This window comes from Engystomops pustulosus, chromosome 6 (assembly GCF_040894005.1).
Source record: "Engystomops pustulosus chromosome 6, aEngPut4.maternal, whole genome shotgun sequence".
Classification (NCBI taxonomy): Eukaryota; Metazoa; Chordata; class Amphibia; order Anura; family Leptodactylidae; genus Engystomops; species Engystomops pustulosus.
This window is the reverse complement of record NC_092416.1, coordinates 12,144,034-12,216,122: the sequence shown is the minus strand read 5'-3', so window position 1 is coordinate 12,216,122 and position 72,089 is coordinate 12,144,034. Positions and strand designations below refer to the sequence as shown.

The 72,089-nt window shown below is 46.6% G+C and overlaps 1 protein-coding gene across 4 annotated transcripts; it reads left to right on the top strand.

The window, feature by feature from the left end:
* The first annotated feature begins 28,411 nt into the window (after positions 1-28,411).
* Positions 28,412-63,287, top strand: LOC140134573 (cell adhesion molecule CEACAM1-like). Of its 4 annotated transcripts, XM_072154979.1 has the most exons (10): positions 28,412-28,553; positions 51,318-51,636; positions 52,314-52,589; positions 56,779-57,087; positions 57,656-57,931; positions 60,900-61,223; positions 61,367-61,642; positions 62,331-62,469; positions 62,595-62,681; positions 62,761-63,287. In XM_072154979.1, the coding sequence occupies exons 2-8, from the start codon at positions 51,441-51,443 to the stop codon at positions 62,375-62,377; spliced, it is 1,704 nt and encodes a 567-aa protein (XP_072011080.1). In that variant the 5' UTR covers positions 28,412-28,553; positions 51,318-51,440; the 3' UTR covers positions 62,378-62,469; positions 62,595-62,681; positions 62,761-63,287. The 4 variants fall into 4 exon arrangements, with proteins under 4 accessions (XP_072011080.1, XP_072011081.1, XP_072011078.1 ...); XM_072154977.1 differs by lacking the exon at positions 62,331-62,469 and having other exon boundaries at positions 28,415-28,553; positions 62,761-63,282; XM_072154980.1 differs by lacking the exons at positions 62,331-62,469; positions 62,595-62,681; positions 62,761-63,287 and adding an exon at positions 62,226-62,316.
* The last annotated feature ends 8,802 nt before the right edge of the window (positions 63,288-72,089 follow it).

Here is a 72,089-nt window from a genome sequence, read left to right as displayed (position 1 = left end):
GGGCCCTCATTACTATTGTTTCATATGACAATGTTATTACTCTGTAACGTCTTCTATTATTTGTATATGTTCCCCAAAATCTGAAAAGTGCTACAGAACATGATGGTGCTATATAAAGATTAGTATTATTATATATAGTTTACTGACCAGCAGTTTCTTAACTGACCAGCAGGGGGCAGTAGACAGAGTAACAAGGTGAAGTCCAGCTGTGTGTTCAGTTCCAGAACTCCACAGCCTGGAAATTTTCAATGTTCATCATCTCCAGCACCTCTCCTTTAAGCACCTGGAGTCACATGACCAATTTTGTGCAGGTCCTGATCCTGTAACTGCTCCTCTGTGCCACTATCCAGAAGCAGGAGGAGATCTATGTATATGTATTTGGGGGAAAGGGGGTGTATGTTGGGGTCTGGCCTGAGGTCTGCATTTATAGGGGGTGAAGGGGGGGTCTTTATATATTAAGGGTCTGAATTTAAGGTGTGTTTTGGGGTTGTTCCTGGTATGTATTTCTAAAGGGGTCTTGTCTCAGGTGGCCTAGGGAATGTATTTTGATTTGTATTTACTTATAGGATCAGGTCCGGGGTCTGTATTTAGGGGTCCTGTCTCAGGTGGTCTGGGGTCTGTATTTAGGGGTCCTGACCTATTGGACAAAATATTGGCCTCCTTGAACCGACTTACCCTTAAACCTTCCCCCAATTCCCCCTCAATCCATCTCCCAACTACCCCGAAGAAATGGACACTTACAACTGCGTGACAATGGATAAATAAGGCCACAGCAGCCTGTTTATTTAAAAAACATATAAACATACAGTCACCGGCCACTTTATTAGGTGCACCATGCTAGTAATGGGTTGGACCCCCTTTTGCCTTCAGATCTGCCTCAATTCTTCGTGGCATAGATACAACAAGGTGCTGGAAGCTCCTCAGAGATTTTGCTCCATATTGACATGATGGCATCACACAGTTGCCGCAGATTTGTCGGCTGCACATCCATGATGCGAATCTCCCGTTCCACCACATCCCAAAGATGCTCTATTGGATGAGATCTGGTGACTGTGGAGGCCATTTGTGTCCAGTGACCTCATTGTCATGTTCAAGAAACCAGTCTGAGATGCTTCCAGCATTATGACATGGCGCATTATCCTGCTGAAAGTAGCCATCAGATGTTGGGTACATTGTGGTCATAAAGGGATGGACATGGTCAGCAACAATACTCAGGTAGGCTGTGGCGTTGTACCAAGGGGCCCAATGAGTGCCAAGAAAATATTCCCCACATCATGACACCACCACCACCAGCCTGACCCGCTGATACAAGGCAGGATGGATCCATGACACCAGCACCACCAGCCTGAACCGTTGATACAGGGCAGGATGGATCCATGCTTTCATGTTGTTGTACCAAATTCTGACCCTACCATCCGAATGTCGCAGCAGAAATCGAGACTCATCAGACCAGGCAACGTTTTTCCAATCTTCTACTGTCCAATTTCGATGAGCTTGTGCAAATTGTAGCCTCAGTTTCCTGTTCTTAGCTGAAAGGAGTGGCACCCGGTGCGGTCTTCTGCTGCTGTAGCCCATCTGCCTCAAAGTTGGACGTACTGTGCATTCAGAGATGCTCTTCTGCCTACCTTGGTTGTAACGGGTAGCGATTTGAGTCACTGTTGCCTTTCTATCAGATCGAATTAGTCTGCCCATTCTCCTCTGACCTCTGGCATCAACAAGGCATTTCCGCCCACAGAACTGCCGCTCACTGGATGTTTTTTCTTTTTCGGACCATTCTCTGTAAACCCTAGAGATGGTTGTGCGTGAAAATCCCAGTAGATCAGCAGTTTCTGAAATACTCAGACCAGCCCTTCTGGCACCAACAACCATGCCACGTTCAAAGGCCTCAAATCACCTTTCTTCCCCATACTGATGCTCGGGAGAACTGCAGGAGATTGTCTTGACCCTGTCTACATACCTAAATGCACTGAGTTGCCGCCATGTTATTGGCTGATTAGAAATTAAGTGTTAACGAGCAGTTGGACAGGTGTACCTAATAAAGTGGCCGGTGAGTGTATAAAACAGTATAAATTAACTTTATTAACAATTACAAATAAAGTGCAAACAACAGACCAAATTGACAAGGCCTAAGAGGGATGATTAGTAATGCTAATACTAACCGTTACCTGCTTACCCCCGCCGCACCGTGGGAGCTGACAAATATGTCGCAGGTAACCATACCACCTGTACCCACCTCCGGGTGGTCCAGCTACAAGAACCATCATCCTCCATTTCCCCATTTGGTTATGCGCACAGCGCCACACCTTTGCGAATTTCGCAGCTAAAATCCCCCTCAAAGGCCTTATCTTGCGGCTGCGTGACAAAACTTTCATTAAACAAGGGCGGGCATCTCTTCTTCAGAGCTGGAGTCAAAGAGGAAGTCCCTTGGTGAGCCCAAGCCTTTTCTTTCCAGTTGCCCCAGCCCCGCTGATCTCACTTCCCCTCGAAACCCCTCCCGTAGCCACTGGCCCCCACCTATCTCGAGCCTGCCCATTTTACCTCAGGTCAAGGCGGGCCTCAGGCTGGCTGTATACTACATGGGGGCTGGCTGTATACTACATGGGGGCTGGCTGTATACTACATGGGGGCTGGCTGTATTCTACATGGGGGCTGGCTGGCTGTATACTACATGGGGGCTGGCTGGCTGTATACTACATGGGGGCTGGCTGGCTGTATACTACATGGGGGCAGGCTGGATTTATACTACATGCGGGCAGGCTGGCTGTATACTACATGGGGGCAGGCTGCTGTTTAGCAGGCTGGCTGTATGCTACTAGGGGCTGGCTAGCTGTATACTACATGGGGATGGCTGGCTGTATACTACATGGGGGTTGGTGGCTATATACTACTAGGGGTTGGCTAGCTGTATACTACATGGGGGTTGGCGGCTATATACTACTAGGGGCTGGCTAGCTGTATACTACATGGGGGTTGGTGGCTATATACTACTAGGGGCTGGCTAGCTGTATACTACATGGGGGTTGGCGGCTATATACTACTAGGGGCTGGCTAGCTGTATACTACATGGGGGTTGGCGGCTATATACTACTAGGGGCTGGCTAGCTGTATACTACATGGGGGTTGGTGGCTATATACTACTAGGGGCTGGCTAGCTGTATACTACATGGGGGTTGGTGGCTATATACTACTAGGGGCTGGCTGTATACTACTGGGGGCTGGCAGGCTGTATACTGCTGGCTATATACTATAGGGATCTTGCTGGCTGTATACTGGGGGGGGGGGGGGCTGTGACCAATGCATTTCCCACCCTCGACTTATACTAGACTCAATAGTTTTTCCCAGTTTTTGGTGGTAAAATTAGGGGTCTCAGCTTATACTCGGGTCGGCTTATACTCGAGTATATACAGTACTCCCCTATATTGTATGTGATACAACTGCCCATAAACTCTACATATGAATAATACTGCACTATATACATACAAACAAGACTTCCATATATCTTATAGATATAGAACTTTGTTTTTGGTGTTTTTTTGTGTAATTTTTTCATGCAGTTATTAGATTTCTTTTTTTTTTGTGACTTTTTGGGTGCAGGCTAAAATTCATCATGTAGTGGTTCTGTGACTTTACAGATTCTCTGACACAGTGAATGGGTCTTCTGCAGATGTTTGTGCAGCATCTATCACTATTTTGTGCCTAAAAAGTTGTAAAAAAAAGCAAAATCTTTCCTGCTCTGAGCAGCTGCACTCACTTTTCATTACTGGAAACAAAGGTTTTCACTTCCCAAATGAAAAAATTAGTAAACTCAACATGAAAAATACTCAGTTTTATAATGTAAAATTTCCCCAGTAACGACTTCATCATTGTCTATGGGATAATCTCTGGGAGTGATTATTGTCTATGGGATCATCTCTGGGAGTGATTAGTGTCTATGGGATCATCTCTGGGAGTGATTATTGTCTATGGGATCATCTCTGGGAGTGATTATTGTCTATGGGATCATCTCTGGGAGTGATTACTGTCTATGGGATCATCTCTGGGAGTGATTATTGTCTATGGGGTCATCTCTGGGAGTGATCATTGTCTATGGGATCATCTCTGGGAGTGATTATTGTCTATGGGATCATCTCTGGGAGTGATTATTGTCTATGGGATCATCTCTGGGAGTGATTATTGTCTATGGGACCATCTCTGGGAGTGATTATTGTCAATGGGATCATCTCTGGGAGTGATTATTGTCTATGGGATCATCTCTGGGAGTGATTATTGTCTATGGGATCATCTCTGGGAGTGATTATTGTCTATGGGATCATCTCTGGGAGTGATCATTGTCTATGGGATCATCTCTGGGAGTGATTATTGTCTATGGGATCATCTCTGGGAGTGATTATTGTCTATGGGATCATCTCTGGGAGTGATTATTGTCTATGGGATCATCTCTGGGAGTGATTATTGTCTATGGGATCATCTCTGGGAGTGATTATTGTCTATGGCAGTGATGGCTAACCTATGGCACTGGTGCCAGAGGTGGCACTCGGAGCCCTTTCTGTGGGCACTCAGGCCATCACCAGAGAGGACTCAAGGTATCTTCCTGCAGTCCCAGACAGCCCAGGACTTGCTGTGCACAGAGGTATTTTAAAGTGACAGGACTATTTTTTGCTTTATTGGTGTCCTCAGGGGCTGGTATCAATGAAAACTGTGACAGAGAAGGGAGTATAAATCACTAATTACATTTCTGTGTTGGCACTTTGCGATAAGTAAGCGGGTCTTTGTTGTAGTTTGGGCACTCGGCCTCTAAAAGGTTTGCCATCACTGGTCTATGGGATCATCTCTGGGAGTGATTACTGTCTATGGGATCATCTCTGGGAGTGATTATTGTCTATGAGATCATCTCTGGGAGTGATTATTGTCTATGGGATCATCTCTGGGAGTGATTATTGTCTATGGGATCATCTCTGGGAGTGATTATTGTCTATGGGATCATCTCTGGGAGTGATTACTGTCTATGGGATCATCTCTGGGAGTGATTATTGTCTATGGGATCATCTCTGGGAGTGATTATTGTCTATGGGATCATCTCTGGGAGTGATTATTGTCTTATTGTACAGATCTGAGAATATTATCAGACGCCATTTCCTGTACATTATAATCAAAAAGGCAAAGACTCATTTCAGCAAGAAAATGTAATTTTTTTTAAACATATCTGTAACTTTAAGTCAAAATGTATCCGGACATTGTACAAGCAGTTACTTTCTACTCAGAAATGAAGCCTTGAACGTTCTGTCACAGCTTTTCTCCATCTTCGTCTGCATGTGTCGCTTCCCCGCTCAGGTCCCCGGAGTTCACCTTCTTCTTCCTGGTGCATGTAAGTGCATTGTCCGTGTATAATGTGCTGTGCGGGGAGTCACTAAGATCGTGCCCCCGATATCGTGCATGTGTCGCTTCCCCGCTCAGGTCCCCGGAGTTCACCATCTTCTTCCTGGTGCATGTAAGTTCATTGTCCGTGTATAATGCGCTGTGCGGGGAGTCACTAAGATCGTGCGCCAGATATCCTGCATGTGTCGCTTCCCCACTCAGGTCCCAGGAGTTCACCTTCTTCATCCTGGTGCATGTATGAGCATTGTCCGTGTATAATGTGCTGTGCGGGGAGTCACTAAGATCGTGCCCCCGATATCCTGCATGTGTCGCTTCCCCGCTCAGGTCCCCGGAGTTCACCATCTTCTTCCTGGTGCATGTAAGTTCATTGTCCGTGTATAATGCGCTGTGCGGGGAGTCACTAAGATCCTGCGCCAGATATCCTGCATGTGTCGCTTCCCCACTCAGGTCCCAGGAGTTCACCTTCTTCTTCCTGGTGCATGTAAGTGCATTGTCCGTGTATAATGCGCTGTGCGGGGAGTCACTAAGATCCTGCGTCCGATATCCTGCATGTGTCGCTTCCCCGCTCAGGTCCCCGGAGTTCACCTTCTTCCTGGTGCATGTAAGTGCATTGTCAGTGTATAATGCGCTGTGCGGGGAGTCACTAAGATCCTGCGCCTGATATCCTGCATGTGTCGCTTCCCCGCTCAGGTCCCCGGAATTCACCTTCTTCTTCCTGGTGCATGTAAGTGCATTGTCCGTGTATAATGCGCTGTGCGGGGAGTCACTAAGATCCTGCGCCTGATATCCTGCATGTGTCGCTTCCCCGCTCAGGTCCCCGGAGTTCATCTTCTTCTTCCTGGTGCATGTAAGTGCATTGTCCGTGTATAATGCGCTGTGCGGGGAGTCACTAAGATCCTGCGCCCGATATCCTGCATGTGTCGCTTCCCCGCTCAGGTCCCCGGAGTTCACCTTCTTCTTCCCGGTGCATGTAAGTGCATTGTCCGTGTATAATGCGCTGTGTGGGGAGTCACTAATATCGTGTGCCCGATATCCTGCATGTGTCGCTTCCCCGCTCAGGTCCCCGGAGTTCACCTTCTTCTTCCTGGTGCATGTAAGTGCATTGTCTTGTGACACAATTTGTCACTTAAATCATGTGCTCTTTCTGAATCAGTCGGATTGTCCGACGGCCGCCCCGCGATTTCTGTCGCATGGAAGCAGAGCAGCTGCACCACAATCCGATCGCTTGTGACACAATCCCAGTGCAGACACTACTTAAATACCTGTATGGTATTCATGGTAGGTGACTGGCGCACTATGTAGTATTACTGTACATCACGGGGGACACTAATCACTGGGGCTCATGTTTGCCTATTTTTGCATCTGGTTTGTTCCTTTTCTTGTCTCGTAATTTATATTTGTTGTTGTTTTGCCTTTTTGATTTTGCGCCTAAATTGTCGCAACTTATTCCCCTACAAAGTAAATCTCATTTGTGACAAATAATGATAGGAGACTGAGAGAATGTGACAGAACGTTCAGGGCTTCATCTTTGCACATAAAGTCTCAGCTTGTACAATGTCCGGACCACATTGTGATGTCACTGCAGGGACTAAAAGTTACAGAGATGGAAAATAAAATAAGTTCTTGCTCAAAAGAGTCTTTGCCTTTTTTACTATAATGTAGGAAATGGAGTCTGATAATATTTTCAGATCTGTACAAAAAGACAATAATTAGAGATGGGCTAATGAATTTTAACGAATTCGGTAAGAATTTCAGGAAAACTTTGATTCGTCAGGAATCCAAAGTTTACGGTGATTCGTGGGAACAAAGTTTTTTTTCCCTCCTTTAATACCAAAATGGGCACAAGTACAACGTGTTACATGGGGCAGAGAACTCTGGGAAGGAGAAAGGAACACTTCCGATCACATGTGCAGACCTGTAGGCCAATCAGCGACCGGCAGGCTTATGTGATGTCACACAGACTATAAAAAGAGGCGGCCATTTTGAATCTTGGCACTTCACACTGCATGTGCTGCCTGTAGCGTCCAGCTGCTTCTACTGTACTGTGCTGTAGTGATTTCTGCTCCAAGGGTGTCAGTTCTTGTGCTTCTGTATACCCCAAATTTCAATTTTTTTTTTTGTTAAATAAAGTAGATCCGAGTCAAATCCACATAGTTGATTGACCAATATGTCAGGCAGAGGTGGCAGCACAGTAAGGGGATGTTGCGGCAGGGGTGACTCTGTGAGGCCAGAACTGCCAATGTCATCTAGCGGCAGTGTGTTGATAAATGAGCTTATCAGTTTCTTCCAAGGTGCACGGCAGCGCGGACGTGTGGAGCTGTAATTATGGTCAGGACCAGTATATGTCCTCTACGGCCCACTGGTGAATGTGCTTCCCGCCCAGCCACACCAACAACTTCCACAAGAGACAGAGCTTTCTCCTCCATGTTGTCAAACTGCTGCTCCTGCACCAGTGTCCACCTCCTCCACCACCACCTCAGCCTCCACAAGTGCTGCACCATCATACCACATGTACAGTATAACCTGGAATGGGGAGACGGGGAGTGGAGCCCCGATACCTTAAAGAGGCAAGAAGGCAAGGATGCAAGAGGAAAAAGCGCAACCATTGTGTGATATCGTCAGATGCAACTATAGAAACATAACTGTAAGTCGGGACTCTCACCTGAACTCAGATTGTGTAAGCGTGTTGTAATATGGAAAAACCCAGCGGCCACTCCTAGACGACCATGTGCACCGATGGACCGGGATCCTGGAACGATGTAGAGGATATATCACAACCCGGAGGAGATGTCAGGACGGCGCTGTATGTAAAACTCATGCGGAGATCCGGTGTAAAGGAAGAATCCACTTTATTACACACAAGGAACGCAACGCGTTTCATCTCCGAAACCGGAGATTTCATCAGGCATAACATAAAATGGACACAGGCAGTATTATATTCACTTGGTAAACGGAGTGCCGGAAATATGTGGTGATGATCACCTGGTTTATGGGTTGTCAAAGATCATTGGTTCTCCGTTCGCGACGTCCGTTGAGCCTCATGCTTAAGGACTGTATCGTGCGGCCCACTTATTGTTGGCCACATGAACAGCCGGCTAGATATATAACAAAATTGGATGAACAAAAAGGTTGTTTTTAATCTTGAACGTTTCCCCAGTGTTTTTTAGAGGTAAATGTTTTAGCGCCATTGATAATAGTGTCACAACATAGGCATACCGTAATTTATGTCTGCATTTGCTGACCCCAACTATGTTCATCTTACTTATTTGTGTGTGCTTAGTTCTAATTTTTAGTCGTGTCGGTGCGATTCGATTTTTAATCGTTGTGGCCTTCCTGAATGTGATCCTAGGTTGTCTGGGGAGCATATCCTGTTATAATTTGCTCTGTTCAATTCTAAAAAAAACTGTTGCTGGTGACAGTTTTGAAGTGGGTGATGGAAACAATTATTTTCCCTTCTTTTATTAGTTCTAAGTCTAAAAAGACAGTTCTGTCCCTATTAAGGTTCATAGTGAACTTAAAGGGGTTATCCGGGTTTAAAAAATTTTTTATTTATTAAACATAATAAACATGAACTTACCTCCTCCGGTGCTGCCGATGTCCCGCGCCGCGGCCGGTCTTCTCCGTGCGCCAGTTTCAGTAGAAGGGCGCACAGGGAGCTTCCGGCCGGCCGGAAGCTCCCATGCGCACCATCTCCCAGCGCTTACAACGCTGAGAGATGGGGACGGATGGGAGGAGCCGTCCACATCGCGGACCGGAAGCTACCTGTGCGCGGCTTCCGTGCCCCTGTAAACAAACAGGGGCACGGATCAAAGGGACCGCGGCGCTGGACATCGGCTGCGCCAGAGGAGGTAAGTACATGTTTATTATGTTTAACTAGCCCTCCCCAGCCCGGCCAGAAGAAATTTTTAACCCCTTTAAGTTGCCAATTGATGTTATTGAGTTCTTCCACAAAATTTTTGGCCTCCATTTCACTTCCATGCCGGATAAAAAACAAATTGTTGATATAACGCCTAAAATATACAATGCTTTTGGACCAATAGGGGGAATGACAAATGGACAGGGACTTGAAGCGCCCCATGAACAAATTAGCATAGCTAGGGGCAGCCCGAGTCTCCATCGCTGTTCCATGGAGTTGATGGTAAATTTGGTCTTGAAACTCAACGATGTTATGTTTCAGTACAAATTCCATACATGCCAATAAAAAGTCAATTTGTCGCTGGGTTAGAGTTGTATGATCGGACAGATACCACTGCATTGATTGTAACCCGAGGTCATGTGGGATGTTTGAGTAAAGGGTTGAAATATCCAGTGTTAAAAAACGGTAATCATCAATGCATCTGAGGTATGAGGGTAATTTGGTAACTATGGGGGTCATTTACTTACCTGGTCCTGACGTGATTCAGCAGCGCGTTCTCCGACGAGGATTCGAGTCTTCCGGCGATTCACTAAGGTCGTGCGCCCGATGTCTACCAGGTGTTGCAGCTGCGCCGAGGTCCGCCGGAGTTCACCTGGTTCTTCTTGGTGCATGTGACTGATTGATTTTGCGACACAAATCGTTTTTTAAATTCTGCGGGTTTTCCGAATCCGTTTCCACGAGCCCCCCCCCCCCACCCCCCGATTTATTTTGTGTGAAAGCCGGCGCGATTGCACTGAAATTCGGTTGCGTGTGCCAAAATCCCGCCAAAATTCGGCGCAAAGTGGAAAAAAAAATCAGGAAACCCGACGAAAGTGCGGCTGCGGAGCCCTCAGTAAATGAGCCCCTATGGGTTGCAAAAACAGATCAATATAGTGGGAGAGATTATATGTAAGGGACCCTATTCCGGAGATGATAGGATGGCCCAGGGGTTTTTTTTTTGTTACTTATGAATTTTGGGCAGATGGTAAAAAATTGGTAGAGGTGGATGTGTTATAGATAGAAAACCTTTTCCTTTTTTATTGATCACTTCTGATTCGAACTCTTCTTTAATGATTGCATTATATTCTTTCTCAAAGAAAAGACAGGGGTTTTTCTTTAGTAAACTGTAATAGTTTGGATCCCCTAATATGTTGAATGCCTCCGCCAGGTAATCTGTTCTATTTTATATGACCACCCCTCTTGTCATGTATCAGCAGTGGTCTGGACTCTGCGGATAGGGACATAATATTAACTGTACAAGGCACTGGTTCGGCCTCACCTGGAATATGCTGTCCAGTTCTGGGCATCGGTCCATAAAAAGGATGCCCTGGAGCTGGAGAGGGTTCAACGTAGAGCCACAAAACTGATAAGGGGTATGGAGGGTCTTAGTTATGAGGAAAGATTAAAACAACTAGATTTATTTAGTCTGGAAAAGAGACGACTACGAGGGGACATAATTAATTTATATAAATATATGAATGGTCCATACAAAAAATATGGGGGAAAGTTGTTTCAGATTAGATCAAATCAAAAGACGAGGGGGCACTGTCTCCGCCTGGAGAAAACAAGGTTTAATCGCCAGAGATGACAGGACTTCTTTACTATGAGAACGGTCAATCTGTGGAATAGCCGAGCTCAGGCGCTGGTCACAGCAGGGACAGCGGAAAGCTTTAAGAAGGGTCTAGATGCCTTTTTACACCTAAATAACATTGATGGTTATGTTATATAGAATTGTTTCCCCTAAATCTCTTCCTCATCCAATCCCTTCCCTTCCTTGGTTGAACTTGATGGACAAGTGTCTTTTTTCAACCGTATAAACTATAAAACTTTAACTGTGAAACCTTTCTTGTTCATCCAATTTTGTTATATATTTAGCCGGCTGTTCATGTGGCCAACAATAAGTGGGCCGCACGATGCAGTCCTTAAGGATGAGGCTCAACGGACGTCGCCACAAAACTAAAATTGGCTTTCTCAAACAAAGCCTCTCAAAATACATCACTCTTGAACATGGGGGGGACTTTGCCTGTATAAAAGTAACATTGATCGAAAAAATAGCAGAAAAATTCCCAGATCCGGTAAAAATGCTCAACCGTAGGGAATCCAACACGCGTTGAGCGCTCTACTACTGAATAGTCTTTATTTGTCCCTCGGTACGATCCGTAGTTCTCGGACGTGTGATGCGAACTTCCAGGATGTTATTAAGCTGCAACTCTGTCGCCTGTTAATATATAACATTTTACACTGTTTGTGCTTTCAGTATTTGCTGTTTTTGAACATCCACACTTTTTTAAGTGAGATTCATTGAGTTTCATTTGTTTAAGAGAAATTTAACACGCGAACGGAGAACCAATGATCTTTGACCCCTGATTAACCCCGTGATTATCATCACGTATTTCAGGCACTCCGTTTACCAAGTGAATATAATATTGCCTGTGTCCATTTTATGTTATGCCTGATGAAAGCTCTGGTTACGGAGCTGAAACGCGTTGCGTTCTTTGTATGTAATACGGTGGATTCTTCCTTTACACCGGATCTCCGCATGAGTTTTACACACAGCGCCGTCCTGACATCTCCTCCGGTTTGTGATACAATCATACCACATGTGCAGGGCACAGAGGTGTCACGCAGTTCTACATCTGGTTTGCCTGGGTGAAAGAAGTCACACAGGGGAGGAACTGCTCCGCGTCATGCAACAAGAAATCAATGTGTGGCTTTCTCCGCAACAAGGGAAAATCGGAACCATGGTGACAGACAATGGGAGGAACATGGTTGGTCCATACGTCCTGTTCAATCTGGTTGTCAACAGGTTCCTGAAGTCTTTCACCCATCTGCAAGACATTCTAAAAATGGCCAGGAAACTGTGCATGCACTTCAGCCATTCTTACAAAGCCAAGCACACGCTCCTCGAGATGCAGCATCAGAACGTCCTCCCCCAACACAGTCTGATATGCGATGTTTCCACCCGTTGGAATTCCAGCCTCCATATGTTATACATTGTGCCACTCTGTGGCTTACCATGTTGCTAACACCTCCACACTCTGTTATTGTGCCACTCTGTGGCCTACCATGTTGCTGCTACCTCCACACTCATTGTGCCACTCTGTGGGCTCCTGCTGCTGCTGCCTCCGTGCTCTGTCATTGTGCCATTCTGTGGGCTCCTGCTTCTACCGCCACCGCCACACTCTATTATTGTGCCACTCTGTGGATTACCATGTTGCTGCTACCTCCACACTCTGTCATTGTGACACTCTATGGGCTCCTGCTACTGCCACCAACCACACTGTATCACTGTGCCACTCTCTGACTTACTCGATGTTGCTATCACCTTTACACTCTGTCATTGTGCCACAATGTGGCCTACCATGTTGCTACCACCTAAAGAATTTGTCATCGTGCCACTCTCTGACCTCCTGCTTCTGCTGCCACCTCCACACTTTGTCATTGTGCCACTCTGCGGCCACATGCTGCTATATCCACACTTTGTCATTATGCCACCATGTTGCTGCCACCGCCACACTCTGTGCTCTCCTGCTGCTGCCACCATCACCTCCACACTGTATCACTGTGCCACTCTGTGGCTTACCATGTTGCGACCACCTCCACATTCTGTTATTGTGCCATTCTGTGGCCTACCATGTTGCTGCCACCTAAAGAATTTGTCATCGTGGCACTCTCTGATCTCATGCTGCTGCTGCCATCTCCACACACCACCATGTTGCTACCAACTCCACACTGTCATTGTGCCACTCTGTGGCCTACCATGTTTCCGCTGCCTCCATAATTTGACATTGTGCCACTCTGCGGCCCATGCTGCTGTCAACTGACCGCTGTCTCCCTGGAACACCCTGTCAGAACACAATGTTCCATTTACTGGTCATCTCTGTTTTGGATCCACTCCTGTTTGATTTTGGCTTTAGCAATACTGATGGATTATTAACCGATTGAAAGCGGACACTGACAGATGATCAGTGATGTCAATGCAAAATTACTGCCGACACCCTCTCCACCCTTTAGGGGGGTTTCTACATGCATCCGCGTTTAACAGAACAGGTTCTGTCATGATCTATGGAATCATCTGATGTCAGTGTAAAAAGAGTGCACTCTGTGATGTTATAGTGGGATCTTGGCCCTCAGCTCGGTCCTTTGGAGCTGGCACAGACGTTACCTTGTCAGGCTGCGTTCCCGCTTCGCTCATTTGGTGAAGTTGGCCTATGTAAGTGCACATAGAAGTGAAGCGATTCTAAGAGCCGCGGCTGTCATGTGTGTGTCATACTTAAACACAGCATTGTCTGAAGACCAAACCATGCTCCTTATGCATATTTAAAGGGGTTGTCCGAGTTTAAAAAAAAAAAAAAAAATATGTGGCCGGGAGCGGGGTTACTAAAACAATAAAGCTGTACTTACCTCCCGGTGCCCTCCCGTATCCAGCGCTGCTGTCGCTCCGGTCCGGGGGCCATGTAAACAAGCATGGCCGCCGGAGCAGCGCTGGACTCAGCTTCCGGCCGGCCGTGGCCGGGTACGCCTATCCGTCCCTATACACAGCATTGTGTATGGGGACCGGAAGGTTGTCGCATCCGGCCGGAAGCTGAATGCAGCGCTGCTCCGGCGGCCATGTTTGTTTACATGGCCCCCGGACCGGAGAGACAGCAGCGCTGGATACGGGAGGGCACCGGGAGGTAAGTACGTCTTTATTGTTTTAGTAACCCCGCTCCCGGCCACATATATTTTTTTTTTTAAACTCGGACAACCCCTTTAAGCATGGCCAGGAAATGCCTGTTTCGAAAAATTTGGCGAATCGCGTTGAACCCAATTTCAACAAATTCGCCCATCTCTAATTGTGACTGGATTGGTTGTGATTTCAGACAATCAGAAACATCTTTGTCTCGCAGCTCGTACAGCAGCCTCCACTCCGATTCTCATCCTTATGTGACTCACACCATGAAAGGCCTAACAACCATCTTGGACCCGAATTTGGCAGTCTGAATTGGTGATCTCTAGTTTCCAGCAGGAAGACCGACCATGGCTGGGTCGTTCAGCCTGAAGATGGGATGTGGCTGGGTCTTCAAGCAGGAAGATGGACCATGTCTGGGTCTTCCAGCCTGAAGATGGGTTATGGCTGGGTCTCCCAGCATGGGGAAGGATCTTGACCAAGTCCTCCAGAATGAAGATGGGTCTTGGCTGGGTCCTCCAGCATGTAGATGGGTTGTAGCTGTGTCTTCCAGTATGAAGATATGTGTTAGCTGGGTCTTCCAGCATGAAGTTTGGTTGTGGCCAGGTTTTCCATCAGGGAGATGGTCGTGTCTGGGTCTTCCAGCATGAAGTTGATTATGACTGTATTGGTTGTAATTTCAGACAATCAGAGACATCTTTGGCCCCCAGCTCGTACAGCAGCCTCCACTCCAATTATTATGCTTATGTGACTCACAGCATGGAAGGCCTAACAACCAGCTTGGACCCGAATTTGGCAGTCTGAATTCACTGATCCCTAGCTTTCCAGCAGGAAGACCGACCATGGCTGGATCTTCAGCCTGGAGATCAGTTTTGGCTGGGTCTTCTAGCAGGATGGTGGACCATGTCTGGGTCTTCCAGCCTGAACATGGGTCATGGCTGGGTCTTCCAGCATGGGGAAGGATCTTGACCAAGTCCTCCAGAATGAAGATGGGACTTGGCTGGGTGTTCCAGCATGTAGATGGGTTGTAGCTGTGTCTTCCAGTATGAAGATATGTCTTAGCTGGGTCTTCCAGCATGAAGTTGGGTCATGGCCAGGTCTTCCATCAGGGAGATGTTCGTGTCTGGGTCTTCCAGCATGAAGTTATTATGACTGTATTGGTTGTGATTTCAGACAATCAGAGACCTCTTTGGCCCCCAGCTCGTACATCAGCCTCCACTCCAATTATTATCCTTATGTGACTCACACCATGGAAGGCCTAACAACCAGCTTGGACCCGAATTTGGCAGTCTGAATTCACTGATCCCTAGCTTTCCAGCAGGAAGACCGACCATGGCTAGATCCTCAGCCTGAAGATCGGTTTTGGCTGGGTCTTCTAGCAGGAGGTGGACCATGGCTGGCTCTTTCAGCATGTAGATGGGTCATGGCCGAGTCTTCCAGCATGGGGATGGATCTTGACCGAGTTCTGCAGTATGAAGATAGGTTGTGGCTGTGTCTTCCAGTATGAAGATATGTCTTAGCTGGGTCTTTCGGCATGAAGTTGGGTCATGACCAGGTCTTCCATCAGGGAGATGGTCGTTTCAGGGTCTTCCAGCATGAAGTTTATTATGACTGGATTGGTTGTGATTTCAGACAATCAGAGACATCTGTGGCTCGCAGCTCGTTCAGAAGACTCCACTCCAATTCTCATCCTTACTGTATGTGACTCACACCATGAAAGACCTAACAACCATCTTGGACCTGAATTTGGCAGTCTGGAATCTCTAGTTTTCCAGCAGGAAGAACGACCATGGCTGGGTCTTCCAGAATGAGGATGGATCTTGACCGAGTCCTCCCGTATGAAGATGGGTCTTTGCCTTGTACTCCAGCATGTAGATGGGTTGTGGCTGTGTCTTCCAATATGAAGATATGTCTTAGCTGGGTCTTCTTCAACCATGAAGTTGGGTCATGGCCAGGTCTGGGTTTTTCAGCATGAAGATGATTATGGCTTGGTCTTCCAGTAGGAAAATGGGTCTTGGCCAGGTCCTCCTACATGATGATGCTTTGTGTCTGGGTCTTCCAGCATAACAATGGATTGTGACCATATCTTCCAGAGTGAAGATGGGTCATGGCTGCATCTTCAAGCATGTACATGGGGTGTGACTCAGTGGTTGTGATTTCAGACAATCAGAGACATCTTTGGCTCGCAGTTAGTACAGCAGACTCCACTCCAATTCTCATCTTCATATGACTCTCACTAAACAAGGATTAACAACCAGCTTGGACCCGAAATTGGCAGTCTGGATTCGCTGATCTCTAATTTTGCAACAGGAAGACCGACCATGGCTGGGTCTTACAGCCTGAAGATGGGTTGTGGCTGGATCTTCTAGCAGGAAGGTAGACCATGGCTGGGTCTTCCAGCAGGAGCATGGGTCAGGGCTGGGTCTTCCAGCATGGGTACCGATCTTGACTGAGTCCTGCAGTATGAAGATATCTCTTAGCTGGGTCTTCCAACATGAAGTTGGATCATGGCCAGGTCTTCCATCAGGGAGATGGTCGTGTCAGGGTCTTCCAGCATGCAGTTGATTATGACTGCATTGGTTATGATTTCAGACAATCAGAGACATCTTTGGCTCGCAGTCGGTAGAATTGACTCCACTCCAATTTTCATCTTCATATGACTTACACTATACAAGGCTTAACAACCAGCTTGGACCCGAAGTTGGCAGTCTTAATTCGCTGATCTGTAATCTTCCAACAGAAAGACCGACCATGGCTGGGTCTTACAGCCTGAAAATGGGTTGTGGCTGGGTCTTCTAGCAGGAAGGTGGACCGTGGCTGGGTCTGCCAGCGTGGGGATGGATCTTGACCGTGTCCTGCAGTATGAAGATGGGTTGTGGCTGTGTCTTCCAGTATGAAGATATGTTTTAGCTTGGTCTTCCAGCATGCAGTCGGATCATGGCCAGGTCTTCCATCAGGGAGATGGTCATGTCAGGGTGTTCCAGCATAAAGTTGATTATGACTGGTTTGGTTGTGATTTCAGACAATCAGAGACATCTTTGGCTTGCAGCTCGTACAACAGCCTCCACTCCAATTCTCATCCTGATGTGACTCACACAATGAAAGGCCTAACAACCAACTTGGACCCCAATTTGGCAGTCTGGATTCACTGATCTCTAGTTTTCCAGCAGCAAGATCGACTGTGGGTGGGTCTTTTAGCCTGAAGATGGGTCGTGGCCGGGTATTCCAGCATGAGGATGGATCTTGACCGAGTCCGCCAGTATGAAGAGAGGTCCTTGCCATGCTGGAGGACCACAGCATGTAGAATGGTTGTCGCTGTGTCTTCCAATATGAAGATATGTCTTAGCTGGGTCTTTTTCAAGCATGAAGTTGGGTCATGGCCAAGTCTTCTACCAGGAATATGGTCGTTGCCGGGTTTTTCATCATGAAGATGATTATGGCTTGGTCTTCCAGTAGGGAAATGGGTCTTGGCCAGGTCCTCCAACATGATGATGCTTTGTGTCTGGGTCTTCCAGCATTACAATGGATTGTGACAGTATCTTCTAGCGTGAAGATGGGTCATGGCTGTGTCTTCAAGCATGTAGATGGGCTCTGACTGATTGGTTGTGATTTCAGTCAATCAGAGACATCTTTGGCTTGCAGTTGGTACAGCAGACTCCACTCCAATTCTCTTCTTCATATGACTCTCACTAAACAAGGATTAACAACCAGCTTGGACCCGAAATTGGCAGTCTGGATTTGCTGGTCTCTAATTTTCCAACAGGAAGACCGACCATGGCTGGGTCTTACAGCCTGAAGATGGGTTGTGGCTGGGTCTTCTAGCAGGAAGGTGGACCATGGCTGGGTCTTCCAGCATGAGGATGGGTCAGGGCTGGGTTTTCCAGCATGGGTACGGATCTTGACTGAGCCCTGCAGTATGAAGATGGGTTGTGGCTGTGTCTTCCAGTATTAAGATATCTCTTAGATGGGTCTTCCAACATGAAGTTGGGTCATTGCCAGGTCTTCTTCCCTCAGGGAGATGGTCGTGTCAGGATCTTCCAGCATGAAGTTGATTGTGACTGCATTGGTTGTGATTTCAGACAAGATATCTTTGGAGATATGAAGATATGTCTTAGCTGGTTTTTTTTTCAAGCATGAGGTTGGGTCATGGCCAGGTCTGGGTTTTTCATAATGAAAATGATTATGGCTTGGTCTATCAGTAGGAAAATGGGTCTTGGCCGGGTCCTCCAACATGATTATGCTTTGTGTCTGGGTCTTCCAGCATTACAATGGATTGTGACAGTATCTTCCAGCACGAAGATGGGTCATGGCTGTGTCTTCAAGCATGTAGATGGGCTGTTACTGATTGTTGTGATTTCAGACAATCAGACATCTTTGGCTCGCAGTTTGTTCAGCAGACTCCACTCCAATTCTCATCTTCATATAACTCACACTATACAAGGCTTAAAGACCAGCTTGCACCCGAAATTGGCAGTCTGGATTCGCTGAAATCTAATTTTCCAACAGGAAAACCGACCATGGCTGGGCCTTACAGCCTGAAGATGGGTGGTGGCTTGGTCTTCCAGCATAAAGATGGGTCGTGGCTGGGTCTTCCAACATAAGGATGGATCTTGACCGAGTCTTTCAGTATGAAGATGGGTCTAGGTCCTTCCTCCAGCATGAAATTGCATCATGGCCGGGTCTTCCAGCAGGACGATGGTCATGGCTGGGTCTTCCAGCATGAAGATGATTATAGCTGGGTCTTCCAGCAGGAAGATGGGCTTGGCCAGGTCCTCCAACATGATGATGGTTTATGACTGGGTCTTCCAGCATTAAAATGGATTATGACTGTATCTTCCAGCATGTTAATGTGCTGTGACTGATTGAATGTGATTTGAGACAGTTAGAGACATCTTTGGCTCACCGTTGGTACAACTGACTCTACTCCAGTTTTCATCCTTGTGTGACTCACACCATAAACAACCAGCTTGGACCCAAATTTTGCGCCTTGGATTCACTGATTTCTAGTTTTCCAGCAGGAAGACCGACCATGGCTGGGTCTTCCAGCCTGAAGATGGGTCGTGGCCGTGTCTTCTAGCAGGAAGATGGACCATGGCTGGGTCTCGCAGCATGAAGGTGGTTTTTAGCTGGGTCTTCCAGTATGAAGTTTGGTCTTGACTAGGTCCGCCAGCCTGAAGATTAGTCATGGCTGAGTCTGCCAGTGTAAGGATGGTCTATGCTGTGTCTTCCAATATGAAGTTTGATCTTGACAGAGTCTTCCAGCATGAAGATGGTTGTGGCTGGGTCTTGCAGCAGGAAGATGTGTATTGGCCGGGTCCTCCAACATATTGATGGTTTGTGTCTGGGTCTTCCAGCATGACGATGAATTGTCACTGTATCCTCAAGCAGGAACATAGGTCATGGCTGTGTCTTCCAGCATGTAGATGGGCTGTGATTGGTTGTGATTTCAGAAATCCTTTCTAATCCACATTAGAGACACAGCAGCAGAACATTCTGAGGAATCTGCAGGATATAAGAAAAGGGTAAAATGTGACTGAGGTGACAGCAGAGACTGGTGGTCATCCACAGACTTGTACTTACCTGCAGGGTCTTCTGTTCTCCTTTCTGCTATCTCTGCTTTCTTGTCGCCTGCTGAGGAAAGACAGAATTTATTATCATTACATTTACTACATTGACAACAATGTATAGGATGCTAGTGGCCATACATCCCCTAACCCCCTAGAGTAGTGCATGTAACCATATCCCTGCCACCACTAGGGGGAGCTCTATGCAAACTGATAGCTCTAGAAATCATAATGCAGTGAGCACTACCCACTGTTAGCTGCAGGTAGACTGAAGGTAAAGAGTCACTCACGTCTTGCGTCTCCTAAAGCATCTTGGTATCCACCATTGACGCCTGTTCCTAAAGAGAAATAAAAAATTAGACCAATCAGTTTCATGTTATTAGAGGGTAAGGATCTGTACAAGGAGACCTCATTATAAATATCTATAATGTGATGCACTCACCTCCTCCTCACGCCCTCTTCTGCCTCTTCTACTTCAACCTCCACTTTCTGCTTCGCCTCCTCCTCCGCTGTGATGATAACCTCCAGACTCTGCTGTAGCACTTGCTCCTCCTCCACCACTCTCATAACATCCTCCACTCCCATTTCCACCTCCTCCTCTTCCTCCTCCGCCTCTTCCTCCTCCGCCGCTCTGATAACATCCTTCAATAACTGCTCAACGTCCTCCTCCTCCTCCTCTGCAACTTTGATGGCATCTTGTAATATCTTCTTTAGCAACTTCTCCTCCTCCTCCTCCTCCGCTCTGATGACATCCTCTGCTTGTTGATCCACCTCCTCCACCACTTTGCTGACAACCTCCACCTCCTCCTCCTCCGCAGCTCTGATGACATCCTCCAGTACTTTCTCAACCTCCTCATCCTCCTCCTCCGCGATTCTGATGGCCTGCTCTAGTATCCACAACAGCTCCTCCTTCTCCTCCGCCGCTCCGATGTCTTCCTCTCCTCCATGCTCTACCTCCTCCGCCACTCTGATGTAACCCTCGTCTTTCTGCTCCACCTCCTCCGCTCTGGTCATTCCTTCCACTCTACGCTCCACCTCCTCCTCCTTCTCCACTCCGATGAAATTGTCTACTATCCTCTCCACCACAACCTCCTCCACTCCGATGACGTTCTCCATAATTCTCTCCACCACCACCTCATCCTCCACTCCGATGACATTCTCCACAATCCTGTCCACCTCCTCCATCTCGATTCTCTCCACCATGATGTTGCTCTTCACCTTCTCCTCGCCTTCCTCCCTGTTATAAGAAAATAAGACAATCAGTGTCCAGGACATGTTCCATGAGCTCCACAGATGTAGAAGATGAACATTAGACATAAGAGTACAAGGGGTTAAGGACAAGTCTCAGCAGCCTCCAAGGACACCTACACAATAAAGACCCTCAGAACCATCCCAGAACTGTACCCCCACATTACCCCCAACAATGTATAGATCATAGGCCTCCCCCTAACTCATTGACTAAAGCTCATAGAATCCCACAGACAAGGGCAGCAACCATGATGGCCGCCATCAGCAAGTTCAGACCAATAAAAGCTAAGGTCAGAGGTTAGTACACACACCATCTACACTATGACAACTCTGCCTGGAAATACAGGCAAATATACAGGCAGTCCCTGGTTTACATACAAGATAGGTTCCATAGCTTTGTTCTTGAATTTTGTTGAATTTGTATGTAAGTTGAAACTGCATATTTTTTTGGCCCCAGTGACAATTGGAGTTTCAAAATTTTTTGCTGTAATGGGACCAAGAATTATCAAAAAAGCTTCTTTAACCCCTTAAGGACGGAGGGTTTTTCGCCTCATTTCTCGCTCTCCAACTTCAAAAATCCATAACTTTTTCATTTTTCCGTGTACAGACCTGTGTGAGGGCTTATTTTGTGCGTAACAAATTTTACTTTCCCGTAATGTTATTTATTTTAACATGCCGTGTACTGCGAAGCTGAAAAAAAATTCCAAATGTGGAAAAATTGAAAAAAAACCGCACGTGCGTCCCGTTCTTGTGGGCTCAGTTTTTACGACTTTCACTCTTCGCTCCAAATAACACGCCTACTTTATTCTTTGGTTCGGTGCGATCGCGGTGATACCAAATTTATATAGGTTTTATTGTGTTTTAATACATTTTCAAAAATTAAACGAATGTGTACAAAAAAGAAAAAAAAATTTTTGCCATCTTCTGACGCTAATAACTTTTTCATACTTTGGCGCACGGAGATGTGTGAGGGGTCATTTTTTGCGAAATGAGGCGACGTTTTCATTGCTATCATTTTGAGGTCTGTGCGACATTTTGATCATTTTTTATTTCATTTTTTATGTTATGTAAAAAGGTGTAAAAGTCACATTTCGGACATTTGGGCGCCATTTCCCGCCTCGGAGGTCACCGCCGGCCGTAACCGTTTTTATATTTTGATAGATCGGGCATTTTGGGACGCGGCGATACCTAATATGTCTGTGATTTTTACTGTTTGTTATGTTTTATATCCGTTCTAGGGAAAGGGGGGTGATTTGAACTTTTAATATTTTATTAATTTTTTTTATTTTTTAAACTTTTTTTTTTCTTTTTTTTTTCACTATCTTTTAGACCATCTAGGGTACAATAACCCTAGATGATCAGATCGCTCCTACCATATACTGCAATACTACAGTATTGCAATATATGGCATTTTTGCAGGTTATACATTACAATGAGCCACTGGCTCATTGTAACGAACCTGCATAAACCATGTAGCCTCGTGTCAAAAGAAGACCCGAGGCTACCATGGTAACCGATCGCCGCCCCCCGATGACGTTCGGGGGCGTGGCGATCGAAAAAAAGATGGCGGAGCCCGCGCGCCGCCGTCTTTTAAGCGCCGCCAGCGACTTTGCCAGCGGCGTTTAGGGGGTTAATAGCCGCGATCGGTGCTAGCACCGACCGCGGTTATTAGCGGTGGGGGTTTTGTGCAAAATGCAAAAACCCCCACCTCTGTATGAAGAGGACTCAGCCCGTGAGCCCTCTTCATACATCCCTTATACCTCTGCGCCGTAGAGCTACGGCGCAGAGCGTTAAGGAGTTAAAGACACCACACAGCTAAATATTGCAGCCTGGGACTGTAGTAAAGCTTCCAGAGAACTTCCCTAGAGGTCACAGAGGGGCTGTCTGTAACTAGGGGTCGTCTGCAAGTCGGGTGTCCTTAAGTAGGGGACTGTCTGTAATTGTGTCCAAATACAGGAATATTGTAGAGAAGATGTGATGCACCTGGGCCCCCATAATAATACTACCCCCCTCTATAGTGGATACACAGCGCCCACCCTCACACCTTGTACATTTATAGGAAAGATGGACTTACCTCAATATCACAAGCTCAGTCTCTAATATAATCCAAATCAATCAATCACCAACCAACAATCTGCAATAGATGAAAAGTGAATAAGTTTCCATTACTGAAGAAGAGGAGAAATGACAGAAGAGAATGGAGGAGAATGCAGTGGACTTACCTCCAGCTCCTACAACAACCCTCAGAGGAGTGAAGGTTCTGCACCTCCTTATATACCTCCTCATATGTGATGTCATAATGGAGGGGGAGGAGCCAGCACACAACATTCCGTGACATCACAGATACTGTGACATCATACAGAACAGTCTTATTAACTCCTTAGTGACCAGGATATCTCTGGCCTTATGTATTGGGATCAGTAGGAGATGCATCAATGTGACCAGGACATTTGTCTTCTTTATGACCAATCTTCCAGCGCTTTATGTGACATCTAGAAAATAACATTGTGACACATCATGGAGAGTTATAAAGTAACATAGTAATAGTGATAGGATTGAGGAATCCTCCTTTCCATCCAGTGCAGTCTCTTATCCCAACCCAGTGGAGCAGAACCAGAATGAGAAGTGATGGGCAATGGTGGATCCTCATATAGGCGTTATGGGTGACCGCCTGGGGCCCTTGGCTCCCGAGGGGCCTATTACCGCCTAAACCACCATAGTGAAATGTGTCCGGCCACCGACCTCCTGAATATATATCAGTGACACTGATGATACAGTAGCCACTGACTTTTCATGTAGGGCCCTGTATGTAGGTATGTGAGGAAGCCTCGGACAGTCTGTGTGCAGGCAGGAAAGAGTTAATTCTGCTGCAGGTGGTCTGGGGGTCTGTATTTAGGGGTCCTGTCTCAGGTGGTCTGGGGGTCTGTATTTAGGGGTCCTGTCTCAGGTGGTCTGGGGTCTGTATTTAGGGATCCTGTCTCAGGTGGTCTGGGGGTCTGTATTTAGGGGTCCTGTCTCAGGTGGTCTGGGGGTCTGTATTTAGGGGTCCTGTCTCAGGTGGTCTGGGGTCTGTATTTAGGGATCCTGTCTCAGGTGGTCTGGGGGTCTGTATTTAGGGATCCTGTCTCAGGTGGTCTGGGGGTCTGTATTTAGGGGTCCTGTCTCAGGTGGTCTGGGGTCTGTATTTAGGGGACTTGTCTCAGGTGGTCTGGGGTCTGTATTTAGGGGTCTTGTCTCAGGTGGTCTGGGGTCTGTATTTAGGGATCCTGTCTCAGGTGGTCTGGGGGTCTGTATTTAGGGATCCTGTCTCAGGTGGTCTGGGGGTCTGTATTTAGGGATCCTGTCTCAGGTGGTCTGGGGTCTGTATTTAGGGGTCCTGTCTCAGGTGGTCTGAGGTCTGTATTTAGGGGTCCTGTCTCAGGTGGTCTGAGGTCTGTATTTAGGGGTCCTTTCTCAGGTGGTCTGGGGTCTGTATTTAGGGGACCTGTCTCAGGTGGTCTGGGGTCTGTATTTAGGGATCCTGTCTCAGGTGGTCTGGGGGTCTGTATTTAGGGATCCTGTCTCAGGTGGTCTGGGGGTCTGTATTTAGGGATCCTGTCTCAGGTGGTCTGGGGTCTGTATTTAGGGGACTTGTCTCAGGTGGTCTGAGGTCTGTATTTAGGGGTCCTGTCTCAGGTGGTCTGAGGTCTGTATTTAGGGGTCCTTTCTCAGGTGGTCTGGGGTCTGTATTTAGGGGACCTGTCTCAGGTGGTCTGGGGTCTGTATTTAGGGGTCCTGTCTCTGGGGGTCTGTCTTTAGGGGTCCTGTCTCAGGTGGTCTGGGGTCTGTATTTAGGGGTCCTGTCTCAGGTGGTCTGGGATCTGTATTTAGGGGTCCTGTCTCAGGTGGCCTTGGGTCTGTATTTAGGGGACCTGTCTCAGGTGGTCTGGGGTCTGTATTTAGGGGTCCTGTCTCAGGTGGTCTGGGGTCTGTATTTAGGGGTCCTGTCTCAGGTGGTCCTGGGGTCTGTATTTAGGGGTCCTGTCTCAGGTGGTCTGGCATCTGTATTTAGGGTTCCTGTCTCAGGTGGTCTGGGGTCTGTATTTAGGGGTCCTGTCTCAGGTGGCCTGGGGTCTGTATTTAGGGGTCTTGTCTCAGGTGGTCTGAGGTCTGTATTTAGGGGTCCTGTCTCAGGTGGTCTAGGGGTCTGTATTTAGGGGACCTGTCTCAGGTGGTCTGGGGTCTGTATTTAGAGTCTCTCTGTTCAGGTGGTCTGGGCTCTGTATTTAGGGGTCCTGTCTCAGGTGTTCTGGGGTCTGTATATAGGGGTCTTGTATTAGGTGGTCTGGGGTCTGTATTTAGGGTTCCTGTCACAGGTGGTCTGGGGTCTGTATTTAGGGGTCTTGTCTCAGGTGGTCTTGGGTCTGTATTTAGGGGTCTTGTATCAGGTGGTCTGGGGGTCTGTATTTAGGGGTCTTGTATCAGGTGGTCTGGGGTCTGTATTTAGAGTCTCTCTGTTCAGGTGGTCTGGGGTCTGTATTTAGGGGTCTTGTATCAGGTGGTCTGGGGGTCTGTATTTAGGGATCCTGTCTCAGGTGGTCTGGGGTCTGTATTTAGGGGTCCTGTCTCAGGTGGTCTGAGGTCTGTATTTAGGGGTCCTGTCTCAGGTGGTCTGAGGTCTGTATTTAGGGGTCCTTTCTCAGGTGGTCTGGGGTCTGTATTTAGGGGACCTGTCTCAGGTGGTCTGGGGTCTGTATTTAGGGATCCTGTCTCAGGTGGTCTGGGGGTCTGTATTTAGGGATCCTGTCTCAGGTGGTCTGGGGGTCTGTATTTAGGGATCCTGTCTCAGGTGGTCTGGGGTCTGTATTTAGGGGACTTGTCTCAGGTGGTCTGAGGTCTGTATTTAGGGGTCCTGTCTCAGGTGGTCTGAGGTCTGTATTTAGGGGTCCTTTCTCAGGTGGTCTGGGGTCTGTATTTAGGGGACCTGTCTCAGGTGGTCTGGGGTCTGTATTTAGGGGTCCTGTCTCTGGGGGTCTCTTTTTAGGGGTCCTGTCTCAGGTGGTCTGGGGTCTGTATTTAGGGGTCCTGTCTCAGGTGGTCTGGGATCTGTATTTAGGGGTCCTGTCTCAGGTGGCCTTGGGTCTGTATTTAGGGGACCTGTCTCAGGTGGTCTGGGGTCTGTATTTAGGGGTCCTGTCTCAGGTGGTCTGGGGTCTGTATTTAGGGGTCCTGTCTCAGGTGGTCCTGGGGTCTGTATTTAGGGGTCCTGTCTCAGGTGGTCTGGCATCTGTATTTAGGGTTCCTGTCTCAGGTGGTCTGGGGTCTGTATTTAGGGGTCCTGTCTCAGGTGGCCTGGGGTCTGTATTTAGGGGTCTTGTCTCAGGTGGTCTGAGGTCTGTATTTAGGGGTCCTGTCTCAGGTGGTCTAGGGGTCTGTATTTAGGGGACCTGTCTCAGGTGGTCTGGGGTCTGTATTTAGAGTCTCTCTGTTCAGGTGGTCTGGGCTCTGTATTTAGGGGTCCTGTCTCAGGTGTTCTGGGGTCTGTATATAGGGGTCTTGTATTAGGTGGTCTGGGGTCTGTATTTAGGGTTCCTGTCACAGGTGGTCTGGGGTCTGTATTTAGGGGTCTTGTCTCAGGTGGTCTTGGGTCTGTATTTAGGGGTCTTGTATCAGGTGGTCTGGGGGTCTGTATTTAGGGGTCTTGTATCAGGTGGTCTGGGGTCTGTATTTAGAGTCTCTCTGTTCAGGTGGTCTGGGGTCTGTATTTAGGGGTCTTGTATCAGGTGGTCTGGGGGTCTGTATTTAGGGGTCTTGTATCAGGTGGTCTGGGGTCTGTATTTAGAGTCTCTGTTCAGGTGGTCTGTGGTCTGTATTTAGGGGTCCTGTCTCAGGTGGTCTGGGGTCTGTATATAGGGGTCTTGTATCAGGTGGTCTGGGATCTGTATTTAGGGGTCCTGTCTCAGGTGGTCTGGGGTCTGTATTTAGGGGTCCTGTCTCAGGTGGTCTGGGTCTGTATTTAGAGTGTCTCTGTTCAGGTGATCTGGGGTCTGTATTTAGGGGTCCTGTCTCAGGTGGTCTGGGGTCTGTATTTAGAGTCTCTCTGTTCAGGTGGTCTGGGGTCTGTATTTAGGGGTCTTGTATCAGGTGGTCTGGGGGTCTGTATTTAGGGGTCTTGTATCAGGTGGTCTGGGGTCTGTATTTAGAGTCTCTGTTCAGGTGGTCTGTGGTCTGTATTTAGGGGTCCTGTCTCAGGTGGTCTGGGGTCTGTATATAGGGGTCTTGTATCAGGTGGTCTGGGATCTGTATTTAGGGGTCCTGTCTCAGGTGGTCTGGGGTCTGTATTTAGGGGTCCTGTCTCAGGTGGTCTGGGTCTGTATTTAGAGTGTCTCTGTTCAGGTGATCTGGGGTCTGTATTTAGGGGTCCTGTCTCTGGGGGTCTGTATTTAGGGGTCTTGTATCAGGTGGTCTGGGGTCTGTATTTAGGGTTCCTGTCCCAGGTGGTCTGGGGTCTGTATTTAGGGGTCCTGTCTCAGGTGGTCTGGGGTCTGTATTTAGGGGTCCTGTCTCAGGTGGTCTTGGGTCTGTATGTAGGGGTCTTGTATCAGGTGGTCTGGGGTCTGTATTTAGGGGTCCTGTCTCAGGTGGGCTGGGTCTGTATTTAGAGTCTCTCTGTTCAGGTGATCTGGGGTCTGTATTTAGGGGTCCTGTCTCAGGTGGTCTGTATTTAGGGGTCTTCTATCAGGTGGTCTGGGGTCTGTATTTAGGGGTCCTGTACCAGGTGGTCTGGAGTCTGCATTTAGGGGTCTTGTATCAGGTGGTCTGGGCTCTGTATTTAGGGGTCCTGTCTCAGGTGGTCTGGGTCTGTATTTAGAGTCTCTCTGTTCAGGTGGTCCTGGGGTCTGTATTTAGGGGTCTTGTCACAGGTTTAGGGGTCATGTCTCAGTTGGTCTTGGGTCTGTATGTAGGGGTCTTGTATCAGGTGGTCTGGGGTCTGTATTTAGGGGTCCTGTCTCAGGTGGTCTGGGGTCTGTATTTAGGGTTCCTGTCTCAGGTGGTCTGGGGTCTGTATTTAGGGGTCTTGTCTCAGGTGGTCTGGGGTCTGTGTGTATTCTGGGGAATGGTCTGGGATCACAGGTCACTGTTGGTAGTGATTTTGGTGTGTGTGTGTTTGAGGGGGGGGGGGATTCTCCTTATCATCTTGTGGTCTACATTTTATTAACCCTTTATTACTTGTGCCTTCTTTAACCCTCTAGTTTTCAGAAAAGGAAACCCAATGTAATGTTCTGAATGTGACAGATGGTTTTATATGATACTGTATATCTGTATTATTTATAGCCAAGGTTTATGGTATTGTGGTTTGCATGTACAGTATAGGGCGGCCTCATTTATATGTAGAGTTTATAGGGAGTTTTATATATAAACACACACAAGACTTCCATATACTCCCCTATATTGTATGTGATACAACTGCCCATAAACTCTACATATGAACAATACTGCACTATATACATACAAACAAGACTTCCATACATCTCATAGATATTAAACTTAGTTTGTGGTGTTTTTTGTGCAATTTTTTGAGGCAGTTATTAGATTTTTTTTTTTTTGTGACTTTTTTTGAGTACAGGCTAAAATTTGTCATGTTGTGGTTTTGTGCCCTGCACCCTCTCTGACACAGTGAATGGGTCTTCTGCAGATGTTTGTGCGGTGGACTTCAGCGCAGCAGCGACACCTGGTGGACATCGGGCGCACGACCTTAGTGATTCCCGGAAGAACCCGAATCCTCGTCAGAGAACGCGCCGCTGGATGGCGACTGGACCAGGTAAGTAAATCTGCCCCAATGTATCCGGACATTGTACAAGCAGTTACTTGATTTGTGCAGAGATGAAGCCCTGAACGTTTGAGATCAACTATGGAGGGGAATAATTTGCGACAAATTGGGCGCAAATGAATCAGACGCACGACAATTCAAAACACATTTAACCCCTTAACGGTGTGGCCCTTTTTTTTTTTTTTCATTTCCATTTTTCACTCCTCACAATCAAATCTACAAAGATCTACAACTTTTTAATTTTTCCATGTACAGAGCTGTGTCAGAGCTTGTTTTCTGCGTAACAAATTGCACTTCATAGTGACGGTATTGAATATTCCATGCCGTGTACTGGAAAGCGGGAAAAAAAAATTGAAATGTAGTGAAAATGGTGAAAAACACATTTGCAATGTTTTCTTGTGGGCTTGGATTTTACAGCTTTCACTGTGCTCTACAAATGACAGGTCTACTTTTTTCTTTGGGTTGGTACAATTACAGGCGGTCCCCTACTTAAGAACACCCGACTTACAGATGACCCCTAGTTACAAACGGACCTCTGGATGTTGGTAATTTCCTGTACTTTAGTCCTAGACTACAATAATCAGCTATAACAGTTATCACAGGTGTCTGTAATGAAACTTTATTGTTAATCCTGGTTCTTATGACAACCCAACATTTTTAAAATCCAATTGTCACAGAGACCAAAAAAAAATTTGTTTGGGGTTACAATGATAAAATATACAGTTCCGACTTACATACAAATTCAACTTTAGAACAAACCTACAGACCCTATCTGGTACGTAACCCGGGGTCTGCCTGTACAGGGATACCAAATTTGTATAGGTTTTTATAATGTTTTCATGCATTTACCAAAATTACTCGGCTCAGTATTACAGCTCAGGGTGAGCTGTAAATACCGAGCACCAGCTCAGGGTGAGCTGTAAATACCGAGCACCAGCTCAGGGTGAGCTGTAAATACCGAGCACCAGCTCAGGGTGAGCTGTAAATACCGAGCACCAGCACAGGGTGAGCTGTAAATACCGAGCACCAGCTCAGGGTGAGCTGTAAATACCGAGCACCAGCGCAGGGTGAGCTGTAAATACCGAGCACCAGCTCAGGGTGAGCTGTAAATACCAAGCACCAGCGCAGGGTGAGCTGTAAATACCGAGCACCAGCGCAGGGTGAGCTGTAAATACCAAGCACCAGCGCAGGGTGAGCTGTAAATACCGAGCACCAGCGCAGGGTGAGCTGTAAATACCAAGCACCAGCGCAGGGTGAGCTGTAAATACCGAGCACCAGCGCAGGGTGAGCTGTAAATACCGAGCACCAGCGCAGGGTGAGCTGTAAATATCAGTTCTAGGGAAAGGGGGGGGTGATTTGAAATTTTTTTAATTATTTTTTATTAGTTTTTTTTATTATTTTACTATTTTTTAGACTCACTAGGGTACTTGAACCCTAGGTTGTCTGATCGATCCTATCATATACTGCCCTACCACAGTATGGCAGTATACTGTATGGGGATTTTCCTCCTCAATCATTACAATGTGCAATTAGCACATTAAAACGAAAAAACCTCGGGTCTTTTGAAGACCCAAGCAACGGATAGACGCTCCGCTATGACGTCACAAGGAACGACGATCTGCGACAAGGGCGCCGCCATCCTTTTGAAAACACCCACGAGCGGTGCTGGCGATATGCGGCAAAGACTAAGCGGCTATGGAGAGAGTTCAGCCGTGAGCCCTCTCTATGTACCCTCACCCGATGTGCACCATACTATTATGCCGCACGTTGGTAAGGGGTTAATAAGGCAAAACACCAACTAACCTAAATTAAAATCCAAGAAAAGGCACAAAAATAGACAAACCTGAGACACAGTGGGGCTCATTCACTTAGAAAGTCACTAGAGTTCACAGAAAGTGCATTGTCCGTGTATAATGCGCTGTGCGGAGAATCACTAAGATCCTGCGTCTGATATCCTGCATGTGTCGCTTCCCCGCTCAGGTCCCTGGAGTTCACCTTCTTCTTCCTGGTACATGTAAGTGCATTGTCCGTGTATAATGTGCTGTGCGAGGAGTCACTAAGATCCTGCGCCCGATATCCTGCATGTGTCGCTTCCCCGCTCAGGTCCCCGGAGTTCACCTTCTTCTTCCTGGTGCATGTAAGTGCATTGTCCGTGTATAATGCGCTGTGCTGGGAGTCACTAAGATCCTGCGCCTGATATCCTGCATGTGTCACTTCCCCGCTCAGGTCCCGGGAGTTCACCTTCTTCTTCCTGGTGCATGTAAGTGCATTGTCCGTGTATAATGCGCTGTGCGGGGAGTCACTAAGATCGTGCACCCGATTTCCTGCATGTGTCGCTTCCCCGCTCAGGTCCCCGGAGTTCACCTTCTTCTTCCTGGTACATGTAAGTGCATTGTCCGTGTATAATGCGCTGTGCGGGGAGTCACTAAGATCGTGCACCCGATTTCCTGCATGCGTCGCTTCCCCGCTCAGGTCCCCGGAGTTCACCTTCTTCTTCCTGGTGCATGTAAGTGCATTGTCCGTGTATAATGCGCTGTGCGGAGAATCACTAAGATCCTGCGTCTGATATCCTGCATGTGTCGCTTCCCCGCTCAGGCTCCCTGGAGTTCACCTTCTTCTTCCTGGTACATGTAAGTGCATTGTCCGTGTATAATGTGCTGTGCGAGGAGTCACTAAGATCCTGCGCCCGATATCCTGCATGTGTCGCTTCCCCGCTCAGGTCCCCAGAGTTCACCTTCTTCTTCCTGGCACATGTAAGTGCATTGTCCGTGTATAATGCGCTGTGCGGGGAGTCACTAAGATCATGCGCCCGATATCCTGCATGTGTCGCTTCCCCGCTCAGGTCCCCAGAGTTCACCTTCCTCCTGGTGCATGTAAGTGCATTGTCCGTGTATAATGCGCTGTGCGGGGAGTCACTAAGATCGTGCACCCGATTTCCTGCATGTGTCGCTTCCCCGCTCAGGTCCCCGGAGTTCACCTTCTTCTTCCTGGTACATGTAAGTGCATTGTCCGTGTATAATGCGCTGTGCGGGGAGTCACTAAGATCGTGCACCCGATTTCCTGCATGCGTCGCTTCCCCGCTCAGGTCCCCGGAGTTCACCTTCTTCTTCCTGGTGCAAGTAAGTGCATTGTCCGTGTATAATGCGCTGTGCGGAGAATCACTAAGATCCTGCGTCTGATATCCTGCATGTGTCGCTTCCCCGCTCAGGCCCCCGGAGTTCACCTTCTTCTTCCTGGTGCATGTAAGTGCATTGTCCGTGTATAATGCGCTGTGCGGGGAGTCACTAAGATCCTGCGTCTGATACCCTGCATGTGTCGTTTCCCTGCTCAGGTCCCTGGAGTTCACCTTCTTCTTCCTGGTGCATGTAAGTGCATTGTCCGTGTATAATGCGCTGTGCGGGGAGTCACTAAGATCCTGCGCCCGATATCCTGCATGTGTCGCTTCCCCGCTAAGGTCCCCGGAGTTCACCTTCTTCTTCCTGGTGCATGTAAGTGCATTGTCCGTGTATAATGCGCTGTGCGGGGAGTCACTAAGATCATGCGCCCGATATCCTGCATGTGTCGCTTCCCCGCTCAGGTCCCCAGAGTTCACCTTCCTCCTGGTGCATGTAAGTGCATTGTCCGTGTATAATGCGCTGTGCGGGGAGTCACTAAGATCGTGCACCCGATTTCCTGCATGTGTCGCTTCCCCGCTCAGGTCCCTGGAGTTCACCTTCTTCTTCCTGGTACATGTAAGTGCATTGTCCGTGTATAATGCGCTGTGCGGGGAGTCACTAAGATCGTGCACCCGATTTCCTGCATGTGTCGCTTCCCCGCTCAGGTCCCCGGAGTTCACCTTCTTCTTCCTGGTACATGTAAGTGCATTGTCCGTGTATAATGTGCTGTGCTGGGAGTCACTAAGATCCTGCGCCTGATATCCTGCATGTGTCACTTCCCCGCTCAGGTCCCCGGAGTTCACCTTCTTCTTCCTGGTGCATGTAAGTGCATTGTCCGTGTATAATGCGCTGTGCGGGGAGTCACTAAGATCGTGCACCCGATTTCCTGCATGTGTCGCTTCCCCGCTCAGGTCCCCGGAGTTCACCTTCTTCTTCCTGGTGCATGTAAGTGCATTGTCCGTGTATAATGCTCTGTGCGGGGAATCACTAAGATCGTGCGCCCGATATCCTGCATGTGTCACTTCCCCGCTCAGGTCCCCGGAGTTCACCTTCTTCTTCCTGGTGCATGTAAGTGCATTGTCCGTGTATAATGCGCTGTGCGGGGAGTCACTAAGATCGTGCACCCGATTTCCTGCATGCGTCGCTTCCCCGCTCAGGTCCCCGGAGTTCACCTTCTTCTTCCTGGTGCATGTGAGTGCATTGTCCGTGTATAATGCGCTGTGCAGGGAGTCACTAAGATCCTGCGCCCGATATCCTGCATGTGTCGCTTCCCCGCTCAGGTCCCCGGAGTTCACCTTCTTCTTCCTGGTGCATGTAAGTGCATTGTCCGTGTATAATGTGCTGTGCGGGGAGTCACTAAGATGGTGCGCCTGATATCCTGCATGTGTCGCTTCCCCCGCTCAGGTCCCCGGAGTTCACCTTCTTCTTCCTGGTGCATGTAAGTGCATTGTCTGTGTATAATGCGCTGTGCGAGGAGTCACTAAGATCGTGCGCCCGATATCCTGCATGTGTCGCTTCCCCGCTCAGGTCCCTGGAGTTCACCTTCTTCTTCCTGGTGCATGTAAGTGTATTGTCCGTGTATAATGCGCTGTGCAGGGAGTCACTAAGATCCTGCGCCCGATATCCTGCATGTGTCGCTTCCGCGCTCAGGTCCCTGGAGTTCACCTTCTTCTTCCTGGTGCATGTAAGTGCATTGTCCGTGTATAATGCGCTGTGCAGGGAGTCACTAAGATCATGCACCCGATATCCTGCATGTGTCGCTTCCCCGCTCAGGTCCCCGGACCTCACCAGCTTTTTTGTGATTCATCTGTAACATAGGGCGTAGAACACTATTTGAAAGATAAATATGGAGCTCGGTCCGAATCAGTCGGATCGTCCGCTGGCACACCCACTAATCGGTGTCACATGGAAGCAGAGCACTGCGCCACAGGAGGGCAGCCAGCGCCAAAATCCCAGCACAGACACTTATCATATACCTGTACCAGCCATTTTAGCAATGAAGAACGCGCACAGTCCGACAGAAGTGCGGCGTAGCCCTTAGTAAATGAGCCCCAGTGTGATTAATGCCCCCCGTAGAGTTTATGGGCAGTTGTATGACAGTATAGGGCAGTACATGGCAGTATTGTGTGTATACTTACTGCAGTATTATATATATCAGCACATGTCATCCATCCTCCCGCCTCCTTCTATATCACTTCTCGAAGAAAACAGGAAATATTCCTCAGTGCAGCGTCACCTCCTGCAGGTGTCTGACCAGGTCTCTTATTCTGGTCTGATCTGGGGCGAGGATATGGAAGGATGCGTCCTCCTGCTCTGTGCCCTGCTCCTGCTGGCACATGCTGGTAAGTGACTGGCACACGCTGGTAAGTGACTGGCACACGCTGGTAAGTGACTGGCGCACTGCATGGTAAGTGACTGGCGCGCTGTAAGTGACTGGCGCACTGCATGGTAAGTGACTGGCGCACTGCATGGTAAGTGACTGGCGCGCTGCATGGTAAGTGACTGGCGCGCTGCATGGTAAGTGACTGGCGCGCTGCATGGTAAGTGACTGGCGCACTGCATGGTAAGTGACTGGCGCGCTGTAAGTGACTGGCGCACTGCATGGTAAGTGACTGGCGCGCTGCATGGTAAGTGACTGGCGCGCTGCATGGTAAGTGACTGGCGCGCTGCATGGTAAGCCTTTTTGATTTTGCGCCTAAATTGTCGCAACTTATTCCCCTACAAAGTACCGTATTTTCCGGGCCATTAGGCGCACTGGAATATAAGGCGCAACAGTTTGATGCGCCTTATATATGTAATAATTCCATATATAAGGCGCATCGGACTATAAGGCGCAGGGACGGCGGCGTGGCGGAGGTCCGGGGGCGGAGCGGGGACGCAACGCCGAGAAGAGACGCGGCGACGCGGGGAAGGTGAGCGGGGAAGGTGAGGGGGAGGTGGAGGAGGGCAGCGGACCATACTTACATAGGTCCCCGCTACCGGAGACAGCAGATCTCCAGCGGGAACTGCAGACCACGCGGCAGAAGTTGTTTGTGCCGCGTGGTCTGCAGTTCCCGCTGGAGATCTGCTGTCTCCGGTAGCGGGGACCTATGTAAGTATGGTCCGCTGCCCTCATATAGGGCGCACCGGACTATAAGGCGCACTTTGGATTTGGATTTAAGTGCGCCTTATAGTCCGGAAAATACGGTAAATCTCATTTGTGACAAATAATGAAGCGAGACTGAGAAAATGTGACGGAAGGTTCCGGGCTTCATCTCTGCACATAAAGTTTCAGCTTGTACAATGTCCGGACCACATTGTGATGTAACTGCAGGGGCTAAAAAAAATTCCTGCTGAAATGAGTCTTTTCCTTTTTTATTATAATGTACAGTAAATGGCGTCTGATAATATTCTCAGATCTGTACAATAAGACAATAATCACTCCCAGAGATGATCCCATAGACAATAATCACTCCCAGAGATGATCCCATAGACAATAATCACTCCCAGAGATGATCCCATAGACAATAATCACTCCCAGAGATGATCCCATAGACAATAATCACTCCCAGAGATGATCCTATAGACAATAATCACTCCCAGAGATGATCCCATAGACAATAATCACTCCCAGAGATGATCCCATAGACAATAATCACTCCCAGAGATGATCCCATAGACAATAATCACTCCCAGAGATGATCCCATAGACAATAATCACTCCCAGAGATGATCCCATAGACAATAATCACTCCCAGAGATGATCCCATAGACAATAATCACTCCCAGAGATGATCCCATAGACAATAATCACTCCCAGAGATGATCCCATAGACAATAATCACTCCCAGAGATGATCCCATAGACAATAATCACTCCCAGAGATGATCCCATAGACAATAATCACTCCCAGAGATGATCCCATAGACAATAATCACTCCCAGAGATGATCCCATAGACAATAATCACTCCCAGAGATGATCCCATAGACAATAATCACTCCCAGAGATGATCCCATAGACAATAATCACTCCCAGAGATGATCCCATAGACAATAATCACTCCCAGAGATGATCCCATAGACAATAATCACTCCCAGAGATGATCCAATAGACAATGATCACTCCCAGAGATGATCCCATAGACAATAATCACTCCCAGAGATGATCCCATAGACAATAATCACTCCCAGAGATGATCCCATAGACAATAATCACTCACAGAGATGATCCCATAGACAATAATCACTCCCAGAGATGATCCCATAGACAATAATCACTCCCAGAGATGATCCCATAGACAGTAATCACTCCCAGAGATGATCCCATAGACAATAATCACTCCCAGAGATGATCCCATAGACAATAATCACTCCCAGAGATGATCCCATAGACAATAATCACTCCCAGAGATGATCCCATAGACAATAATCACTCCCAGAGATGATCCCATAGACAATAATCACTCCCAGAGATGATCCCATAGACAATAATCACTCCCAGAGATGATCCCATAGACAATAATCACTCCCAGAGATGATCCCATAGACAATAATCACTCCCAGAGATGATCCCATAGACAATAATCACTCCCAGAGATGATCCCATAGACAATAATCACTCCCAGAGATGATCCCATAGACAATAATCACTCCCAGAGATGATCCCATAGACAATAATCACTCCCAGAGATGATCCCATAGACAATAATCACTCCCAGAGATGATCCCATAGACAATAATCACTCCCAGAGATGATCCCATAGACAATGATCACTCCCAGAGATGATCCCATAGACAATAATCACTCCCAGAGATGATCCCATAGACAATAATCACTCCCAGAGATGATCCCATAGACAATAATCACTCCCAGAGATGATCCCATAGACAATAATCACTCCCAGAGATGATCCCATAGACAATAACCACTCCCAGAGATGATCCCATAGACAATAATCACTCCCAGAGATGATCCCATAGACAATAATCACTCCCAGAGATGATCCCATAGACAATAATCACTCCCAGAGATGATCCCATAGACAATAATCACTCCCAGAGATGATCCCATAGACAATAATCACTCCCAGAGATGATCCCATAGACAATAATCACTCCCAGAGATGATCCCATAGACAATAATCACTCCCAGAGATGATCCCATAGACAATAATCACTCCCAGAGATGATCCCATAGACAATAATCACTCCCAGAGATGATCCCATAGACAATAATCACTCCCAGAGATGATCCCATAGACAATAATCACTCCCAGAGATGATCCCATAGACAATGATCACTCCCAGAGATGATCCCATAGACAATAATCACTCCCAGAGATGATCCCATAGACAATAATCACTCCCAGAGATGATCCCATAGACAATAATCACTCACAGAGATGATCCCATAGACAATAATCACTCCCAGAGATGATCCCATAGACAATAATCACTCCCAGAGATGATCCCATAGACAGTAATCACTCCCAGAGATGATCCCATAGACAATAATCACTCCCAGAGATGATCCCATAGACAATAATCACTCCCAGAGATGATCCCATAGACAATAATCACTCCCAGAGATGATCCCATAGACAATAATCACTCCCAGAGATGATCCCATAGACAATAATCACTCCCAGAGATGATCCCATAGACAATAATCACTCCCAGAGATGACCCCATAGACAATAATCACTCCCAGAGATGATCCCATAGACAATAATCACTCCCAGAGATGATCCCATAGACAATAATCACTCCCAGAGATGATCCCATAGACAATAATCACTCCCAGAGATGATCCCATAGACAATAATCACTCCCAGAGATGATCCCATAGACAATAATCACTCCCAGAGATGATCCCATAGACAATGATCACTCCCAGAGATGATCCCATAGACAATAATCACTCCCAGAGATGATCCCATAGACAGTAATCACTCCCAGAGATGATCCCATAGACAATAATCACTCCCAGAGATGATCCCATAGACAATAATCACTCCCAGAGATGATCCCATAGACAATAATCACTCCCAGAGATGATCCCATAGACACTGATCACTCCCAGAGATGATCCCATAGACAATAATCACTCCCAGAGATGATCCCATAGACAATGATCACTCCCAGAGATGATCCCATAGACAATAATCACTCCCAGAGATGATCCCATAGACAATAATCACTCCCAGAGATGATCCTATAGACAATAATCACTCCCAGAGATGATCCCATAGACAATAATCACTCCCAGAGATGATCCCATAGACAATAATCACTCCCAGAGATGATCCCATAGACAATAATCACTCCCAGAGATGATCCCATAGACAATGATCACTCCCAGAGATTATCCCATAGACAATAATCACTCCCAGGGATGATCCCATAGACAATAATCACTCCCAGAGATGATCCTATAGACAATAATCACTCCCAGAGATGATCCCATAGACAGTAATCACTCCCAGAGATGATCCCATAGACAATAATCACTCCCAGAGATGATCCCAGAGACAATAATCACTCCCAGAGATGATCCCATAGACAATAATCACTCCCAGAGATGATCCCATAGACAATAATCACTCCCAGAGATGATCCCATAGATAATAATCACTCCCAGAGATGATCCCATAGACAATAATCACTCCCAGAGATGATCCCATAGACAATAATCACTCCCAGAGATGATCCCATAGACAATAATCACTCCCAGAGATGATCCCATAGACAATAATCACTCCCAGAGATGATCCCATAGACAATAATCACTCCCAGAGATGATCCCATAGACAATAACCACTCCCAGAGATGATCCCATAGACAATAATCACTCCCAGAGATGATCCCATAGACAATAATCACTCCCAGAGATGATCCCATAGACAATAATCACTCCCAGAGATGATCCCATAGACAATAATCACTCCCAGAGATGATCCCATAGACAATAATCACTCCCAGAGATGATCCCATAGACAATAATCACTCCCAGAGATGATCCCATAGACAATAATCACTCCCAGAGATGATCCCATAGACAATAATCACTCCCAGAGATGATCCCATAGACAATAATCACTCCCAGAGATGATCCCATAGACAATAATCACTCCCAGAGATGATCCCATAGACAATAATCACTCCCAGAGATGATCCCATAGACAATGATCACTCCCAGAGATGATCCCATAGACAATAATCACTCCCAGAGATGATCCCATAGACAATAATCACTCCCAGAGATGATCCCATAGACAATAATCACTCACAGAGATGATCCCATAGACAATAATCACTCCCAGAGATGATCCCATAGACAATAATCACTCCCAGAGATGATCCCATAGACAGTAATCACTCCCAGAGATGATCCCATAGACAATAATCACTCCCAGAGATGATCCCATAGACAATAATCACTCCCAGAGATGATCCCATAGACAATAATCACTCCCAGAGATGATCCCATAGACAATAATCACTCCCAGAGATGATCCCATAGACAATAATCACTCCCAGAGATGATCCCATAGACAATAATCACTCCCAGAGATGACCCCATAGACAATAATCACTCCCAGAGATGATCCCATAGACAATAATCACTCCCAGAGATGATCCCATAGACAATAATCACTCCCAGAGATGATCCCATAGACAATAATCACTCCCAGAGATGATCCCATAGACAATAATCACTCCCAGAGATGATCCCATAGACACTGATCACTCCCAGAGATGATCCCATAGACAATAATCACTCCCAGAGATGATCCCATAGACAATGATCACTCCCAGAGATGATCCCATAGACAATAATCACTCCCAGAGATGATCCCATAGACAATAATCACTCCCAGAGATGATCCTATAGACAATAATCACTCCCAGAGATGATCCCATAGACAATAATCACTCCCAGAGATGATCCCATAGACAATAATCACTCCCAGAGATGATCCCATAGACAATAATCACTCCCAGAGATGATCCCATAGACAATGATCACTCCCAGAGATTATCCCATAGACAATAATCACTCCCAGGGATGATCCCATAGACAATAATCACTCCCAGAGATGATCCTATAGACAATAATCACTCCCAGAGATGATCCCATAGACAGTAATCACTCCCAGAGATGATCCCATAGACAATAATCACTCCCAGAGATGATCCCAGAGACAATAATCACTCCCAGAGATGATCCCATAGACAATAATCACTCCCAGAGATGATCCCATAGACAATAATCACTCCCAGAGATGATCCCATAGATAATAATCACTCCCAGAGATGATCCCATAGACAATAATCACTCCCAGAGATGATCCCATAGACAATAATCACTCCCAGAGATGATCCCATAGACAATAATCACTCCCAGAGATGATCCCATAGACAATAATCACTCCCAGAGATGATCCCATAGACAATAATCACTCCCAGAGATGATCCCATAGACAATAATCACTCCCAGAGATGATCCTATAGACAATGATGAAGTCGTTACTGGAGAAATTTTACATTTTAATTAAGTTTTTTTTTTTTATGTTGCATTCAGTTAATTTTTCATTTTGGAAGCGAAAACCTGTGTTTCCAGTAATGAAAACGGAGGGTTTTTTTTCAAGCAAAACTGCTCAGAGTTTGGGCATTTTTGCAACTTTTTTGCAACTTTTTAGGCACAAATTAGTGATAGATCCGGTGCAAACATCTGTATAGCAGCCGCTCACTATGTCAGATAAGGAGCAGGGACTCAAAACCACTAAGTGCCGGAGTTTAGATGTACCCAAAAAAGTAGCAAATTAGAAACGAATTTAATTACTAATTAACTAATTAATAATTAATTAAATTAATTAATTTACATTCAATTCAATTAAAACACCACATGTACAAGCTTTGAAATAGATGCAGTTCTTGATGTGCGAACAGAAATCCTGGTACCTGAATTCTCTGTCCTTTATGCTTCCTATGGAACAATTACATTTATAGAGATTGTGTCCCCTGGTATCACCGTACCCTCAAAAACGAAGAGATAGTGAAAGGAAGGGGTTAACAATCTACAAATGACACATTACAAATCATCATTGATCACAAATGGCATCTAAAAACTCACAGACGACAATCTGCTCCATTGTGTCCATAGGAGTTCATGAAGACTTCTCTCAGCCATAACCCACACTGCGACCCTAAAAATACCACAGTCACTCATAAAATAGTGTCCCCTAAATAACAACTCTGTCCCATTTCTTTCTATGTTTTTAGTCTGCTCACCTTCCAGTTTAGGACAAATGAATATTGTCATATGCAGATGATTTTATAAGGGGGTGTGGTTTTAGGGTAAAGATTGATGTGGAATGTGTGAATGGTAGAGGAGGAACAAAGAAGTATTCAGTGACCCGGAGGAAGAATGTTTTCAGTACAAAAATGACAAATATGGAAATCTTGTCATCTGGTAACTGCCCCCTCAAAGATTTACCGAAATAGGGTGGAAAGGGATTCCAAATATTCAGGCTGAATATAAATCAACTTATCCATCACAGAAAAGACACTGCTAGAATAAACATCTAGCAACTCACAGCTGACAATCTGCTTAATGGAGTCTAGATCTTCATGACATCATCTCCCGGCAGTGATTATTTCTGCAGAATTTGCCCCATTTCACATCACAAACTACCACACTGTCCTCTTATATTGTTTATACCCTTCACACCATACATAAACACACTGTGCCCCCACATATATCATATATACTCCTCACACCACAACTGACCACACTGTTCCCCACATATATCATATATACCCCTCACACCACAACTGACCACACTGTGCCCCCACATATATCATATATACTCCTCACACCACAACTGACCACACTGTGCCCCCACATATATCATATATACTCCTCACACCACAACTGACCACACTGTGCCCCCACATATATCATATATACCTCTCATACCACACATAACCACACTGTGCCCCCAAATATATCATATATACCCTTCACACCACAACTGACCACACTGTGCCCCACATATATTATATATACCCCTCACACCTCAACTGACCACACAGTACCCCCACATATATCATATATACCTCTCACACCACAACTGACCACACTGTGCCCCCACATACATCATATATACCTCTCATACCACACATAACCACACTGTGCCCCCAAATATATCATATATACCCCTCACACCACAACTGACCACACTGTGCCCCACATATATTATATATACCCCTCACACCTCAACTGACCACCCTGTGTCCCCACATATATCATATATACCTCTCACACCACAACTGACCACACTGTACCGCCACATATATCATATATACCCCTCACACCACAACTGACCACACTGTGCCCCCACATATATCATATATACCCCTCACACCACACATAACCACACTGTGCCCCCACATATATCATATATACCTCTCATACCACACATAACCACACTGTGCCCCCAAATATATCATATATACCTCTCATACCACAACTGACCACACTGTGCTCCCACATATATCATATATACCCCTCACACCACAACTGACCACACTGTGCCCCCACATATATCATATATACCTCTCACACCACAACTGACCACACTGTGCCCCCACATATATCATATATACCCCTCACACCACAACTGACCACACTGTGCCCCCACATATATCATATATACCCCTCACACCACAACTTACCACACTGTGCCTCCACATATATCATATATACCCCTCACACCACAACTGACCACACTGTGCCCCCACATATATCATATATACCCCTCACACCACACATAACCACACTGTGCCCCCACATATATCATATATACCTCTCACACCACACATAACCACACTGTGCCCCCAAATATATCATATATACCTCTCATACCACACATAACCACACTGTGACCCTACATATATCATATATACCCCTCACACCACAACTGACCACACTGTGCCCCCACATATATCATATATACCCCATCACACCACAACTGACCACACTGTGCCCCCACATATATCATATATACCCCTCACACCACAACTGACCACACTGTGCCCCCACATATATCATATATACCCCTCACACCACAACTGACCACACTTTGCCCCCACATATATCATATATACCCCTCACACCACAACTGACCACACTGTGCCCCCACATATATCATATATACCTCTCACACCACAACTGACCACACTGTACCCCCACATATATCATATATACCCCTCACACCACAACTGACCACACTGTGCCCCCACATATATCATATATACCCCTCACACCACAACTGACCACACTGTGCCCCCACATACATCATATATACCTCTCATACCACACATAACCACACTGTGCCCCCACATACATCATATATACCTCTCATACCACACATAACCACACTGTGCTCCCACATATATCATATATACCCCTCACACCACAACTGACCACACTGTAGCCCACATATATCATATATACTCCTCACACCACAACTGACCACACTGTGCCCCCACATATATCATATATACCCCTCACACCACACATAACCACACTGTGCCCCCACATATATCATATATACCTCTCACACCACACATAACCACACTGTGCCCCCACATATATCATATATACCTCTCATACCACACAGAACCACACTGTGCCCCCAAATATATCATATATACCTCTCATACCACAACTGACCACACTGTGCTCCCACATATATCATATATACCCCTCACACCACAACTGACCACACTGTGCCCCCCACATATATCATATATACCTCTCACACTACATCTGACCACCCTGTGCCCCCACATACATCATATATACCTCTCATACCACACATAACCACACTGTGCTCCCACATATATCATATATACCCCTCACACCACAACTGACCACACTGTAGCCCACATATATCATATATACTCCTCACACCACAACTGACCACACTGTGCCCCCACATATATCATATATACCCCTCACACCACACATAACCACACTGTGCCCCCACATATATCATATATACCTCTCACACCACACATAACCACACTGTGCCCCCACATATATCATATATACCTCTCATACCACACAGAACCACACTGTGCCCCCAAATATATCATATATACCTCTCATACCACAACTGACCACACTGTGCTCCCACATATATCATATATACCCCTCACACCACAACTGACCACACTGTGCCCCCCACATATATCATATATACCTCTCACACTACATCTGACCACCCTGTGCCCCCACATACATCATATATACCTCTCATACCACACATAACCACACTGTGCTCCCACATATATCATATATACCCCTCACACCACAACTGACCACACTGTAGCCCACATATATCATATATACTCCTCACACCACAACTGACCACACTGTGCCCCCACATATATCATATATACCCCTCACACCACACATAACCACACTGTGCCCCCACATATATCATATATACCTCTCACACCACACATAACCACACTGTGCCCCCACATATATCATATATACCTCTCATACCACACAGAACCACACTGTGCCCCCAAATATATCATATATACCTCTCATACCACAACTGACCACACTGTGCTCCCACATATATCATATATACCCCTCACACCACAACTGACCACACTGTGCCCCCCACATATATCATATATACCTCTCACACTACATCTGACCACCCTGTGCCCCCACATACATCATATATACCTCTCATACCACACATAACCACACTGTGCTCCCACATATATCATATATACCCCTCACACCACAACTGACCACACTGTAGCCCACATATATCATATATACTCCTCACACCACAACTGACCACACTGTGCCCCCACATATATCATATATACCCCTCACACCACACATAACCACACTGTGCCCCCACATATATCATATATACCTCTCACACCACACATAACCACACTGTGCCCCCACATATATCATATATACCTCTCATACCACACAGAACCACACTGTGCCCCCAAATATATCATATATACCTCTCATACCACAACTGACCACACTGTGCTCCCACATATATCATATATACCCCTCACACCACAACTGACCACACTGTGCCCCCACATATATCATATATACCCCTCACACCACAACTGACCACACTGTGCCTCCACATATATCATATATACCCCTCACACCACAACTGACCACACTGTGCCCCCACATATATCATATATACCCCTCACACCACACATAACCACACTGTGCCCCCACATATATCATATATACCTCTCACACCACACATAACCACACTGTGCCCCCAAATATATCATATATACCTCTCATACCACACATAACCACACTGTGACCCTACATATATCATATATACCCCTCACACCACAACTGACCACACTGTGCCCCCACATATATCATATATACCCCATCACACCACAACTGACCACACTGTGCCCCCACATATATCATATATACCCCTCACACCACAACTGACCACACTGTGCCCCCACATATATCATATATACCCCTCACACCACAACTGACCACACTTTGCCCCCACATATATCATATATACCCCTCACACCACAACTGACCACACTGTGCCCCCACATATATCATATATACCCCTCACACCACAACTGACCACACTGTGCCCCCACATATATCATATATACCTCTCACACCACAACTGACCACACTGTACCCCCACATATATCATATATACCCCTCACACCACAACTGACCACACTGTGCCCCCACATATATCATATATACCCCTCACACCACAACTGACCACACTGTGCCCCCACATACATCTTATATACCTCTCATACCACACATAACCACACTGTGCCCCCACATACATCATATATACCTCTCATACCACACATAACCACACTGTGCTCCCACATATATCATATATACCCCTCACACCACAACTGACCACACTGTAGCCCACATATATCATATATACTCCTCACACCACAACTGACCACACTGTGCCCCCACATATATCATATATACCCCTCACACCACACATAACCACACTGTGCCCCCACATATATCATATATACCTCTCACACCACACATAACCACACTGTGCCCCCACATATATCATATATACCTCTCATACCACACAGAACCACACTGTGCCCCCAAATAAATCATATATACCTCTCATATCACAACTGACCACACTGTGCTCCCACATATATCATATATACCCCTCACACCACAACTGACCACACTGTGCCCCCCACATATATCATATATACCTCTCACACTACATCTGACCACCCTGTGCCCCCACATACATCATATATACCTCTCATACCACACATAACCACACTGTGCTCCCACATATATCATATATACCCCTCACACCACAACTGACCACACTGTAGCCCACATATATCATATATACTCCTCACACCACAACTGACCACACTGTGCCCCCACATATATCATATATACCCCTCACACCACACATAACCACACTGTGCCCCCACATATATCATATATACCTCTCACACCACACATAACCACACTGTGCCCCCACATATATCATATATACCTCTCATACCACACAGAACCACACTGTGCCCCCAAATAAATCATATATACCTCTCATATCACAACTGACCACACTGTGCTCCCACATATATCATATATACCCCTCACACCACAACTGACCACACTGTGCCCCCCACATATATCATATATACCTCTCACACTACATCTGACCACCCTGTGCCCCCACATACATCATATATACCTCTCATACCACACATAACCACACTGTGCTCCCACATATATCATATATACCCCTCACACCACAACTGACCACACTGTAGCCCACATATATCATATATACTCCTCACACCACAACTGACCACACTGTGCCCCCACATATATCATATATACCCCTCACACCACACATAACCACACTGTGCCCCCACATATATCATATATACCTCTCACACCACACATAACCACACTGTGCCCCCACATATATCATATATACCTCTCATACCACACAGAACCACACTGTGCCCCCAAATATATCATATATACCTCTCATACCACAACTGACCACACTGTGCTCCCACATATATCATATATACCCCTCACACCACAACTGACCACACTGTGCCCCCCACATATATCATATATACCTCTCACACTACATCTGACCACCCTGTGCCCCCACATACATCATATATACCTCTCATACCACACATAACCACACTGTGCTCCCACATATATCATATATACCCCTCACACCACAACTGACCACACTGTAGCCCACATATATCATATATACTCCTCACACCACAACTGACCACACTGTGCCCCCACATATATCATATATACCCCTCACACCACACATAACCACACTGTGCCCCCACATATATCATATATACCTCTCACACCACACATAACCACACTGTGCCCCCACATATATCATATATACCTCTCATACCACACAGAACCACACTGTGCCCCCAAATATATCATATATACCTCTCATACCACAACTGACCACACTGTGCTCCCACATATATCATATATACCCCTCACACCACAACTGACCACACTGTGCCCCCCACATATATCATATATACCTCTCACACTACATCTGACCACCCTGTGCCCCCACATACATCATATATACCTCTCATACCACACATAACCACACTGTGCTCCCACATATATCATATATACCCCTCACACCACAACTGACCACACTGTAGCCCACATATATCATATATACTCCTCACACCACAACTGACCACACTGTGCCCCCACATATATCATATATACCCCTCACACCACACATAACCACACTGTGCCCCCACATATATCATATATACCTCTCACACCACACATAACCACACTGTGCCCCCACATATATCATATATACCTCTCATACCACACAGAACCACACTGTGCCCCCAAATATATCATATATACCTCTCATACCACAACTGACCACACTGTGCTCCCACATATATCATATATACCCCTCACACCACAACTGACCACACTGTGCCCCCCACATATATCATATATACCTCTCACACTACATCTGACCACCCTGTGCCCCCACATATATCATATATACCCCTCACACCACAACTGACCACACTGTGCCCCCACATATATCATATATACCTCTCACACCACAACTGACCACACTGTGCCCCCACATATATCATATATACCCCTCACACCACAACTGACCACACTGTGCCCCCACATATATCATATATACCCCTCACACCACAACTGACCACACTGTGCCTCCACATATATCATATATACCCCTCACACCACAACTGACCACACTGTGCCCCCACATATATCATATATACCCCTCACACCACACATAACCACACTGTGCCCCCACATATATCATATATACCCCTCACACCACAACTGACCACACTGTGCCTCCACATATATCATATATACCCCTCACACCACAACTGACCACACTGTGCCTCCACATATATCATATATACCCCTCACACCACAACTGACCACACTGTGCCCCCACATATATCATATATACCTCTCACACCACACATAACCACACTGTGCCCCCAAATATATCATATATACCTCTCATACCACACATAACCACACTGTGCCCCCACATATATCATATATACCCCTCACACCACAACTGACCACACTGTGCCCCCACATATATCATATATACCCCATCACACCACAACTGACCACACTGTGCCCCCACATATATCATATATACCCCTCACACCACAACTGACCACACTGTGCCCCCACATATATCATATATACCCCTCACACCACAACTGACCACACTTTGCCCCCACATATATCATATATACCCGTCACACCACAACTGACCACACTGTGCCCCCACATATATCATATATACCCCTCACACCACAACTGACCACACTGTGCCCCCACATATATCATATATACCTCTCACACCACAACTGACCACACTGTACCCCCACATATATCATATATACCCCTCACACCACAACTGACCACACTGTGCCCCCACATATATCATATATACCCCTCACACCACAACTGACCACACTGTGCCCCCACATACATCATATATACCTCTCATACCACACATAACCACACTGTGCCCCCAAATATATCATATACACCTCTCATACCACAACTGACCACACTGTGCTCCCACATATATCATATATACCCCTCACACCACAACTGACCACACTGTAGCCCACATATATCATATATACTCCTCACACCACAACTGACCACACTGTGCCCCCACATATATCATATATACCCCTCACACCACACATAACCACACTGTGCCCCCACATATATCATATATACCTCTCACACCACACATAACCACACTGTGCCCCCACATATATCATATATACCTCTCATACCACACATAACCACACTGTGCCCCCAAATATATCATATATACCTCTCATACCACAACTGACCACACTGTGCTCCCACATATATCATATATACCCCTCACACCACAACTGACCACACTGTGCCCCCACATATATCATATATACCTCTCACACCACAACTGACCACACTGTGCCCCCACATATATCATATATACCCCTCACACCACAACTGACCACACTGTGCCCCCACATATATCATATATACCCCTCACACCACAACTGACCACACTGTACCCCCCACATATATCATATATACCCCTCACACAAGTGATCACACTGTGCCCCCACATATATCATATATACCCCTCACACCACAACTGATCACACTGTGCCCCCACATATATCATATATACCCCTCACACCTCACCTAACCACACTGTGCCCCCACATATATCATATATACCCCTAACACCACAACTGACCACACTGTGCCACCACATATATCATATATACCCCTCACACCACAACTGACCACACTGTAGCCCACATATATCATATATACCCCTCACACCACAACTGACCACACTGTGCCACCACATATATCATATATACCCCTCACACCACAACTGACCACACTGTGCCACCACATATATCATATATACCCCTCACACCACAACTGACCACACTGTAGCCCACATATATCATATATACCCCTCACACCACAACTGACCACACTGTGCCCCCACATATATCATATATACCTCTCACACCACAACTGACCACACTGTGCCCCCACATATATCATATATACCCCTCACACCACAACTGACCACACTGTAGCCCACATATATCATATATATCCCTCACACCACAACTGACCACACTGTACCCCCCACATATATCATATATACCCCTCACACCACAACTGACCACACTGTGTCCCCACATATATCATATATACCCCTCACACCACAACTGACCACACTGTAGCCCACATATATCATATATACCCCTCACAGCCTTATACTTCACCAGATTGATCACAGTGTCTGATTTAGACAGCTGATAAATATGACATTGTATAAGTCGGTCTCCATGACGCTCCACCTCATAGGAGAAGATAAAATAGTATAGTCGGTTTCTTCTAGCCATGACTCGTCACTGCACAAAATGATTAGGATGACTCATTTCACCATCATCTCCTAAACCATCTTATGGTAAACTTAATACTGTTCTTTTGCTCCCCTAGGAATCACTGATACACCTCACAGTAACCAATGTAGTCATGGTGCTGATGTGGTAAGAGTGCCCTCACAGTAGCCAATATAGTAACAGTGCACCAACAGTAGCCAATATAGTAACAGTGCACCAACAGTAGCCAATATAGTAACAGTGCACCAACAGTAGCTAATATAGGAATGGTGCCCTCACAGTAGCCAATATAGTAACTGTCACCTCACTGTAGCCAACGTAATAACTGTGCCCTCATAGTAGCCAATAGTCACAGTGCCTTCTGTAGTAAAAAGGTATGGGGCGCATTTGTAGATAATTGAGCAAAGGGCCTCAATAGTCACAGGGCCCCTCACAGAGTGAAAATCATCAAGCCCAAATAGTACTTCATGATCGCTTCTCTCAGCTGAGAGTTATTGCTGCAGAATCCACTGCCAGATATCTTCAGCTTTGTCTCCACACTGCGTCCCCGAAAATACCAGTGTCACTTAAAGCATAGTGTCACCTTGATAACTGTGCTCCTAAATAGTATATACCTCTCAGCACAAAACTGAACAAACTGTGCCCACTATATATCAGAGATTTTATATACAGTACCCAGCACTATACTATTTTACTCCTTATTCACATTATTTTTATACTGTGGCCCCATACATATTATTTTATATTTAGTGCACCCCTGTGGTTTTCTGGGTGAGGCACCTTAATAGCTATTTTATATTTAATGTGTCCCAATAAATAACTTTAGAAATGTGTTTACACATGTTTTGCCTGTTTTGAGGCCCCTCCTGGTTTAGGGCCTGGTCACAACTGTGACCCCAATAACTACACCTCTGGCCAAAGGTAATAGCCTGGTGGGCCTCACGGATCCTGTATATGATGCTGAGTAAGAAGACCCTCCATGTCTACAGTCTCCCTCACTCATCTCCACAGGTAAAGGAGACGCGGCTCTTGCTGTCCTGACTACGTCCTCCGGGGATTTCCTGGTCGGGAGAAACATCAACCTGTCCATCTCCTACACATCCAGTCAGGTTGGAATTATCACCTGGAGAAAAGATGGCGTCATACTGGTCACATGGTACAATGAGATCATCCATCAATCCTCCAGCTATGATGGAAGACTGGAGATCACCGGGAAGGGATCCCTCATCATATAGCACCCGGAGCGACAGCGGGAATTACACCGTCACTGTGACCTCAGCCGTAATCGCAGAGGGGAGCGGAACAATGGTGATCCCGGTGAAAATTTATGGTGAGTGCAAAACAGGGTGATGCTTGGGCTCCTCTGATTCTAAGAACCGGGGCAGGGGGACAGGACACCCATCTCAGGAATAAGTGGGACCCACCGGTCACGATGTTCAACGATTCATCATCCACCCAGTGAAAAGTTCAGAACTTAATGACACATCCCATTTAAAGGGAGTCTACCAGCAGGTCTCCCCATGCAGATGGAAGCCAGTGTAAGGTAATGTTCAGTAGCAGCAGGACTGTGAATGATCAATTTACATTACAGGATTGTAGCTTGTCCTCACACTGCTGTGCTCTTGGCTCTGAGGATCGACCTGCTCAACAACCCTTTCCTACTGCTACACGTGGCTGCATAACTAGTCTTGGGTTCTGAAGCAATTTATTGCAAAGAGCACAGCAGTGTGAGGACACATCCCCAGTGCACTTGGAGATTCTGAAATTCTGGAATATAAAGCCATATATCACAGTCCGGCTGTTACTAACAACATATACAAAGCTCTGATTACACATCTCTCCAGAGCAAAAATCACAGCAGTGTGAGGACACACTCCCAGTGCAGTAATCCTGGAATATAAATCCATATATCACAGCATTGGCTGCAGACTGCATGGTTACATGTTCCCTATACTGGGCCCGTCCAGTTCCATATGAATATGTGACTAATTTTATTTTCATGTTTAGACCCTGTGACTGGTGTCTCGGTATCTCAGTCTCCGGCTGCGGTGGATGAGACTTCTCCTGCTGTTAACCTGAGCTGCAGCGCCTCCAGTGGTGGGATGACCTACACATGGATGAGGGAGGGACAATCACTAGTGATCAATGGCAGCTACGTAACACTGGATGGAGGTCGGATCCTACAGATCAATCATCCGAATAGGACTTACAGCGGGGACTACTCCTGCAACGTGTCCAACCCGGTCTCCTGGGGAGTTGCATCATGGACGTTGAAAATTCCAGGTGAGAGAAGTCTGGTGGCACCATGTTTTAGCGTTTATGTGTTGGGGAGCGTCATGTCCTGGTGGTGGTGTGTAAGGGGTATTGGTCATGTGTTGGGGTTGCCATGTGGTGGTAGTTGTTTGATGGGGGCTCCATGTGCTGGCCATCGTGTTCAGGAAGTGCCATTTGCTGGTGGTCGTGTTGGGGTTTCCATGTGCCTCTTGGTCGTATGTTGGGGAACTTCATATCCTGGTGGTCGTGTGTTGGGGAGCATCATGTCCTGGTGGTGGTGTGTAAGGGGTATCTTGTGCCGGTGGTTGGTATTGGAAATGCCATGTGCCGGTGATCATGTGTTGGGGGCGCCATGTGCTGGTGGTCGTTTGCTGGGGGGCTCCATATCCTGACCATCGAGTGCCATTTGCTGGTGGTTATGTGTTGGGGAGCATCATGTCCTGGTGGTGGTGTGTTGCAAGGTATTATGTGCTGGTGGTCCTTTGTTGCAATCGCCATGTGCTAGTGGTCATATGATGGGGGTGCGCCATGTGCTGATGGTCATGTGTTGGGAGTGCCATGTGCCGGTGATCATGTGTTGGGGGCGCCATGTGCTGGTGGTCGTTTGCTGAGGGGCTCCATATCCTGACCATCGAGTGCCATTTGCTGGTGGTTATGTGTTGGGGAGCATCATGTCCTGGTGGTGGTGTGTTGCAAGGTATTATGTGCTGGTGGTCCTTTGTTGCAATCGCCATGTGCTAGTGGTCATATGATGGGGGTGCGCCATGTGCTGATGGTCATGTGTTGGGAGTGCCATGTGCCGGTGGTCATATGATGGGGGTGCGCCATGTGCTGATGGTCATGAGTTGGGGTTGCCATGTGCTGTTGGTCATGTGTTGGGAATGCTATGTGCTGGTAGTCGTTTGTTGGGGTTGCCATGTGCTGGTGGTCGTGTGTTGGGAATGCTATGTGCTGGTAGTCGTTTGTTGGGGTTTCCATGTGCTGTTGGTCATGTGTTGGGAATGCTATGTGCTGGTAGTCGTTTGTTGGGGTTGCCATGTGCTGGTGGTTGTTTAATGGACAGAGCCATGTTCTGGTGGTCATTTGTTGGGGTTACCATGTGCTGATGGTCGTGTGTTGTGTTTGGCGTGTGCTGGTGGTCATTTGTTGGGAATGCTATGTGCTGGTAGTCGTTTGTTGGGGTTGCCATGTGCTGGTGGTTGTTTAATGGACAGAGCCATGTTCTGGTGGTCATTTGTTGGGGTTGCCATGTGCTGATGGTCGTGTGTTGGGTTTGGCATGTGCTAGTTGTCATGTGTTGGGAATGCTATGTGCTGGTGGTCGTTTAATGGGCAATGCCATGTGCTGGTGGTCGTGTGTTGGGGTTGCCATGTGCTGGTGGTCGTGTGTTGGGGTTGCCATGTGCTGGTGGTCGTGTGTTGGGTTTGGCATGTGCTGGTGGTCGTGTGTTGGATGGTGCCATCTTCTGGTGGTCATGTGTTGGTGATGCCATATGCTGGTGGTCGTGTGTTGGGGTTGCCATGTGCTGGTGGTCGTGTGTTGGGGTTGCCATGTGCTGGTGGTCGTGTGTTGGGTTTGGCATGTGCTGGTGGTCATTTGTTGGTGATGCCATATGCTGGTGGTTGTGTGTTGGGTTTGGCATGTGCTGGTGGTGCCATCTTGTGGTGGTCGTGTGTTGGGTGGTGCCATCTTGTGGTGGTTATGTGTTGGTGATGCCATATGCTGGTTGTCAGGGTATCCTGCACAAAAACAATTGCTGAGGGTTGTGGAAAGTTTTGGACTGGGTACCAACAGTAAAATAGATTCTGGGGGCCCACCTACTTCTACACAGAAATATGATATTTTTAGGCCGAGTTCACTTGATAAACTAAAATTACATTTTAAAACCTATCTCCTACCTGGACACATATGTGTGTAGACCAGAAGGTAAGTATCAACATGTATTTTGCAGGTTAACACTAGTTTCTAATTCCTGAGAGCAGGCATTTAGCCCCTCCAGGCTCAGGGGCTCTGGCTCTACCATGGCCACTGTGGCCCTTGTGTCCATTCCCTGCTCCTTCTGCACGTCTTCCCTCCCACTATCTACTGACATTTTGCAGTATGATATTTACTGCTGCCACAAGATTTTCAGCACATAAAGAGAGGGTGAAGCACAGAGGAAACAATAAGGCAGACACAAATGCTGCAGGAGGCTCATGGGCTCTGGTGACGCCCCTTTTCCCACCCCGGAAGCACTTGTGCTTCATTTACATTAGGGTAGGAGTTCATTTTATAAATAAACTATATTACTATCCTTTCTAATAAACATACCCCAGCAGTGTGACTGGTTAATAAACTTTAAACTGAGCTGTAGATTTCCTTTAAGGTCCAGAATTAGGTGGTGCATCTTGTTAAATGTAATCTGTGCCTTCCCCAGCCCCCCCCCCTTTATTGTGACCTCTCATCTCCCGTCATATTGTGGTCTTTTATCCTCTGCTCATATTGTGCCCCACTCATATCCTCCACATATAGTGGCCCCTCATCTCTCCCTCACATTGTTGCCCCTGGCATCTCCCCCTCATATTATGCCCCACTCATCCCCCCCTCATATTATGCCCCTGGCATCTTCTTCTCATATTGTAGCCTCACATCTCTCCCTCACATTGTTGCCCCTGACATTTCCTTCTCATAACATGGACCCCTCTCATCTCCTCATTTTGTGGCCTCTCATCTCCCCCTCATATTGTGGCCTCTTATCCTCCACTCATATTGTGCCCAACTCATATCCTCCTCATATTGTGGTCCCTCATCTCTCCTTCACATTGTGGTCCCTCATCTCTCCTTCACATTGTAGCCTCTCATCCCCCCTCTTATTTTGTCCCCATATCTTTTCCTCACATTGTGGCCCATCACCTTCCCCTTACATTGTGGTTTCTCATCTCCTCTTTATATTGAGATCCCTCTTATCTCCCCATCATATTATGGTCCCTCCTCTCCCCCTCATATTACAGCCCTTTCATTTCCTCTATATATAGTGGCCCCTCATCTCTCTACAAATTGTGGCCCTTCTTATCTCCCCCTCATATTGTGACCCCTCCCATCTCCCCCTCATATTATGGTCCCTCCATTCCCCCTCATATTGTGGCCTCTCATCTCCTCCTCATATAGTGTCCCCTCATCTCTCCACATATTATGGCCTCTCATCTCCTCCTCATATTGTCTCCCATCATCTCCTCCTGGTGACAGCTGTGAGCTCAATAGCTACATCTATGAGTAAAAGTGATTGTCTGGTCAGTGTCACAGATCCTCTATATAATGCTGAGCAACCAATCAGCAAGAAGAACCTGCTTGTGCGACATCCCCACCAGTGGCCAATAGTCTATGGAGTGATAGCAGTCTGGCTACAGTCACGGTAGCTCAGTCCTAGTGTCCGGGCCAACAGGGTGAAGCAAGAAGGGGGGCATGATAATACGGTTCCCTCTGGGTCGCTCCCGGTGTAGGTGACGAGTCTCTGGCAGATGGTAAGAGGGAGACCTGTGATGGTAATGGATAGCCAGGGTTTCACACAGCAAACAGAGATGTTGAAAACTAACTGTTCCTTTACTAGAAGAACTCATGAAATAGTCCATTAGCAGTAGGTAACAGGGCTGGTCAGATGTCTTCTCTCTGAGGGCTAGCAGGGCTGGTCAGAGGTCTTCTCTCTAGGGAATAGCAGAGCTGTTAGTTCGCTGGATGTGGCCAGAAGATAGTCCTTTGCATAGTAGGAACAATTAGTACCTTAACCTGGACCACTGGTGAGCTAAGGTGGATCAATCTCCATGGAGCCAGTAATTAATGTGCGGTTATGTGGCTGAGGAACAACTTTGCCAGATCGGAGCTTATATTTGTAGTCTTTAGTCTGAAATGTTCCAGGGTTGCCAGCCAATCACAGCCTGCTCCACCTCAAGAAAGATACATTTTAACATAGATAAAACTATAAACTTTTCATAGATCGGAATAATGCACTGGGCAGATTGTGGAGATGCCGGTCACTATTAGTCTGTACCTGGGAAATATAAGCTATTGCCCCTAACTAGCTGGCTATCTGGGTCACGGAGCCCACTAAAGGGATCAGTCCTATTGGGACTATTTAGCAAGAATTCCAGGCTTAAATCTAATAGTGGCCCAACTCCAGGACATTACACTTGCCTACAGCGACCCCCTCACTTTTTTTTAACAGTTCTGAAAGTCCTGACTACGTCCTCCGGCCAGTTCCTGGTCGGGAAAAACATCTACTTGTCCATCACCTACACATCGAGCCAAGTGGGAATTGTCAGCTGGAAAAAAGACGGCAATTTTCTGGTCACATGGTACAAGACGATCATCGATCAATCGTCTGATTATACCGGAAGACTAGAGATTGCTGGGAACGGATCCCTCACCATATACAACAGCACCCGGAGCGACAGCGGGGATTACTCCGTCACTGTGACATCGACTGTAGATGGAGAGGGAGGAGGCGCGCTGAACGTTCCAGTGAAAATTTATGGTGAGTCCAAAAAAACTCTTCAATCGGTTGTGGCAAAAAAATGTTACCACCTATTTACAGGATGAATCCTAAATTGCTGCCTGTTGGGCAGTGACTGCTGAGACCTGACTGAGACAGGACCCCATTTACAAAATGCCAGCCGTCCTAATCCCAATTTATAATCCGTCCTGTGAATGTGAATTTAAAAGGGAGCCTGTCAGGAGGTGTAATCATTGTAGATTAGGTACTATCTCTGGAGATCAGTCGTGCCCTGGGAGTGTGTCCTCACACTGCTGTGTTGTTTTGCTCTGTGCATTGTCCTGTTCCATTGTCTTTTCATCCTGGAATATATAAATCCATATTTCACAGTCCTGCTGCTACTAACAACATACACAGCGGTCTGATAACACATCACAGGCTGCAGTCTGTAAGGTCACAGCTTCTGTGTGCTCTCTGTATAATGAAAACTTCAATGAGGCTCACTATAGGTGATGATTATTAGCTGTTGGGTCACATTAGGGGGTCATTATCAGTGGGGGCACAGAACTGGAGAGATACATGATGTCACTTATATCAATTTCCTCCTCAGACCCTGTGACTGGTGTCTCGGTATCTCAGTCCCCGGCTGCGGTGGATGAGACTTCTCCTGCTGTTAACCTGAGCTGCAGCGCCTCCAGTGGTGGGATGACCTACACATGGATGAGGGAGGGGCAATCACTAGTGATCAGTGGCAGCTACGTAACACTGGATGGAGGTCGGATCCTACAGATCAATCATCCGAACAAGGCGCACAGTGGGGACTACTCCTGCAACGTGTCCAACCCGGTCTCCTGGGGAGATGCATCATGGACACTTAGAATTAAAGGTGAGTAAAGAAGGGGGCCCCATGTGCTGGTTGTTGTGTGCTGAGGGGGCGCCATTTGCTTTTGGTTGGGGGTCTTCAACAGAGAAACAATCGCTGAGAGTTGTAAATACATTGTAGACACGTGATCTGAGGCAACTGATGCAGAACCAACCAATCCAAAATGTGTTGTGTACCCTCCTTATCATCTTTTGGGCACTTGGTCTTCCACACTATGGATCATTGTATATCTCTCTGGCACGTAAAGACCAATCTTGCCGTGCAGTTATCTGTCCCTGGTCAATCGCTGGTGACTGTTTGTAAATTAATACTTCCCATGTAAGAAATTGCTTGAACAAAAAAGTTATGTAAACTTTTTGGTAAACCACACTGTGCCCCCACATATATCATATATACCCCTCACACCACAACTGACCACACTGTGCCCCCACATATATCATATATACCCCTCACACCACAACTGACCGCACTGTGCCCCCACATATATCATATATACCCCTCACACCACAACTGACCACACTGTGCCCCCACATATATCATATATACCCCTCACACCACAACTGACCACACTGTGCCCCCACATATATCATATATACCCCTCACACCACAACTGACCACACTGTGCCCGCACATATATCATATATACCCCTCACACCACAACTGACCACAATGTACACCTATATATCATATATACCCCTCATACCACAACTGACCACACTGCGCCCCCACATATATCATATATACCCCTCACACCAAAACTGACCACACTGTGCCCCCACATATATCATATATACCCCTCACACCACAACTGACCACACTGTGCCCCCACATATATCATATATACCCCTCACACCACAACTGACCACGCTGTGCCCTCACATATATCATATATATCCCTCACACCACAACTGACCACACTGTGCCCCCCACATATATCATATATACCCCTCACACCACAACTGACCACACTGTGCCCCCACATATATCATATATACCCCTCACACCACAACTGACCACACTGTGCCCTCACATATATCATATATATCCCTCACACCACAACTGACCACACTGTGCCCCCCACATATATCATATATACCCCTCACACCACAACTGACCACACTGTACCCCCACATATATCATATATACCTCTCACACCACAACTGACCACACTGTGCCCCCACATATATCATATATACCCCTCACACCACAACTGACCACACTGTGCCCCCACATATATCATATATACCCCTCACACCACAACTGACCACACTGTGCCTCCACATATATCATATATACCCCTCACACCACAACTGACCACACTGTGCCCCCACATATATCATATATATCCCTCACACCACAACTGACCACACTGTGTCCCCCACATATATCATATATACCCCTCACACCACAACTGACCACACTGTGCCCCCCACATATATCATATATACCCCTCACACCACAACTGACCACACTGTGCCCCCACATATATCATATATACCCCTCACACCACAACTGACCACACTGTGCCCCCACATATATCATATATACCCCTCACACCACAACTGACCACACTGTGCCCCCACATATATCATATATATCCCTCACACCACAACTGACCACACTGTGCCCCCACATATATCATATATACCCCTCACACCACAACTGACCACACTGTGCCCCCACATATATCATATATACCCCTCACACCACAACTGACCACACTGTACCCCACTTATATCATATATACCCCTCACACCACAACTGACCACACTGTGCCCCCACATATATCATATATATCCCTCACACCACAACTGACCACACTGTGCCCCCACATATATCATATATACCCCTCACACCACAACTGACCACACTGTGCCCCCACATATATCATATATACCCCTCACACTACAACTGACCACACTGTGCCCCCACATATATCATATATACCCCTCACACCTCACCTAACCACACTGTTCCCCCACATATATCATATATACCCCTCACACCACAACTGGCCACACTGTGCCCCCACATATATCATATATACCCCTCACACCACAACTGACCACACTGTGCCCCCACATATATCATATATACCCCTCACACCACAACTGACCACACTGTGCCCCCACATATATCATATATACCCCTCACACCACAACTGACCACACTGTGCCCCCACATATATCATATATACCCCTCACACCACAACTGACCACACTGTGCCCCCACATATATCATATATACCCCTCACACCACAACTGACCACACTGTGCCCCCACATATATCATATATACCCCCCACACCACAACTGACCACACTGTACCCCACATATATCATATATACCCCCCACACCACAACTCACCACACTGTGCCCCCACATATATCATATATACCCCCCACACCACAACTCACCACACTGTGCCCCCTCATTTATCATATATACCTCATGCCCGGGGTTGGGGGTACAACATCAACACTTATCACCAGCATATGATAAATCCCCTGCATTACAACTTTGTCCCACACTGTGCTCCTAAATAACATATACCCCTCACAACACAAGAAAACAATCTATGCATTCAATATATCAGAAATAATGATAATAACAATAATCATTATTCATTTTAACTATTTACACATAATAAAATGCTCTAGCCCAAAATAACAAAGAAAATACTGTACAGATCCATTATATTTATTATATGTTTTCCCCCCACAAAATAATTATTTTTATACAGTACCCAGCAATACATTTTTTTTACTCATTATTCCCATTATTTTTATATAGTGGCCGCTTATAATTTATTATACATTTAGTGCAGTACTGGTTTTATGTGGAAGGCACCTGAATAGATATTTTATTGATATTGGGTCCTAAAATTAATGATCTGCTCGGCATCACTGATGATGCTGGGACTTCAGTAAGAAGACCCTGCTTGTCTACAGTCTCCCTCACTCATCTTCACAGGTCAGGACCCTGCGGCTCTGACGGTCCAGGCTACGTCCTCCGGGGATTTCCTGGTCGGAAAAGCCATCAACCTGTCCATCTCCTACACATCCAGTCAGGTTGGAATTGTCACCTGGAGTAAAGATGGCGTCTTACTGGTCACATGGTATAATGAGGTCATTGCCCAGGCCCCTGGTTATGATGGAAGACTGGAGATCACCGGGAAGGGAACCCTCATCATATACAACAGCACCTGGAGCGACAGCGGGAATTACACCGTCACTGTGACCTCAACCGTAACCGGAGAGGGAAGCAGAACAATGGTGATCCCGGTGAAAATTTATGGTGAGTCTAACAACGAAAAGTGGGGTCCCAGCTGTCAGACAATGGCCAAGGGGTTATCATCCATCCAGTGAATAGTCCATGACTTAGTGGGGGCACAGAGCGGTACAGATACATCATGTGACTTGTTACAATTTCCTCCTCAGACCCTGTGACTAATGTCTCGGTATCTCAGTCTCCGGCTGCGGTGGATGAGACTTCTCCTGCTGTTAACCTGAGCTGCAGCGCCTCCAGTGGTGGGATGACCTACACATGGATGAGGGAGGGACAATCACTGGTGATCAATGGAAAATATGTAACATCAGATGGAGGTCGGATCCTACAGATCAATTATCCTAAAAGGACTAACAGCAGGAAGTACTCCTGCAACGTGTCCAACCCGGTCTCCTGGGAGGATGCATCATGGAGGCTGAGTGTTTCATGTGAGTGAAGAAGGGGCCGCCATGCGCTGGGGGCAGGACTTGGACTTTTTGTGCCTTAGTCAGACGTGCAGGATTGCGCCTCCTCACGCATCTAAAATTCCAACAAAAAAGGCAGAGGAATCGGGGCTGAGGTCTGAGGAGAAAAACAAACTAGTGCCCCCCCCCCCCATGATTACAAGTCATTTACAATTAGCCCTACCAGCAGTAAATATAGCACCACTCAATATATATACCTGCAACTAATATATTGCACATACAAGTATATACCTGGAATGAATATACCACATATATCAATATGTACCTGTGATGAATGTACTAAACAAATAAATATACATCAGCAGTGAGCAACCACACATAAATATATAGCAGCAATAAATATAATGCACAGGTAGGTGATTTGGGGGCCAGGATGACATCCCTCAATTCGGATAGGAGGGTGGCGCCCCTGGCGATCACCTACCTTTACCTACCCCTGTCCCTGGCTGGGGGTTGTGTGCTGGGGGGGCGCCACCTGGTGGTCGGGGGTCTCCTGTATCACTAAGGGTTGTGGATACATTGTAGATTTTACTTCCTTTCTTCACAGGGGGCCCAAACTGATCCCACATCACCTGTGTTTCTCTCCCCACCTTCCCCCCACAATACTTATGTTTCGGGACCCGCTAAATATGAAATTTCGGTCTTGGTCCAGGTCCCGAGTCTGAACATCCACTCCCATGGGTAACCGCGTGCCCCTGAGCCTGAGGCTGCACTACTGGGACATACTGAGGGCAGAATGCTGCTCCAGTGATTATTACCAAAACTAAGCATGGATCCAAACATCTTGTACAGTAAGTACATGCACCGGATAGTAGCCCGGACCTGTCAGTACTGCCGCCTCAGGCTTTGGGCCTATAATTCACATGATCACATCACAGTCCACATCTGCGTCTCGACTTCTGTCTTCTCTCTGCAGATCATAACAATGCCAGATCGCTGAGTGGGGGCGCTATAGTTGGAACTATAATTGTCGCTGTATGTGGAGTGATATTACTCATCTAAGGTAGGTCACCAAGGGTTCAGGGCTCATGGTTTTCCTCCTGAGAACCCATTGATGTGACAACTTACCTTGTGTTTTGCAGGATTGTGGAGGTAACACCATGAAACCTACTGACGACCCCCTCAGAGCCACCCAAACCATACACAACCCTCATTCTCCTCTACAGAGCTGGGACATTGCCATATCATGCACAGGATAAGCCCCGCCCCCGAGGATCTGTGACTACTCCTCCACTGATCCATCCACCACTGGTTGTAGCGTGATGGGATTATGTGAACATGGATCTGAGGTTCCCCAACTTGTAGCACGGTGGCCATGTCACGTGATATGGTGGCCCCAGGGATGTGCCATGTAGACATCATGGACCACGGGGCAGAATTTTTTGGAATTTATTTTTGTGGCCATTACTCTAATGTAACATTGTCTTCCCCCATTTACAAATATAAGGATTTCTTACCGCACGTTTTCCTGGTGTCCGCCCCTGCGCTGCTTCTATATATGTGTAGGGAAGGGATACGCCGACCATAGAGGGCCCTCGAAGAGGTGGGGCACAACCTTGGCTGTTATAGCCCTTCTCCATGTAGTTGTTAAGAATGATAAGTGCACATTATACTTACCAATGTCTTATTAGTATAAACCGGAGCATTGAAATCCCACCCCCGAGGACCCCCACGATCGGCCCAGGAGCACCTGCTTTCCCTATTAGGAAGGACAAGATGGATTTTCTGATGGAACATGGAGGTGGTGCTCCTGAAAATGGGCTTCTGTCTCCATAGGGAACACCCAGCACTGACATGCCAGGATTTTCAACAAACTGGGTTTGTAATAGACACAACAGGGAAAGGGGCAAATCCCACATGGAAGCCCCTGGGGGTGGGTGCAGGGACATATCCTCACACTGCTGTGCTCTTAGCTCTATATACTGAACTGTTTCTCAGCCCCCTCCACTGATTGCTTCAGTATTCAGCCAGAAGCCTTCTACAGCTTTTACTCAGAGCATAGCTGAGGAACTGTGGAGCAGCTTAGTTCAGAGAGCTAAGAGCACAGCAGTGTGAGGACATCCACCCCAATGCAAGGATCCTGGAATTTAAAATGTTTTTAGTAGTAATACTGGAACACTGATCTGATTACACATCTCTTCAGGGACAATACCCAACACTGGCTGCAGAGAGCACAGAGCACAGCAGTGTGAGGTCTGATTACACATCTCTCCAGGGACAATACATAACACTGGCTGCAGAGAGCACAGAGCACAGCAGTGTAAGGTATGATTACACATCTCTCCGGGGACAATACATAACACTGGCTGCAGAGAGAACAGAGCACAGCAGTGTGAGGTCTGATTACACATCTCTTCAGGGACAATACATAACACTGGCTGCAGAGAGCACAGCAGTGTGAGGACAAACCCCAGTGCACTTGGAGAAGCTACAATCCTGGAATATAAATCAGTTTATCACAGTCCTGCTGCTGCTGCTACTAACAACATCACACACAATGATATGATTATAGACCTCTTCAGGGACAATACCTAATATTGCCTGCAGAGAGCACAGGGCACAGCAGTGTGAGGACATACCCCAATGTACTTGGTTAAGCTACAATCCTGGAATGTAGATCCATAAATCACAGTATATGTTGCAGTATTACACTAGTATTAGGTTACTGTTTCTCCATCGCTGCTCAGGTTCTTTATAAATTTTGGATGGAGCCGCAGAAAGTGATATAACCCCGAGGCTACGGCTCCATCCAGGACTTTCGTTGCTTTGGATCGGTTGCCAGGCAACATCCCCGTGCCATCCAGGAAATGTAGTGATTTATCTCGCTGTAGATTCGTTGCTTTGATTCGGTTTCTCCCCTCATCTTCCTTGCACGACACGACGCTCTCTGGTGAGCATGAATAAATGATTCGGAGGCGAGCAGCCATAGAGGGATGTCAGCATGGAGAGCGCCGGCCTCTGATGTCCTCCTGTCATCCCCAGCTTCCCTCTACTACCAGGGAGATCACACAGGCCAAATACACATCACCACACTGTGCACCGCCACCGGAGGAGGATAGAAACTGCACAACATACACTGAGAGGTGTCCACCAGGGGGCAGGAGCACCAGAAACTAATATCCATAGCAGCTATCAACATTACATTTCAGTGTAGTAATAGGTTGTGGCCTGTAGGTGGCAGTGTCATATACAGAAGCAATGAGTATACAGTGTAGTAATGGGTTCTGGCTTGTAGGTGGCAGTGTCATATACAGAAGCAATGAGTATACAGTGTAGTGATGGGTTCTGGCCTGTAGGTGGCAGTGTCATATCCAGAAGCAATGAGTATACAGTGTAGTAATATATTCTGGCCTGTAGGTGGCAGTGTCATATACAGAAGCAATGAGTATACAGTGTAGTGATAGGTTCTGGCCTGTAGGTGGCAGTGTCATATACATAAGCAATGAGTATACAGTGTAGTAATATATTCTGGCCTGTAGGTGGCAGTGTCATATCCAGAAGCAATGAGTATACAGTGTAGTAATAGGTTGTGGCCTGTAGGTGGCAGTGTCATATACAGAAGCAATGAGTATACAGTGTAGTAATAGGTTGTGGCCTGTAGGTGGCAGTGTCATATACAGAAGCAATGAGTATACAGTGTAGTAATAGGTTGTGGCCTGTAGGTGGCAGTGTCATATACAGAAGCAATGAGTATACAGTGTAGTGATAGGTCCTGGCCTGTAGGTGGCAGTGTCATATCCAGGAGCTCTGTGTATACAGTGTAGTGCTAGGTCCTGGCCTGTAGGTGGCAGTGCCATATCCAGGAGCTCTGTGTATACAGTGTAGTGCTAGGTCCTGGCCTGTAGGTGGCAGTGCCATATCCAGGAGCTCTGTGTATACAGTGTAGTAATGGGTTCTGGCCTGTAGGTGGCAGTGTCATATCCAGGAGCCCTGTGTATACAGTGTAGTGCTAGGTCCTGGCCTGTAGGTGGCAGTGTCATATCCAGGAGCTCTGTGTGTACAGTGTAGTAATGGGTTCTGGCCTGTAGGAGGCAGTGTCATATCCAGAAGCAATGAGTATACAGTGTAGTGCTAGGTCCTGGCCTGTAGGTGGCAGTGTCATATCCAGGAGCTCTGTGTATACAGTGTAGTAATGGGTTCTGGCCTGTAGGTGGCAGTGTCATATCCAGGAGCTCTGTGTATACAGTGTAGTGCTAGGTCCTGGCCTGTAGGTGGCAGTGCCATATCCAGGAGCTCTGTGTATACAGTGTAGTGCTAGGTCCTGGCCTGTAGGTGGCAGTGTCATATCCAGGAGCTCTGTGTATACAGTGTAGTAATGGGTTGTGGCCTGTAGATGGCGGTGTCATATCCAGAAGCAATGAGTATACAGTGTAGTAATGGGTTGTGGCCTGTAGATGGCAGTGTCATATCCAGAAGCAATGAGTATACAGTGTAGTAATGGGTTGTGGCCTGTAGGTGGCAGTGTCATATCCAGAAGCAATGAGTATACAGTGTAGTAATATATTCTGGCCTGTAGGTGGCAGCGTCATATCCAGAAGCAATGAGTATACAGTGTAGTAATGGGTTCTGGCCTGTAGGTGGCAGTGTCATATACAGAAGCAATGAGTATACAGTGTAGTAATGGGTTGTGGCCTGTAGGTGGCAGTGTCATATACAGAAGCTCTGAGTATACAGTGTAGTAATGGGTTCTGGCCTGTAGGTGGCAGTGTCATATACAGAAGCAATGAGTATACAGTGTAGTAATGGGTTCTGGCCTGTAGGAGGCAGTGTCATATCCAGAAGCAATGAGTATACAGTGTAGTAATGGGTTCTGGCCTGTAGGTGGCAGTGTCATACTAGAAGCAATGAGTATACAGTGTAGTAATGGGTTGTGGCCTGTTGGTGGCAGTGTCATATACAGAAGCAATGAGTATACAGTGTAGTGATAGGTTCTGGCCTGTAGGTGGCAGTGTCATATCCAGAAGCAATGAGTATACAGTGTAGTAATAGGTTGTGGCCTGTAGGTGGCAGTGTCATATCCAGGAGCTCTGTGTATACAGTGTAGTAATGGGTTGTGGCCTGTTGGTGGCAGTGTCATATACAGAAGCAATGAGTATACAGTGTAGTGATAGGTTCTGGCCTGTAGGTGGCAGTGTCATATCCAGAAGCAATGAGTATACAGTGTAGTAATATATTTTGGCCTGTAGGTGGCAGTGTCATATACAGAAGCAATGAGCATACAGTGTAGTAATGGGTTCTGGCCTGTAGGTGGCAGTGTCATATCCAGAAGCAATGAGTATACAGTGTAGTAATAGGTTGTGGCCTGTAGGTGGCAGTGTCATATCCAGAAGCAATGAGTATACAGTGTAGTAATGGGTTGTGGCCTGTAGGTGGCAGTGTCATATCCAGAAGCAATGAGTATACAGTGTAGTGATATATTCTGGCCTGTAGTCGGCAGTGTCATATACAGAAGCAATGAGTATACAGTGTAGTAATGGGTTGTGGCCAGTAGGTGGCAGTGTCATATCCAGAAGGAATGAGTATACAGTGTAGTAATATATTCTGGCCTGTAGGTGACAGTGTCATATACAGAAGCAATGAGTATACAGTGTAGTAATGGGTTGTGGCCAGTAGGTGGCAGTGTCATATCCAGAAGCAATGAGTATACAGTGTAGTAATGGGTATTGGTCTGTAGGTGGCAGTGTCATATACAGAAGCAATGAGTATACAGTGTAGTAATGGGTTGTGGCCTGTAGGTGGCAGTGTCATATCCAGAAGCAATGAGTATACAGTGTAGTAATATATTTTGGCCTGTAGGTGGCAGTGTCATATACAGAAGCAATGAGTATACAGTGTAGTAATGGGTTGTGGCCAGTAGGTGGCAGTGTCATATCCAGAAGCAATGAGTATAAAGTGTAGTGATATATTCTGGCCTGTAGGTGGCAGTGTCATATACAGAAGCAATGAGTATACAGTGTAGTAATCGGTTGTGGCCAGTAGGTGGCAGTGTCATATCCAGAAGCAATGAGTATACAGTGTAGTGATAGGTTCTGGCCTGTAGGTGGCAGTGTCATATACAGAAGCAATGAGTATACAGTGTAGTAATGGGTTCTGTCCTGTAGGCGGCAGTGTCATATACAGAAGCAATGAGTATACAGTGTAGTAATGGGTTCTGTCCTGTAGGCGGCAGTGTCATATACAGAAGCAATGAGTATACAGTGTAGTAATGGGTTCTGGCCTGTAGGTGGTGGTGTCATATACAGAAGCAATGAGTATACAGTGTAGTAATGGGTTCTGGCCTGTAGGTGGCAGTGTCATATACAGAAGCAATGAGTATACAGTGTAGTGATAGGTTCTGGCCTGTAGGTGGCAGTGTCATATCCAGAAGCAATGAGTATACAGTGTAGTAATATATTTTGGCCTGTAGGTGGCAGTGTCATATCCAGAAGCAAAGAGTATACAGTGTAGTAATAGGCTGTGGCCTGTAGGTGGCAGTGTCATATCCAGAAGCAATGAGTATACAGTGTAGTAATGGGTATTGGTCTGTAGTCGGCAGTGTCATATACAGAAGCAATGAGTATACAGTGTAGTAATGGGTTGTGGCCAGTAGGTGGCAGTGTCATATCCAGAAGGAATGAGTATACAGTGTAGTAATATATTCTGGCATGTAGGTGGCAGTGTCATATCCAGAAGCAATGAGTATACAGTGTAGTAATGGGTTGTGGCCTGTAGGTGGCGGTGTCATATCCAGAAGCAATGAGTATACAGTGTAGTAATGGGTTGTGGCCTGTAGGTGGCAGTGTCATATACAGAAGCAATGAGTTTACAGTGTAGTAATGGGTTGTGGCCTGTAGGTGGCAGTGTCATACTTGAATCTCTTAGTAGTGTATAGCAGTGTAGTAATGGGTTGTGGCCTGTAGGTGGCAGTGTCATATCCAGAAGCAATGAGCATACAGTGTAGTAATGGGTTCTGGCCTGTAGGTGGCAGTGTCATATACAGAAGCAATGAGTATACAGTGTAGTGATAGGTTCTGGCCTGTAGGTGGCAGTGTCATATACAGAAGCAATGAGTATACAGTGTAGTAATATATTCTGGCCTGTAGGTGGCAGTGTCATATACAGAAGCAATGAGTATACAGTGTAGTAATAGGTTGTGGCCTGTAGGTGGCAGCGTCATATACAGAAGCAATGAGTATACAGTGTAGTAATATATTCTGGCCTGTAGGTGGCAGTGTCATACTTGAAGCAATGAGTATACAGTGTAGTAATATATTCTGGCCTGTAGGTGGCAGTGTCATACTTGAAGCAATGAGTATACAGTGTAGTAATGGGTTCTGGCCTGTAGGTGGTGGTGTCATATACAGAAGCAATGAGTATACAGTGTAGTAATGGGTTCTGACCTGTAGGTGGCAGTGTCATATACAGAAGCAAGGAGTATACAGTGTAGTAATGGGTTGTGGCCTGTTGGTGGCAGTGTCATATACAGAAGCAATGAGTATACAGTGTAGTGATAGGTTCTGGCCTGTAGGTGGCAGTGTCATATCCAGAAGCAATGAGTATACAGTGTAGTGATATATTCTGGCCTGTAGTCGGCAGTGTCATATACAGAAGCAATGAGTATACAGTGTAGTAATGGGTTGTGGCCAGTAGGTGGCAGTGTCATATCCAGAAGGAATGAGTATACAGTGTAGTAATGGGTTGTGGCCTGTAGGTGGCAGTGTCATATACAGAAGCAATGAGTATACAGTGTAGTAATGGGTTGTGGCCAGTAGGTGGCAGTGTCATATCCAGAAGGAATGAGTATGCAGTGTAGTAATATATTCTGGCCTGTAGGTGGCAGTGTCATATACAGAAGCAATGAGTATACAGTGTAGTAATGGGTTGTGGCCAGTAGGTGGCAGTGTCATATCCAGAAGCAATGAGTATACAGTGTAGTAATGGGTTCTGGCCTGTAGGTGGCAGTGTCATATACAGAAGCTCTGAGTATACAGTGTAGTAATATATTCTGGCCTGTAGGTGGCAGTGTCATATACAGAAGCAATGAGTATACAGTGTAGTAATGGGTTGTGGCCTGTAGGTGGCAGTGTCATATCCAGAAGCAATGAGTATACAGTGTAGTAATATATTCTGGCCTGTAGGTGGCAGTGTCATATACAGAAGCAATGAGTATACAGTGTAGTAATGGGTTGTGGCCAGTAGGTGGCAGTGTCATATACAGAAGCAATGAGTATAAAGTGTAGTGATATATTCTGGCCTGTAGGTGGCAGTGTCATATACAGAAGCAATGAGTATACAGTGTAGTAATCGGTTGTGGCCAGTAGGTGGCAGTGTCATATCCAGAAGCAATGAGTATACAGTGTAGTAATGGGTTGTGGCCTGTAGGTGGCAGTGTCATATCCAGAAGCAATGAGTATACAGTGTAGTAATGGGTTGTGGCCTGTAGGTGGCAGTGTCATATACAGAAGCAATGAGTATACAGTGTAGTAATGGGTATTGGTCTGTAGGTGGCAGTGTCATATACAGAAGCAATGAGTATACAGTGTAGTAATGGGTTGTGGCCTGTAGGTGGCAGTGTCATATACAGAAGGAATGAGTATACAGTGTAGTAATATATTCTGGCCTGTAGGTGGCAGTGTCATATACAGAAGCAATGAGTATACAGTGTAGTAATAGGTTGTGGCCTGTAGGTGGCAGTGTCATATACAGAAGCAAGGAGTATACAGTGTAGTAATGGGTTGTGGCCTGTTGGTGGCAGTGTCATATACAGAAGCAATGAGTATACAGTGTAGTGATAGGTTCTGGCCTGTAGGTGGCAGTGTCATATCCAGAAGCAATGAGTATACAGTGTAGTGATATATTCTGGCCTGTAGTCGGCAGTGTCATATACAGAAGCAATGAGTATACAGTGTAGTAATGGGTTGTGGCCAGTAGGTGGCAGTGTCATATCCAGAAGGAATGAGTATACAGTGTAGTAATGGGTTGTGGCCTGTAGGTGGCAGTGTCATATACAGAAGCAATGAGTATACAGTGTAGTAATATATTCTGGCCTGTAGGTGGCAGTGTCATATACAGAAGCAATGAGTATACAGTGTAGTAATGGGTTGTGGCCAGTAGGTGGCAGTGTCATATCCAGAAGCAATGAGTATACAGTGTAGTAATGGGTTCTGGCCTGTAGGTGGCAGTGTCATATACAGAAGCTCTGAGTATACAGTGTAGTAATATATTCTGGCCTGTAGGTGGCAGTGTCATATACAGAAGCAATGAGTATACAGTGTAGTAATGGGTTGTGGCCTGTAGGTGGCAGTGTCATATCCAGAAGCAATGAGTATACAGTGTAGTAATATATTCTGGCCTGTAGGTGGCAGTGTCATATACAGAAGCAATGAGTATACAGTGTAGTAATGGGTTGTGGCCAGTAGGTGGCAGTGTCATATACAGAAGCAATGAGTATAAAGTGTAGTGATATATTCTGGCCTGTAGGTGGCAGTGTCATATACAGAAGCAATGAGTATACAGTGTAGTAATCGGTTGTGGCCAGTAGGTGGCAGTGTCATATCCAGAAGCAATGAGTATACAGTGTAGTAATGGGTTCTGGCCTGTAGGTGGCAGTGTCATATACAGAAGCAATGAGTATACAGTGTAGTGATAGGTTCTGGCCTGTAGGTGGCAGTGTCATATCCAGAAGCAATGAGTATACAGTGTAGTAATATATTTTGGCCTGTAGGTGGCAGTGTCATATCCAGAAGCAAAGAGTATACAGTGTAGTAATAGGTTGTGGCCTGTAGGTGGCAGTGTCATATCCAGAAGCAATGAGTATACAGTGTAGTAATGGGTTCTGGCCTGTAGGTGGCAGTGTCATATCCAGAAGCAATGAGTATACAGTGTAGTAATGGGTTGTGGCCTGTAGGTGGCAGTGTCATATACAGAAGCAATGAGTATACAGTGTAGTAATAGGTTGTGGCCTGTAGGTGGCAGTGTCATATACAGAAGCAATGAGCATACAGTGTAGTAATGGGTTCTGGCCTGTAGGTGGCAGTGTCATATCCAGAAGCAATGAGTATACAGTGTAGTAATGGGTTGTGGCCTGTAGGTGGCAGTGTCATATACAGAAGCAATGAGTATACAGTGTAGTAATGGGTATTGGTCTGTAGTCGGCAGTGTCATATACAGAAGCAATGAGTATACAGTGTAGTAATGGGTTGTGGCCAGTAGGTGGCAGTGTCATATCCAGAAGGAATGAGTATACAGTGTAGTAATATATTCTGGCCTGTAGGTGGCAGTGTCATATCCAGAAGCAATGAGTATACAGTGTAGTAATGGGTTGTGGCCTGTAGGTGGCGGTGTCATATCCAGAAGCAATGAGTATAAAGTGTAGTAATGGGTTGTGGCCTGTAGGTGGCAGTGTCATATCCAGAAGCAATGAGTATACAGT

Excerpts from the sequence above, each read along its gene's own strand:
- LOC140134573 (XM_072154977.1), top strand. The coding sequence starts at position 51,441 with ATGGCGTCATACTGGTCACATGGTACAATGAGATCATCCATCAATCCT. Across the intron at positions 52,590-56,778 it reads ATGGACGTTGAAAATTCCAG|TTCTGAAAGTCCTGACTACG; the intron begins GTGAGAGAAGTC and ends TTTTTTTAACAG. Across the intron at positions 57,088-57,655 it reads CGTTCCAGTGAAAATTTATG|ACCCTGTGACTGGTGTCTCG; the intron begins GTGAGTCCAAAA and ends TTTCCTCCTCAG.